The sequence below is a fragment of the Lipophrys pholis genome (genome assembly GCF_963383615.2).
Source record: "Lipophrys pholis genome assembly, chromosome: 23".
In the NCBI taxonomy this organism is placed as follows: Eukaryota; Metazoa; Chordata; class Actinopteri; order Blenniiformes; family Blenniidae; genus Lipophrys; species Lipophrys pholis.
The window spans coordinates 6,057,539-6,129,627 of NC_137645.1; the positions used below are offsets into that span (position 1 = coordinate 6,057,539).

Below are 72,089 nucleotides of genomic sequence, written 5' to 3' on the forward strand. Positions count from 1 at the left end.
ACAGAAACTGTGACTATTGAGACGGCGAGGAATAAACAACACGAGACCTGAACTCAGAAAACTTTATCAAAAACAAAATCAGACCAAATTATCAACCTCAGACACCTGCCAAACTCTCAGAACTTGGTTTGATACCCAAAACTTTATTGAATGAACAAAACTAATAAATTCAAGTAGAATGATGAATACTTGATACATGAAAGTTTATTGACAAACAAAACACAAACTGATTTAATACAAAAAACTTCATTAAACCCGCAAACCTTTATTAAATACATAAAGAGAACTTTACTTAACAAATAAATGAAACTAAAAACTATTGAAGAGACGTAAACAATCAAATCTCAGTCCAATTTACAAACTCAGCTGAATTTAATTCAAGGTACTAAACCTAAATACACAGATTAACTGGAAACTGAACCGAATGACCAACATTTACACAAGAAATGTAATTAAACAACAAAAACTGAAGTAAGCATGCAAAGTGGAGCAAAAGTACAAAATGTGATGAACTAAGCTTATTAAAGTTTCTTGAGTTTCTGATCACGTAAACAAAAAAGTATCTCATGTAAACACGATTGAGCGCCCAATACTTAACTAAACCAATGAAATGGGATCAAATACACAAATGTTTACCAACCAGTCTCACTCCTCCAGCAGTGTCCCCCAGGGCTCTGTCCTGGGCCCCATCGTCTTCATTATCTTTCTCCTCCCCCCTTGTTTTTTAACTTTCCTCTCACGTGTCCATGATGTCCACTGGCCTTCTGCTGGGAAGTGAAATGTACTGTTGCTGGTATTAATGCAGTGCAGCAGTTTTGCCTGGACGCCGCACGGCGGCATGTTTTCAGCTTTGGCGCGTCTTCACTCCTCCGTCGGCTCGTATCATCAGGTGTGCGGCGCTCTCGGGGTCACACACACACACACACACACACACACACACACACACACACACACACACACACACACACACACACACACACACACACACACACACACTGTGTGGCTCTTTGTTAAGGTGTGCAGCAGGACACACTTCAGACGGTCTCTGTGGGAGTGCAGCAGCGGGCTCATTAAAAAGTCTCCCCGGATTTGATCATCAGCTCTAATTAAAGCAGCGTTTTGTGCCCCGAACAGTCCGACTGTAGAGCGGCGAGGCGCCTCATCAGGAGAGTTTCCGGCTGCACACTCGTGTGTGTCTCTCTCAGCTCTTCGCCGGGCTGAAAGAGCCGTGACAGATCGCTGGCTGAGCATCAGGCAGCACTTAGTTCTGCTTCATTGTGTCAGGTAAGAGGCTGTAATGAGAGTGGAGTGAGACGGGCAGCCGAGGAGACGGCACCTTTGGTTTCAGAGCCGATTAAAGACACCGAGTTGGACAACAACAGGAGGACGTGTAAATAAAATACACCTGCACAGTTGTGATGAAATATGAAATGAATCAAAGGATCTCAAACTTTGTGATTAAAAAATAACCTGAAAGGAAAAACGAATAACCAACAGCTTATTTTCAAATAAGATGAGATGTAACATCAAAAATAGAAGTGATTGAAAAACACAAAGGAAACGTGGAGTTAAAATGACACAAAGACAAAGACAGAGGAAAGGACATTAAGCATCATAGAACTTAGAGTAATTAGAATTAGTTCAAAATGAGAAGCAGCTCAAAAAACACAAAGGGACTGAAACTCATGTGAAACATCTTGAAAGAAACTTTAAAAAGTCTTTAAATGGCTAAAAAAATCCTTTTCAAATTATTTGAAACTAATCGAAATTAAAAGAAAATGCAAAACTTTAGCATTTTTGGGGGGAAAAGAAAACAGAATTTAAAGACAAAGAGTCCGAAGACCAAAAATTACTTTTAAAAAAAATTGTGAAATTTCTTTGAATTTCAAAGAAAAAGCCACATTGACATAAAAATGTGATATTAAATGACTCCAAATCTACTTGAGGTAAAAAAACACTTTAAATTTAGAGTTAAAACCTCCTAAAAGAGACTGAAATGTCTGTTTACACACGATCCTCTTCCAGAAGATTACGGTGAAGAAACAAAGATGGCTGCTTCCCTGTTGGCGGCAGTAAAGCCTCGTGAGCTCTGTGGAGCTTCACTGTGGTGTGTTTGGTGCACACGTTGGAACCGCGGCAGCAGCGGCGGCGCGGCGGCTTGTTGAACGGAGGACGGGAACCTCAGACACGTGAACTCGGCGGTAATGAGGCGGTCGGCGGTTCGTCTTCAGAAGACGAAGCAGACAGAGAAGTCAACAGCCGCGTTAACCCCGGGACGTTCGCACGTTTGATGGAGCGGCGAGCGCCGGCCTCCCCCTCGCCGCGGATCCAACATCATTATCCGGGAAAGAGACAGTATGCTTCGGCCCGCGCCACCGGTAATGAGCCCTCGCCGATCATCCCTCACGCCGTAATTAGTGACGGGGCCCGCCACTCGGGTCCCCCGCTTGCTGCTAATGGAGTGAACAAGGCAGAAAACGAGCGCCATTAGAGGCCGGAACGGGAATTCAGGCCCGCCACGTGAAACTCTCGAAACATAATCATCTTCATCATTCACGACTCCACAACTTGGCGGGCCTCCTCGGGACCGCCAACGCCTCGGATCAAAGCGGGATGGATCGGCGCCTTGAGCGGCGACGTCGCGTCCCGCCGTCAAACGTTTTAGCTTTTAGCACTTGATTACTTTAAAAGGGGATCGGCGTCGCGGCGTCTATTTTGTTTCCCGATGACACACGTCTGCAGATTGTAGATTTAGAGTCTGAAAAAGACGACAAATGCCAAAACTTTGCGTTTTACAGAAACACAGATTCAATATTTGACGTTTGTAAAGAAGAAATGCGGAATTAAATGTGAATTTTGACTCTTTTATTCCTTCAGCCTGTCGCTGCTCGTCTCCTGGTTTTGTTCTCGCCGCAGCAGCTCACGCTTAATAAAATGGCATGTATCCCGTCTCATCCGGCACCTGTAGAAAGGTCAAAGGTCAAAGCCGCGCGGGCAGCAGATGCTGGGTGTTGGAAACGAGGGCGGGGCGGGCGGGAGGACGCCACAGCTGCGGCCAGCGCGTTTGATTTGTTGGTGATTGTCAGCTATACGAGATGAGAGACGGAGGGGGCGGGGCAGGTGACGGGCGTCGAGGCTGATCAGAGGCAGCGAGGTGAAGGGGGGCGGGGTCAAGGTCACAGCTGACGATGACGATGAGGAAGGCCTAAATTACATGAAAACCGTCTCTCGGAAGCGATAGAGTTTGTAGTTGTTTGTCGTTATCAGATCTATTCAAAATGGTTCACTGAAGTGTCCACCGACACTGGAAGTGTCCACAGTGGTTGTCAAGTGTTTTTCCAAAACTGCCGTTCACAAACTGACTTGCAGAAGTGCCCACAGACAGTGGTTTTCATATCGAATTAGAAACAGTGGTTGTCTGACTTGTTCACAGACGCTGGTTTTTAATTGCCGTCGACAGACAGTGGTTGTTCGTTGGGTTTCACATCATGTTTTTTTTTTTTAAGGATGTTTGCAGACACTGGTTTTTGGATTTGGTCTCAGACGATGGATTCCAGAAGGACTTACAGATTGTTTCGTGCAGTGGCAGTCTTTGGAGAGTCTGGTTTTCAGACGTGTAGACAGACGGTGGCTTTCCGAGGTAAACGATGACTTTCAAAAGTGTTCACAGACACTGGTTTTCCAGACGTGTTCACAGACTGTGGTGTTTGGATTGTTCACAGAAGAGTTTGGGAGTGGTCACACACTCCTCAGATCGGCCCACCTCTGTTGTTTAAAAGCGATGGCTCCCCAGATTGTTCACAGACACTGATTTTTAATTTGTTGAGTAGTTTTCTACAGTGGTGACCTTTGTGCCTCTTTAAGGTCCACACTTTGATCTGGGCTGATCCTTCCGGAGCTTCTGCCACGGAGCCACGCTGCACCTCCATTACAGATCAATTAGAGGAACAGAGAACAATTAGCCAGCTGGCTTTTATGAAACAAAGCAATTAATGCAACACTAATAAGTCAGATTTTGAGCAATTCAACGTCACCCGCTAATCATTTGCTAATTACTCTGATGACTCTTTAGTGCGCGGCATAACGAGCGATTAATCGGACAGATTTGGATCTTTAGCAAACTCCTCTGAGCTGCTGCAGCTGCTTCTACGTCAACATCTGGACCACATGTCGCTCTGGGACGACTTTTTATTTGACTCTGTCGGGACCTTGTTAGCACCGCTGCCCGTGGAGCCTGCAGGACACTGAGGAAGGGGGGGGGGGCATAAAAGCATGTTTAAACATCCAGAAAATGAGCAGAGAGGTGCTGAATGAGAAAAAGATAAATAGAAAGAGGCAGGTTTGGCTCTCAGGTCTGTGGAATGCAAAGCAGTGGATCCTTATTATTGTCAGCCGAGGTTACCGTCCCTGGAAATGTCCTCCGAGGGTCAGCTGAGGTTCATGCTGAAATTCAGATGAGTCCTCCTGCCTCAAGCCCTCCTCCTCCTCCTCCTCCTCCTCCTCCTCCTCCTCCTCTTCCTCTTCCTCCTCATCCTCCCTTCATCTCACCAACAGCAGCAGCATCGGTAACATGACGACATTAAGAAATGAAGAAAGATTCTTTAAAGGTTTAAAGCAGTGGGAAAGAGATAAAAATACATATATGCTTTTCTGAGAACTGTATAGATAGATAGATAGATAGATAGATAGATAGATAGATAGAAATTTAAAAGTACTGTAAACTCCTTGAGAAGCACAACAATCCACAAAAAGCACTGTAAAACACTAAAATCCTCTAAAAGCAAATTAAAGTCCCAAAACTACTGTAAAATCCAGTTAAAACACTAAAATCTATTAATAGTACTGTAAAATCTACTAAAAGCCTCTAAAAGCACAACAGAGAAGTTGAATGTTAATAAACACAGATTAGGAATGATCTCTTTAACTTCTAAGTTTAATTCTGACAGCGTTTATTCTTAGATCAATTTAAACACCTAAATCAGTTATAAATCTGTATTTTATTGAACTCGGTGGTTTTGTCCGATCTTCTCACGTAGAAACACAGAGGGGACAAGAAGCAGAACCTGTACGGGAGGAGCCGTCGGTGTTCGGGTGGAGCAGCTCCACTCAAACCAGGTGAAGGTCCATTAAAAGGCAGCTGTTGCCCCTCAATTACAGCGCTCCCGGCTCGGGGTAATTGGCGTCCTGGCCGGCGAAGGTCAGGGCAGCGGGGAGGGTTAATCACAGAGCGGGGCGGCGGGGTGCGTGCGTGCGTGCGTGCGTGCGTGCGTGCGTGCGTGCGTGTGTGTGTGTGTGTGTGTGTGTGTGTGTGTGTGTGTGTGTGCGCGTGCGCGTGTGTGTGTGTGTGTGTGTGTGTGTGTGTGTGTGTGTGTGTGTGTGTGTGCGCAAAAACTCTCAGTTTTCCCCGTCTCTTGGTTGAAATCCCCGCAGCAGTTCCCATCAGGCCGAACACAGAAGAGGTGACGGGACGTTGACTCCAAAACTCTTTGTACACGATCTAGTAGTTTTGTGTCACATTTGTCTGTGTACAACTGTACACTACAGTACACTACAGTACAGTACTGTACACTACAGTACACACTGTAGAGTGTCTGTAAGTAGAATTCATGATGCACCTTTCCGTCTCTCTGTGTTTCCTGTGGCCACCCTCTGTCTGCTGGCGATGCTTTTCCTTCCATCACAGCTCAGCTTGTGTGTTGCCAGACAAACGTGTGCAGACACCATCGCTTCCTCCACCTCCTCTTCCACAGCAGACTCGCTCGTGACACAGACCGAGTGAGGATGAATCTGTGCTTCTTCGCTGCAATTTCTCCTAATCAGGTCATTTAAGAGAAGGTCGTGAACTCCTTAATCTGTGAGGCTTAAAGTGTGTTTGCACACATTCATGTCAGTTTGTAGGGTTCAGCCACTGTAACTGTGTTATGTGAAGCCACTGACATCTGTTTATGGAGGAGGAGGAGGAGGAGGAGGAGGAGGAGAGGTCCCTGAACCTGAAGGCCGCGGTGTGTGCGTGGTGGTTTCTCCTCCCGATCAATCAGCCTCCGCCGCTGCTCTGGAATTCACTGGAAGCTCGTTCACAGCAGCTGATCATTGCAGGAATATTTATCAGCCGAGGGAGCGGGAGATTCCCTCCCAGGACTTTCTAGACGTCCGATCGGCAAGCGAGGCCGTCGCAGACGAAGCCGAGGGTGATGCTGCCCCCATAACCCCCCCACCCCCACCCCCACCCCACCAGGCCGGGAGGTGACGGATGTACAACATGTTAGTGTGCTTCATTTAAAAGTCAAATAAAGTGTGATTACATGGACTGAAGCAGATTATTCTGTCTTAAAGTTCATAGATGAAGAAGAAAATCACATCAGACATATTTTACTTTGTTCTTCTGTTCCTTCATGGTGAAGTTCTCTCTACTTTTCTGCTCTTTTACATCTGTTTCTTATGTTTGTTAGAAGTAGTTTTGTATACCCTTTGGTCCCCTCAAGCTGTTGTTTGTCTTTTTGTTTGTGTCTTTTATTTTTGGTTGTTTTCTGCTTGTTTAGCGTTTCCCTGTGGCGGTTTTAGGCCTGTGAGGTGGCGCTCTTCCTCTCTGTAATGTTGATTTTTGGGTTTTAAATGTCCTTTTTGTTAGGTTTGTCTCATTGTCTCAGATTGCGAGTGGACAAAAGTTCTTCTCTTCTCCTCTTTTTGATTGTGGAATCCCAAATGTGTTGACTTCAGTGAAGACGCAGTCTGGCTGTAGGTGGAGTTCAGGTAATATTGAGCTGTGGAGCCACAGTGAGTGTTTGGACGTCTTCATGGACCCAGAGGATCCCTTCAGGGATCAATAATCATTTCTAAGCCAGTGACACAGATACATACATGTATATATGTATTTATGCTGCAGATAAACAAAGGGTACTGCTGTGTGTGTGTGTGTGTGTGTGTGTGTGTGTGTGTGTGTGTGTGTGTGTGTGTGTGTGTGTGTGTGTGTGTGTGTGTGTGTGTGTGTGTGTGCCGCCCCGTGGGGCCACAACTGGAGCGCACACAGCAGCATCTTCCCGCTCGCGGCTCTTTCTTGGCGTTCAGTGATTAATTGCATTAAACAGAGAGGAGCAGAAAAGGTGACGCCGTTTGTTCTGCTCCCTGAGCCCACCTGGGCCAAAGCAGACCTGCTGACACACACACACACACACACACACACACACACACACACACACACACACACACGGTATAGAATATACACAGAGTTCCTCTGCATTTAAACTTGTTTATCTAAACAGAGGTGAAATGCAGTTTTTCAAATAATTTCCTGTGACGTGTATCTATGGGATATTTATTAGATCTTTTTCATCTTTAACAGTCAGTTGTTGTTTTTCTTTAAGTGTTTTGAGTCAGTTTAAGTAATGAGTGTAGAGCCTCTGTTGTCCTGCAGTGGTGCGTTCACTTGTCGGGGGTGGTAGTGGTGGTGATGGGGGGGGGGGGGGGGCTGCAGTCCTGAGGGACCTTCTTTGGGAAGTGGGTCAACAGCTCCATAGCAGCCAGAGTAAACACACACACTCACACACACACTCGGAGCCCCTCCGGCCACAATCAGTAACAATGCCAATTACACACAGGCTCATTAGCAGCTCCTCCAAACCCTCAGTGTTTCTGCTAAATTAACCCAACTTAAGATATTCCAGAGTGAACAGATTAAACTGTGTGCTTCTTCTCATCAGCCTCGGTATGTTTCCAGCCCTGTGCAGGAGATCGTGTGCAGAGCCACCAGGGGGCGCCACACCCTGCTGACTGGAGGATGGAGGGCAGAGATTGACTCTGGACTTAAAGGTGAGTGACCTCTAACTGAATCACCTTCATCCTGGTGAAGATGATGTCAGTGAGGATTAACTCACTATAGAATGTGTATTCAGGACATCCTCACGACCCCGACTCATTTATTTAACCTGTTGTTTGTTATGTTTGGATTTGTTTGTGTCTCTTACTGTCAAACACGGTGTGATTCAGTCCTTGTTGTGGTCGTGTGGCGCCCCCTGGTGGCTGAAACCCCACTTGATTAATAATCCTGCATAAGATAAGATATCCCTTTATTTATCTCGCATGTGGAGAAATTTGCAGTGGTACAGCAGGATAGTACAGAGAAAGAAGCACACATAGCAGGAGCTAAAAAAAAAGCTGATAAAAATACAATATAGAAACAATATGCACACAGTGCCTATAAGTGTGGACATGTACAGAGTATGGGGGTGGATGTATTTTACATAGTAAATACGTTCTTATAGATTATTATAGTTATAGCACAAACACATTTAATAATAATTAGATATTCTTTGTGACTAACAATTCTGAACAGTCACTCAGTGTCATCAGACACTTTCTATCATGACGACATAATACTATTTCTCAATTTCCTTTATTTTAGAACATTTTTAAATCTTGCATGTAAATGTGATTATTTTGATTGTTTGCCTGGATTGATCCATGTGGTGACGCCTTTTACAGAAATGCAGCGTTCCATTAATTTTGCACTAAAAACTGGTTTTATTAACTCGGTTCCTTTTAGGTTCTAGTTATTTTCTGTTTCTGCAAATGTTTTCTGGGCACTAACTGGTGAAGTGTCTTTATGAGCTTTATACATAATTTGCAGAATACTACAATCCACTATGTTGGGAAATATTAATTATTTTAAATGAATGAATTAAGGGTTTGTTGTTGTTTTCGGTGTCTCAACCTTCCATTACTAAAAATAGTGTATGTTTCCCAGATTTAGTGATAGTTAATTAACATCAAAAAAAATTTTTGTATTCATTTATTCTATTTTGACCACATCCAACACCTGTGTTAATGTTTCCCCAGAATAAAATAAAGTGGTATCATCTCATCTGTAAAGTGGATAAGTTGTATTATTATTATTATTATAATTTGTATTATTATTGCACATTAGATACCGAAATAAAGTTGTTAATATGTCAAATAAATACTTTTGGTCCGAGGACCTTCCCCTGAGGTCCACTTCCCTCCAGAGCGGCAGGTGGAGCAGTCAAGACAGTAGCAGCAGCTCTGTTGAGGAGGGTACAAAATGTTGTTTGTTTAATATTTTGTAATATTCCTCCAGCATAACCGTCTGTTGTCGCCCTTTAGATTTTCACTAATAAACTCATTTGCAGAGCAAAATCTGTTCTTTGTTGTAATTCCCACATCTGTCCACAAGAGGGCGGGAAACCAGGAGCTGTTCATCGAGAAATAGAAGTTTGTCCTCTGACGCTCAAAAGTAGTAACTACTATCACAAGAGGTCAGTAACACGTCTGTTGTGAATCTGGAGGAGACACACACACACACACACACACACACACAGACACAGGTAGAACCCTGTCCTGTGTCTCTGTGCCGGAGCTTCAACCCTGGACTTGTTGCATTCAGTTGTTTTTTTATCCTGGTTTGAGACACATGGAAGTATAAATGGAACCCGAGCAGAAGCTCCAGTGTGGCCGGTTGGTTCAGTGTGGAAGAGCACTGCCTTGCACATGGGAGACCTGGGTTCAAGTCCCAGTGAGGGGGAACTCCTGGAATACAAGTTATATTTTCTGTGTTGAGCAGAGGTCTGGTCCTCCACTCAAAGCATGACAGCCGCTGGTGCAGTGGAACAGTGTGTGTGGCTGTGTGGCTTCACACAGGGAGGTGCAGTCTTGGTGTTCCAGGGACCATGGTTCAAATCTCCGACCAGCTTTTGACCGTCCAAACTCCAATTGACCGGTTTGGTTCTCGGTTTGGAGAACACAGACTGATGGAGGTTCGATTCCTCCAGTACTGGGACACTTAAAGAAGGATGCAGTGGCAGTGGTGGAGATGAAGGATGCGGTGGCAGCAAGGGAGAAAGATGCGGGAGAGTGGAAAGCTGTGGCGGCAGCACAGAAGGGGAATAAAAAAAAAAAGGGGGGTGCTATGAATGACACTTTAAATATGGGCTGTTGCTGCTCTATTAAGCAAACTACAGAATAGCTCACTTGATGGAGCAACAGCCTGGGAACCCGAAGATCGGGGGTTTCGAGACCGACTTCAAATCTTCATCCCAACTTTTCTTATTTTGACAATTTTTGGTAAGGCTATAGCCCTACTATAGCCTTACCATTATTTCTGACCCAATTCCATCATCATCCCAACTTTTTTTATTTTGACCATTTTTGGTAAGGCTATAGCCCTACTATCATTTCTGAGCCAATTCTATCATCATCTCAACTTTTCATATTTTGACCATTTTTGGTAAGGCTATAGCCCTACTATAGCCCTACCATCATTTCTGAGCCAATTCTGTCATCATTCCAACTTTTCATATTTTGACCATTTTTGGTAAGGCTTATAGCCCTACTATCATTTCTGAGCCAATTCTATCATCATCTCAACTTTTCATATTTTGACCATTTTTGGTAAGGCTATAGCCCTACTATAGCCCTACCATCATTTCTGAGCCAATTCTGTCATCATTCCAACTTTTCATATTTTGACCATTTTTGGTAAGGCTATAGCCCTACCATAGCCCTACCATCATTTCTGAGCCAATTCTATCATCATCCCAACTTTTCTTATTTTGACCGTTTTTGGTAAGGCTATAGCCCTACCATAGCCCTACCATCATTTCTGAGCCAATTCTATCATCTTCTCAACTTTTCATATTTTGACCATTTTTGGTAAGGCTATAGCCCTACCATTATTTCTGACCCAATTCCATCATCATCCCAACTTTTCTTATTTCGACCGTTTTTGGTAAGGCTATAGCCCTACCATCATTTCTGAGCCAATTCTATCATCATTCCAACTTTTCATATTTTGACCATTTTTGGTAAGGCTATAGCCCTACTATAGCCCTACTATCATTTCTGACCCAATTCCATCATCATCCCAATTTTCATATTTTGACCATTTTTGGTAAGGCTATAGCCCTACTATAGCCCTACCATTATTTCTAACCCAATTCCATCATCATCCAAACCTTTCTTATTTTGACCATTTTTGGTAAGGCTATAGCCCTACCATAGCCCTACCATCATTTCTGACCCAATTCCATCATCATCCCAACTTTTCTTATTTTGACCGTTTTTGGTAAGGCTATAGCCCTACTATAGCCCTACCATTATTTCTAACCCAATTCCATCATCATCTCAACTTTTCATATTTTGATCATTTTTGGTAAGGCTATAGCCCTACTATAGCCCTACCATCATTTCTTTGCCAATTCTATCATCATCTCAACTTTTCATATTTTGACCATTTTTGGTAAGGCTATAGCCCTACTATAGCCCTACCATCATTTCTGAGCCAATTCTATCATCATTCCAACTTTTCATATTTTGACAATTTTTGGTAAGGCTATAGCCCTACTATAGCCCTACCATCATTTCTGAGCCAATTCTATCATCATCCCAACTTTTCTTATTTTGACCATTTTTGGTAAGGCTATAGCCCTACTATAGCCCTACCATCATTTCTGAGCCAATTCTATCATCATTCCAACTTTTCATATTTTGACCATTTTTGGTAAGGCTATAGCCCTACTATAGCCCTACTATCATTTCTGACCCAATTCCATCATCATCCCAACTTTTCATATTTTGACCATTTTTGGTAAGGCTATAGCCCTACTATAGCCCTACCATTATTTCTAACCCAATTCCATCATCATCCAAACTTTTCTTATTTTGACCATTTTTGGTAAGGCTATAGCCCTACTATAGCCCTACCATCATTTCTGAGCCAATTCTGTCATCATCTCAACTTTTCATATTTTGACCATTTTTGGTAAGGCTATAGCCCTACCATAGCCCTACCATCATTTCTGAGCCAATTCTATCATCATTCCAACTTTTCATATTTTGACCATTTTTGGAAAGGCTATAACCCTACCATTATTTCCCACCCAATTCCATCATCATCCCAACTTTTCTTATTTTGACCGTTTTTGGTAAGGCTATAGCCCTACTATAGCCCTACCATTATTTCCCACCCAATTCCATCATCATCCCAACTTTTCTTATTTTGACCGTTTTTGGTAAGGCTATAGCCCTAATATAGCCCTACCATCATTTCTGAGCCAATCCTATCATCATTCCAACTTTTCATATTGTGACCATTTTTGGTAAGGCTATAGCCCTACTATAGCCCTACCATCATTTCTGAGCCAATTCTATCATCATTCCAACTTTACATATTTTGACCATTTTTGGTAAGGCTATAGCCCTACTATAGCCCTACCATCATTTCTGAGCCAATTCTATCATCATTCCAACTTTTCATATTTTGACCATTTTTGGTAAGGCTATAGCCCTACCATTATTTCTAACCCAATTCCATCATCATCCCAACTTTTCATATTTTGACCATTTTTGGTAAGGCTATAGCCCTACTATAGCCCTACCATCATTTCTGAGCCAATTCTATCATCATCTCAACTTTTCATATTTTGACCATTTTTGGTAAGGCTATAGCCCTACTATAGCCCTACCATCATTTCTGAGCCAATTCTATCATCATCTCAACTTTTCATATTTTGATCATTTTTGGTAAGGCTATAGCCCTACTATAGCCCTACCATCATTTCTTTGCCAATTCTATCATCATCTCAACTTTTAATATTTTGACCATTTTTGGTAAGGCTATAGCCCTACTATAGCCCTACCATTATTTCTAACCCAATTCCATCATCATCCAAACTTTTCTTATTTTGACCATTTTTGGTAAGGCTATAGCCCTACTATAGCCCTACCATTATTTCCCACCCAATTCCATCATCATCCCAACTTTTCTTATTTTGACCATTTTTGGTAAGGCTATAGCCCTACTATAGCCCTACTATCATTTCTGACCCAATTCCATCATCATCCCAACTTTTCATATTTTGACCATTTTTGGTAAGGCTATAGCCCTACTATAGCCCTACCATTATTTCTAACCCAATTCCATCATCATCCAAACTTTTCTTATTTTGACCATTTTTGGTAAGGCTATAGCCCTACTATAGCCCTACCATCATTTCTGAGCCAATTCTGTCATCATCTCAACTTTTCATATTTTGACCATTTTTGGTAAGGCTATAGCCCTACCATAGCCCTACCATCATTTCTGACCCAATTCCGTTATCATCCCAACTTTTCTTATTTTGACCATTTTTGGTAAGGCTATAGCCCTACTATAGCCCTACCATCATTTCTGAGCCAATTCTGTCATCATCTCAACTTTTCATATTTTGACCATTTTTGGTAAGGCTATAGCCCTACCATAGCCCTACCATCATTTCTGAGCCAATTCTATCATCATTCCAACTTTTCATATTTTGACCATTTTTGGAAAGGCTATAACCCTACCATTATTTCCCACCCAATTCCATCATCATCCCAACTTTTCTTATTTTGACCGTTTTTGGTAAGGCTATAACCCTACTATAGCCCTACCATTATTTCTAACCCAATTCCATCATCATCTCAACTTTTCATATTTTGATCATTTTTGGTAAGGCTATAGCCCTACTATAGCCCTACCATCATTTCTTTGCCAATTCTATCATCATCTCAACTTTTAATATTTTGACCATTTTTGGTAAGGCTATAGCCCTACTATAGCCCTACCATTATTTCTAACCCAATTCCATCATCATCCAAACTTTTCTTATTTTGACCATTTTTGGTAAGGCTATAGCCCTACTATAGCCCTACCATCATTTCTGAGCCAATTCTATCATCATCTCAACTTTTCATATTTTGACCATTTTTGGTAAGGCTATAGCCCTACCATTATTTCTAACCCAATTCCATCATCATCCCAACTTTTCATATTTTGACCATTTTTGGTAAGGCTATAGCCCTACTATAGCCCTACCATCATTTCTGAGCCAATTCTATCATCATCTCAACTTTTCATATTTTGACCATTTTTGGTAAGGCTATAGCCCTACTATAGCCCTACCATCATTTCTGAGCCAATTCTATCATCATCTCAACTTTTCATATTTTGACCATTTTTGGTAAGGCTATAGCCCTACTATAGCCCTACCATTATTTCTAACCCAATTCCATCATCATCCAAACTTTTCTTATTTTGACCATTTTTGGTAAGGCTATAGCCCTACTATAGCCCTACCATCATTTCTGAGCCAATTCTATCATCATCTCAACTTTTCATATTTTGACCATTTTTGGTAAGGCTATAGCCCTACCATTATTTCTGAGCCAATTCCATCATCATCCCAACTTTTCTTATTTCGACCGTTTTTGGTAAGGCTATAGCCCTAATATAGCCCTACCATCATTTCTGAGCCAATCCTATCATCATTCCAACTTTTCATATTGTGACCATTTTTGGTAAGGCTATAGCCCTAATATAGCCCTACCATCATTTCTGAGCCAATTCTATCATCATTCCAACTTTTCATATTTTGACCATTTTTGGTAAGGCTATAGCCCTACCATTATTTCTAACCCAATTCCATCATCATCCCAACTTTTCATATTTTGACCATTTTTGGTAAGGCTATAGCCCTACTATAGCCCTACCATTATTTCTAACCCAATTCCATCATCATCCAAACTTTTCTTATTTTGACCATTTTTGGTAAGGCTATAGCCCTACTATAGCCCTACCATCATTTCTGAGCCAATTCTGTCATCATCTCAACTTTTCATATTTTGACCATTTTTGGTAAGGCTATAGCCCTACCATAGCCCTACCATCATTTCTGAGCCAATTCTATCATCATTCCAACTTTTCATATTTTGACCATTTTTGGAAAGGCTATAACCCTACCATTATTTCCCACCCAATTCCATCATCATCCCAACTTTTCTTATTTTGACCGTTTTTGGTAAGGCTATAGCCCTACTATAGCCCTACCATTATTTCCCACCCAATTCCATCATCATCCCAACTTTTCTTATTTTGACCGTTTTTGGTAAGGCTATAGCCCTAATATAGCCCTACCATCATTTCTGAGCCAATCCTATCATCATTCCAACTTTTCATATTGTGACCATTTTTGGTAAGGCTATAGCCCTACTATAGCCCTACCATCATTTCTGAGCCAATTCTATCATCATTCCAACTTTACATATTTTGACCATTTTTGGTAAGGCTATAGCCCTACTATAGCCCTACCATCATTTCTGAGCCAATTCTATCATCATTCCAACTTTTCATATTTTGACCATTTTTGGTAAGGCTATAGCCCTACCATTATTTCTAACCCAATTCCATCATCATCCCAACTTTTCATATTTTGACCATTTTTGGTAAGGCTATAGCCCTACTATAGCCCTACCATCATTTCTGAGCCAATTCTATCATCATCTCAACTTTTCATATTTTGACCATTTTTGGTAAGGCTATAGCCCTACTATAGGCCTACCATCATTTCTGAGCCAATTCTATCATCATCTCAACTTTTCATATTTTGATCATTTTTGGTAAGGCTATAGCCCTACTATAGCCCTACCATCATTTCTTTGCCAATTCTATCATCATCTCAACTTTTAATATTTTGACCATTTTTGGTAAGGCTATAGCCCTACTATAGCCCTACCATTATTTCTAACCCAATTCCATCATCATCCAAACTTTTCTTATTTTGACCATTTTTGGTAAGGCTATAGCCCTACTATAGCCCTACCATTATTTCCCACCCAATTCCATCATCATCCCAACTTTTCTTATTTTGACCATTTTTGGTAAGGCTATAGCCCTACTATAGCCCTACTATCATTTCTGACCCAATTCCATCATCATCCCAACTTTTCATATTTTGACCATTTTTGGTAAGGCTATAGCCCTACTATAGCCCTACCATTATTTCTAACCCAATTCCATCATCATCCAAACTTTTCTTCTTTTGACCATTTTTGGTAAGGCTATAGCCCTACTATAGCCCTACCATCATTTCTGAGCCAATTCTGTCATCATCTCAACTTTTCATATTTTGACCATTTTTGGTAAGGCTATAGCCCTACCATAGCCCTACCATCATTTCTGACCCAATTCCGTTATCATCCCAACTTTTCTTATTTTGACCATTTTTGGTAAGGCTATAGCCCTACTATAGCCCTACCATCATTTCTGAGCCAATTCTGTCATCATCTCAACTTTTCATATTTTGACCATTTTTGGTAAGGCTATAGCCCTACCATAGCCCTACCATCATTTCTGAGCCAATTCTATCATCATTCCAACTTTTCATATTTTGACCATTTTTGGAAAGGCTATAACCCTACCATTATTTCCCACCCAATTCCATCATCATCCCAACTTTTCTTATTTTGACCGTTTTTGGTAAGGCTATAACCCTACTATAGCCCTACCATTATTTCTAACCCAATTCCATCATCATCTCAACTTTTCATATTTTGATCATTTTTGGTAAGGCTATAGCCCTACTATAGCCCTACCATCATTTCTTTGCCAATTCTATCATCATCTCAACTTTTAATATTTTGACCATTTTTGGTAAGGCTATAGCCCTACTATAGCCCTACCATTATTTCTAACCCAATTCCATCATCATCCAAACTTTTCTTATTTTGACCATTTTTGGTAAGGCTATAGCCCTACTATAGCCCTACCATCATTTCTGAGCCAATTCTATCATCATCTCAACTTTTCATATTTTGACCATTTTTGGTAAGGCTATAGCCCTACCATTATTTCTAACCCAATTCCATCATCATCCCAACTTTTCATATTTTGACCATTTTTGGTAAGGCTATAGCCCTACTATAGCCCTACCATCATTTCTGAGCCAATTCTATCATCATCTCAACTTTTCATATTTTGACCATTTTTGGTAAGGCTATAGCCCTACTATAGCCCTACCATCATTTCTGAGCCAATTCTATCATCATCTCAACTTTTCATATTTTGACCATTTTTGGTAAGGCTATAGCCCTACTATAGCCCTACCATTATTTCTAACCCAATTCCATCATCATCCAAACTTTTCTTATTTTGACCATTTTTGGTAAGGCTATAGCCCTACTATAGCCCTACCATCATTTCTGAGCCAATTCTATCATCATCTCAACTTTTCATATTTTGACCATTTTTGGTAAGGCTATAGCCCTACCATTATTTCTGAGCCAATTCCATCATCATCCCAACTTTTCTTATTTCGACCGTTTTTGGTAAGGCTATAGCCCTAATATAGCCCTACCATCATTTCTGAGCCAATCCTATCATCATTCCAACTTTTCATATTGTGACCATTTTTGGTAAGGCTATAGCCCTAATATAGCCCTACCATCATTTCTGAGCCAATTCTATCATCATTCCAACTTTTCATATTTTGACCATTTTTGGTAAGGCTATAGCCCTACCATTATTTCTAACCCAATTCCATCATCATCCCAACTTTTCATATTTTGACCATTTTTGGTAAGGCTATAGCCCTACTATAGCCCTACCATCATTTCTGAGCCAATTCTATCATCATCTCAACTTTTCATATTTTGACCATTTTTGGTAAGGCTATAGCCCTACTATAGCCCTACCATCATTTCTGAGCCAATTCTATCATCATCTCAACTTTTCATATTTTGATCATTTTTGGTAAGGCTATAGCCCTACTATAGCCCTACCATCATTTCTTTGCCAATTCTATCATCATCTCAACTTTTAATATTTTGACCATTTTTGGTAAGGCTATAGCCCTACTATAGCCCTACCATTATTTCTAACCCAATTCCATCATCATCCAAACTTTTCTTATTTTGACCATTTTTGGTAAGGCTATAGCCCTACTATAGCCCTACCATTATTTCTAACCCAATTCCATCATCATCCCAACTTTTCATATTTTGACCATTTTTGGTAAGGCTATAGCCCTACTATAGCCCTACCATCATTTCTGAGCCAATTCTATCATCATCTCAACTTTTCATATTTTGACCATTTTTGGTAAGGCTATAGCCCTACTATAGCCCTACCATCATTTCTGAGCCAATTCTATCATCATCTCAACTTTTCATATTTTGACCATTTTTGGTAAGGCTATAGCCCTACTATAGCCCTACCATTATTTCTAACCCAATTCCATCATCATCCAAACTTTTCTTATTTTGACCATTTTTGGTAAGGCTATAGCCCTACTATAGCCCTACCATCATTTCTGAGCCAATTCTATCATCATCTCAACTTTTCATATTTTGACCATTTTTGGTAAGGCTATAGCCCTACCATTATTTCTGAGCCAATTCCATCATCATCCCAACTTTTCTTATTTCGACCGTTTTTGGTAAGGCTATAGCCCTAATATAGCCCTACCATAATTTCTGAGCCAATCCTATCATCATTCCAACTTTTCATATTGTGACCATTTTTGGTAAGGCTATAGCCCTACTATAGCCCTACCATCATTTCTGAGCCAATTCTATCATCATTCCAACTTTACATATTTTGACCATTTTTGGTAAGGCTATAGCCCTACTATAGCCCTACCATCATTTCTGAGCCAATTCTATCATCATTCCAACTTTTCATATTTTGACCGTTTTTGGTAAGGCTATAGCCCTAATATAGCCCTACCATCATTTCTGAGCCAATTCTATCATCATTCCAACTTTTCATATTTTGACCATTTTTGGTAAGGCTATAGCCCTACCATTATTTCTAACCCAATTCCATCATCATCCCAACTTTTCTTATTTTGACCATTTTTGGTAAGGCTATAGCCCTACTATAGCCCTACTATCATTTCTGACCCAATTCCATCATCATCCCAACTTTTCATATTTTGACCATTTTTGGTAAGGCTATAGCCCTACTATAGCCCTACCATTATTTCTAACCCAATTCCATCATCATCCAAACTTTTCTTATTTTGACCATTTTTGGTAAGGCTATAGCCCTACTATAGCCCTACCATCATTTCTGAGCCAATTCTGTCATCATCTCAACTTTTCATATTTTGACCATTTTTGGTAAGGCTATAGCCCTACCATAGCCCTACCATCATTTCTGACCCAATTCCGTTATCATCCCAACTTTTCTTATTTTGACCATTTTTGGTAAGGCTATAGCCCTACTATAGCCCTACCATCATTTCTGAGCCAATTCTGTCATCATCTCAACTTTTCATATTTTGACCATTTTTGGTAAGGCTATAGCCCTACCATAGCCCTACCATCATTTCTGAGCCAATTCTATCATCATTCCAACTTTTCATATTTTGACCATTTTTGGAAAGGCTATAACCCTACCATTATTTCCCACCCAATTCCATCATCATCCCAACTTTTCTTATTTTGACCGTTTTTGGTAAGGCTATAACCCTACTATAGCCCTACCATTATTTCTAACCCAATTCCATCATCATCTCAACTTTTCATATTTTGATCATTTTTGGTAAGGCTATAGCCCTACTATAGCCCTACCATCATTTCTTTGCCAATTCTATCATCATCTCAACTTTTAATATTTTGACCATTTTTGGTAAGGCTATAGCCCTACTATAGCCCTACCATTATTTCTAACCCAATTCCATCATCATCCAAACTTTTCTTATTTTGACCATTTTTGGTAAGGCTATAGCCCTACTATAGCCCTACCATCATTTCTGAGCCAATTCTATCATCATCTCAACTTTTCATATTTTGACCATTTTTGGTAAGGCTATAGCCCTACCATTATTTCTAACCCAATTCCATCATCATCCCAACTTTTCATATTTTGACCATTTTTGGTAAGGCTATAGCCCTACTATAGCCCTACCATCATTTCTGAGCCAATTCTATCATCATCTCAACTTTTCATATTTTGACCATTTTTGGTAAGGCTATAGCCCTACTATAGCCCTACCATCATTTCTGAGCCAATTCTATCATCATCTCAACTTTTCATATTTTGACCATTTTTGGTAAGGCTATAGCCCTACTATAGCCCTACCATTATTTCTAACCCAATTCCATCATCATCCAAACTTTTCTTATTTTGACCATTTTTGGTAAGGCTATAGCCCTACTATAGCCCTACCATCATTTCTGAGCCAATTCTATCATCATCTCAACTTTTCATATTTTGACCATTTTTGGTAAGGCTATAGCCCTACCATTATTTCTGAGCCAATTCCATCATCATCCCAACTTTTCTTATTTCGACCGTTTTTGGTAAGGCTATAGCCCTAATATAGCCCTACCATCATTTCTGAGCCAATCCTATCATCATTCCAACTTTTCATATTGTGACCATTTTTGGTAAGGCTATAGCCCTAATATAGCCCTACCATCATTTCTGAGCCAATTCTATCATCATTCCAACTTTTCATATTTTGACCATTTTTGGTAAGGCTATAGCCCTACCATTATTTCTAACCCAATTCCATCATCATCCCAACTTTTCATATTTTGACCATTTTTGGTAAGGCTATAGCCCTACTATAGCCCTACCATCATTTCTGAGCCAATTCTATCATCATCTCAACTTTTCATATTTTGACCATTTTTGGTAAGGCTATAGCCCTACTATAGCCCTACCATCATTTCTGAGCCAATTCTATCATCATCTCAACTTTTCATATTTTGATCATTTTTGGTAAGGCTATAGCCCTACTATAGCCCTACCATCATTTCTTTGCCAATTCTATCATCATCTCAACTTTTAATATTTTGACCATTTTTGGTAAGGCTATAGCCCTACTATAGCCCTACCATTATTTCTAACCCAATTCCATCATCATCCAAACTTTTCTTATTTTGACCATTTTTGGTAAGGCTATAGCCCTACTATAGCCCTACCATTATTTCTAACCCAATTCCATCATCATCCCAACTTTTCATATTTTGACCATTTTTGGTAAGGCTATAGCCCTACTATAGCCCTACCATCATTTCTGAGCCAATTCTATCATCATCTCAACTTTTCATATTTTGACCATTTTTGGTAAGGCTATAGCCCTACTATAGCCCTACCATTATTTCTAACCCAATTCCATCATCATCCAAACTTTTCTTATTTTGACCATTTTTGGTAAGGCTATAGCCCTACTATAGCCCTACCATCATTTCTGAGCCAATTCTATCATCATCTCAACTTTTCATATTTTGACCATTTTTGGTAAGGCTATAGCCCTACCATTATTTCTGAGCCAATTCCATCATCATCCCAACTTTTCTTATTTCGACCGTTTTTGGTAAGGCTATAGCCCTAATATAGCCCTACCATAATTTCTGAGCCAATCCTATCATCATTCCAACTTTTCATATTGTGACCATTTTTGGTAAGGCTATAGCCCTACTATAGCCCTACCATCATTTCTGAGCCAATTCTATCATCATCTCAACTTTTCATATTTTGACCATTTTTGGTAAGGCTATAGCCCTACCATTATTCCTGACCCAATTCCATCATCATCCCAACTTTTCTTATTTTGACCGTTTTTGGTAAGGCTATAGCCCTAATATAGCCCTACCATCATTTCTGAGCCAATTCTATCATCATTCCAACTTTTCATATTTTGACCATTTTTGGTAAGGCTATAGCCCTACCATTATTCCTGACCCAATTCCATCATCATCCCAACTTTTCATATTTTGACCATTTTTGGTAAGGCTATAGCCCTACTATAGCCCTACCATCATTTCTGAGCCAATTCTATCATCATCTCAACTTTTCATATTTTGACCATTTTTGGTAAGTCTATAGCCTTACCATCACTCTGTCCCTCTGCATTTAAAAGTTCGGGCAGAAATATTGTGCTTTGCTGTTCTCCACTCAAAGCATGAAAAGCTGTAATGAAGAGCAGCAGTGTGTGAGGGTGTGTAGCTCACACAGTCAGGATGGCGCTTTGTGTTTGAGAGGTCACGGTTCAAGTCTTTGATGTGCCAAATTTTGATGGTCAAAACTAAAATCGAAGACTTAAATACGCCAGGAGAAGTGTTCTGTGTATCCAGGTGCTTGTGGCGCAGTGGTTTGGGCTGGGTTCCTCGCTTCGGAGGACTCAGACAGGCGGAGGTTCGAATCCTCCAGTACCAGGACACTTCCCCAAGTGCGGGGTGTTAGATAGCAGGGTGTTCAAGTCTTTGGTTTGCCAAATTTTGATGGTCAAAACTAAAATCGAAGACTTAAATACGCCAGGAGAAGTGTTCTGTGTATCCAGGTACTCGTGGTGCAGCGGTTTGATCTGGGTTCCTCGCTTCGGAGGACTCAGACAGACGGAGGTTCGAATCCCTCCAGTACCAGGACACTTCCCCGAGTGGGGGGTGTTGGATAGCAGGAACGGGAATGGTCTGTCAGGTTCGGATGGTTGGTCAGGTTGGTCAGAGTGGATGGGTTGGAAGAGGAAGAGGAAGAGGGGAAGGGGGAGGGGGAGAGAGAGAGAGAGAGAGGGAGGGGAAAAAGGGCTTAAAAAAGTTTTTATATACACTTTTTGTGTTTATTAAAAAAAAAAGCACCTTTGTCTTTTTCTTTTTTCCCCCCTCCCCTCCTACTTACCACTTTTTTCCCTGCTCCTGTTCCCGCCCACACACTCCTATTGGCTACTCGCACACACGCTCCGATTGGCTACTCGCACCCTCCCATTGGCTTCCCGCACACTCCCATTGGCTTCCGCACACTCCCATTGGCTACTTGCACGCTCCCATTGGCTACTCGCACACTCCCATTGGCTACTCGCACGCTCCCATTGGCTTCCGCACACTCCCATTGGCTACTCGCACGCTCCCATTGGCTTCCGCACACTCCCATTGGCTACTCGCACGCTCCCATTGGCTTCCCGCATCTCTGGGTCTTCTGGTGATCAGGAACCACCGTGAGGTGGACTCGAACCACCACCCGTCCACCAGCACCGAAGTGCGGAAGACAGTTTTAAACCACTTGACCACCGTGTCTTCTGTAATTCTCACTTCTCCTGGTGGTTTTGTCTTTTATTTTCTACAGGTTGCACTTTGAAAATGATAAAGTTCGAACCATCAACCCTTCGCTTGATAGTCACACTCTTATCTCAAACAATAAAGAGACATAAGTTCTTCAAGTGGAATTGAACCCACGTCCTGCTGCATCAAAGAGCAGCGTCCTTCCTCACTGAGCTAAAGAGGATGGTGTCATCGGTCCCACCGATTTATGGATATAGAAACACATCAAATAGAACTTTAGGAATCGGTGCTCCCTGACCAGAACTTGAACCGCTGACTGTTTATTACAATGAGAGCGTTGCTTCTCACTGAGCTAAACATCAGACAGGCGTCCCTCTGGACACTTCAGCCTTTGTCCTTAGTGGTTGAAGAAAAATGACCAGAGACCAACGACCTTGGTGTGGGAGACTGAGGTTCACCTCCTGTAATCCCTGGTCCTTAAAGCTAGGGTTAGGGTTAGGTTCAGTTACTGGTCTGAAGGAACTGGGTTGGCCCTGGTCTGGAAGACCAGGAACTAAATGTAGGAACTGAACAGGCCAGGAACTGAATCTAACCTATAGGCTATGGCCTTACCATCATTTCTGACCCATTTCCATCTTCATCCCAATTTTTCATATTTTGGCCAATTATGGAGTTAGGAGTTCGTGGTGGGTGGGTCCAGGTGAGGTAGGGTAGGGGAGTACAGGGAAAGAGAGGGAGGGAGAGAGAGGGAGGGGGGGAGGGAGGGGAAAAGGGGCTGGAAAATATGATTATTAACAACCCTTTTTTTGTGTTTTTAAAAAAAATTACCATTATCTTTTTTTTTTGCCTCCCCTCTCCCATCCTACTCACCTACCTTCTCCTGTCCTTTTACCCCACCCCATTGGCTTCCCACACGCACCCTTCGGCTTCCCACACGGACCCTTCGGCTTCCCACACCCTGCACCTAGCCCTCTGAGTCTTCTGGTGATCAGGAACCACCGTGAGGAGGACTCGAACTGCTGCCCGACCACCAGCACCAAAGCGTGGATGACATTCTTAAACCACTTGACCACCGTGTCTCCTTCTTATCTCACTTCTCCTGGCGCTTTTGTCTTTTATTTTCTACAGGTTGCACTTTGAAAATGGTAAAGTTCGAACCATCAACCCTTCGCTTGATGTGTAAGTGACGTCAGTGCTGTCCACTGAGCTATCAGTCTGTCTCAGGGACACATGGACGGGTTCAGCTCTATAGTCACACTCTTATCTCAAACAATAAAGAGACATAAGTTCTTCAAGTGGAACAGAACCCACGTCTGCTGCACCAGGAGCAGCGTCATTCCTCACTGAGCTAAACAGGATGGTCTCATAAAACAATTCCAGAAAGAGACATATAACGTCCACGATCTAAACTCCGTTAGAACCTTAATAACCTTTCTATGGATATAGAAACACATCAAATAGAACTTTTGGAATTTGTGTTTATAAAAAAATTTGTATTGTCTTTTTTTTGCCAGCCCTCTTCCTCCCCTGTCTCCATCCAACTTACCCTCTCCTGTCCTACCCCACTGTCCTCAATCTGTATTCTCAGGCCCTCTCGTGATCAGGAACCACCATGAGGAAGACTTGAACCTCTGCCTGTCCTCCAGCACCAAAGTGTGCATGACTGTCTTAAACCACTTCACCACCATGTCTTCTGCTTCTCTCACTTCTCCTGGCGCTTTTGTCTTTTATATTTTTTGCGCTATGAAAATCATAAAGTCTCAAGGCCCAAAGTTCAGTCCCTCCTTGACATGTTGGACCGGAGACAGCAGAGCTCCCCACTGAGCTAAGTGTCTTACTGATGGAGGAGCAGCTCTACACATCTATGTAACACACAATACTGAAGATGTAGAAGAAGAGAGGGCACTCACCAGGACTTGAACCCTCGACGTGGTGCACTCAGGTACGAGGGCTCACCCACTGAGCTATAGCTCTGACAGACGAAGACACTCACACTATCTACATTATATTTTCCTGTTTTGTGTGTCATCAGGACAGCAGGGGGGGACAGCGAGGGCCTGGAAAAGCCAACTGTTGATCCCCGTCCAAGTCCAAGGTGTGTGAATGTATTTATTCCCTGGTGTGAAGAATATCAGTGATCTGTCTGGAAGCCTGTCAGGGTGACTCTGTGCAAAGAAAAGCTTTGATGAGCCCGTCCACTACAATTTTTCATATTTTCAGAATTTTTGGTAAGTCTATAGCCTTACCATCATTTCTGACCCATTTCCATCATCATCCCAACTTTTCATATTTTGACCATTTTTGGTAAGGCTATAGCCCTACTATAGCCCTACCATCATTTCTGAGCCAATTCTATCATCATCTCAACTTTTCATATTTTGACCATTTTTGGTAAGGCTATAGCCCTACTATAGCCCTACCATTATTTCTGACCCAATTCCATAATCATCCCAACTTTTCTTATTTTGACCATTTTTGGTAAGGCTATAGCCCTACTATAAGCCCTACCATCATTTCTGAGCCAATTCTATCATCGTCTCAACTTTTCATATTTTGACCATTTTTGGTAAGGCTATAGCCCTACCATTATTTCTGACCCAATTCCATCATCATCCCAACTTTTCTAGTTTTGACCATTTTTGGTAAGGCTATAGCCCGACTATAGCCCTACCATCATTTCTGAGCCAATTCTATCATCATCTCAACTTTTCGTATTTTGACCATTTTTGGTAAGGCTATAGCCCTACTATAGCCCTACCATCATTTCTGAGCCAATTCTATCATCGTCTCAACTTTTCATATTTTGACCATTTTCGGTAAGGCTATAGCCCTACCATTATTTCTGACCCAGTTCCATCATCATCCCAACTTTTCTTATTTTGACCATTTTTGGTAAGGTTATAGCCCTACTATAGCCCTACCATCATTTCTGAGCCAATTCTATCATCATCTCAACTTTTCATATTTTGACCATTTTTGGTAAGGCTATAGCCCTACTATAAGCTCTACCATCATTTCTGAGCCAATTCTATCATAATCTCAACTTTTCATATTTTGACCATTTTCGGTAAGGCTATAGCCCTACTATAGCCCTACCATTATTTCTGACCCAATTCCATCATCATCCCAACTTTTTTTATTTTGACCATTTTTGGTAAGGCTATAGCCCTACCATTATTTCTGACCCAATTCCATCATCATCCCAACTTTTCTTATTTTGAAAATTTTTGGTAAGGCTATAGTCCTACTATAGCCCTACCATCATTTCTGAGCCAATTCTATCATCATTCCAACTTTTCATATTTTGACCATTTTTGGTAAGGCTATAGCCCTACTATAGCCCTACCATCATTTCTGAGCTAATTCTATCATCATTCCAACTTTTCATATTTTGACCATTTTTGGTAAGGCTATAGCCCTACTATAAGCCCTACCATAATTTCTGAGCCAATTCTATCATCATCTCAACTTTTCATATTTTGACCATTTTTGGTAAGGCTATAGCCCTACCATTATTTCTGACCCAATTCCATCATCATCCCAACTTTTCTTATTTTGACCATTTTTGGTAAGGCTATAGCCCTACTATAAGCCCTACCATCATTTCTGAGCCAATTCAATCATCATCACAACTTTTCTTATTTTGACCATTTTTGGTGAGGATATAGCCCTACTATAAGCCCTACCATCATTTCTGAACTTTTCATATTTTGACCATTTTTGGTAAGGCTATAGCCCTACCATTATTTCTGACCCAATTCCATCATCATCCCAACTTGTCTTATTTTGACCATTTTTGGTAAGGCTATAGCCCTACTATAGCCCTACCATTATTTCTGACCCAATTCCATCATCATCCCAACTGTTCTTATTTTGACCATTTTTGGTAAGGCTATAGCCCTACTATAAGCCCTACCATCATTTCTGAGCCAATTCTATCATCGTCTCAACTTTTCATATTTTGACCATTTTTGGTAAGGCTATAGCCCTACCATTATTTCTGACCCAATTCCATCATCATCTCAACTTTTCGTATTTTGACCATTTTTGGTAAGGCTATAGCCCTACTATAGCCCTACCATCATTTTTGAGCCAATTCTATCATAATCTCAACTTTTCATATTTTGACCATTTTTGGTAAGGCTATAGCCCTACTATAGCCCTACCATCATTTCTGAGCCAATTCTATCATCATCTCAACTTTTCATATTTTGACCATTTTTGGTAAGGCTATAGCCCTACTATAAGCTCTACCATCATTTCGTAGCCAATTCTATCATAATCTCAACTTTTCATATTTTGACCATTTTTGGTAAGGCTATAGCCCTACCATTATTTCTGACCCAATTCCATCATCATCCCAACTTTTCTTATTTTGACCATTTTTGGTAAGGCTATAGCCCTACTATAGCCCTACCATAATTTCTGAGCCAATTCTATCATCATCTCAACTTTTCATATTTTGACCATTTTTGGTAAGGCTATAGCCCTACTATAGCCCTACCATCATTTCTGAGCCAATTCTATCATCATCTCAACTTTTCATATTTTGACCATTTTTGGTAAGGCTATAGCCCTACTATAAGCTCTACCATCATTTCTGAGCCAATTCTATCATAATCTCAACTTTTCATATTTTGACCATTTTTGGTAAGGCTATAGCCCTACCATTATTTCTGACCCAATTCCATCATCATCCCAACTTTTCTTATTTTGAACATTTTTGGTAAGGCTATAGCCCTACTATTGCCTTACCATCACTTCTGAGCCAATTCTATCATCATTCCAACTTTTCATATTTTGACCATTTTTGGTAAGGCTATAGCCCTACTATAGCCCTACCATCATTTTTGAGCCAATTCTATCATAATCTCAACTTTTCATATTTTGACCATTTTTGGTAAGGCTATAGCCCTACTATAGCCCTACCATCATTTCTGACCCAATTCCATCATCATCCCAACTTTTCTTATTTTGACCATTTTTGGTAAGGCTATAGCCCTACTATAAGCCCTACCATCATTTCTGAGCCAATTCTATCATAATCTCAACTTTTCATATTTTGACCATTTTTGGTAAGGCTATAGCCCTACCATCATTTCTGAGCCAATTCTATCATCATCTCAACTTTTCATATTTTGACCATTTTTGGTAAGGCTATAGCCCTACTATAGCCCTACCATTATTTCTGACCCAATTCCATCATCATCCCAACTTTTCTTATTTTGACCATTTTTGGTGAGGCTATAGCCCTACTATAAGCCCTACCATCATTTCTGAACTTTTCATATTTTGACCATTTTTGGTAAGGCTATAGCCCTACCATTATTTCTGACCCAATTCCATCATCATCCCAACTTTTCTTATTTTGACCATTTTTGGTAAGGCTATAGCCCTACTATAGCCCTACCATCATTTCTGAGCCAATTCTATCATCATCTCAACTTTTCATATTTTGACCATTTTTGGTAAGGCTATAGCCCTACTATAGCCCTACCATCATTTCTGAGCTAATTCTATCATCATCTCAACTTTTCATATTTTGACCATTTTTGGTAAGGCTATAGCCCTACTATAAGCCCTACCATCATTTCTGAGCCAATTCTATCATCATCTCAACTTTTCATATTTTGACCATTCTTGGTAAGGCTATATTTATTTTTGTTTTTTTATATTCTGATAGTCTCACTGCTAGTTTCAGACTGGACTCCAGATTAGGTTCAGGTTTGATTCAACAGTAGCCTTTGGCTTTGTGTTTAGGTGAATTGACATTGCTCACAGAGACAACTACAAGTCTCACATTTCAAGTCTAAATGACTTCAAGTGGTCGTCAGTGAGAACGTGGAGCAGAAAAATCTTCTTTCATGACTGGATCACTTATTTTGTAGGCCGACGATGAGTCCCAGGTTTCATCAAGAGACTTCAGTCACTACAGTTTAAAGAAAGAACTAAAATAAATACTTACAGCCAATTATCTTTACTACTGATTCTTGTCAAGTGCAACAAGTAAACACAATGAGTCACTTCTTTGGAATACTTTCAGGCTTGGTTTTTACTTGGATTTACACTCCTAACAGACAGATTTCGTCTGTCAATGACTTAGAATTCATCAGTGAACATGTGGAGCCGAAAAATCACATTAATCATTCTGCATTTAATGACAATAAAGACCAACCTATCGATCTGGCTGTTTTGTGTGCAGTTACATAATTATGCCACAAGATGGAGCCAGTCAACTCAGTCTGAGAGATTTAACAATTGGATAAAACCTTACAAAGGTCAAACTTTAAGATAAATAGGCACAGTGAATTATCTTTAATATTGATTATTGTCAAGTACAAGTGAAACACCTTTTAAGGCTTTTTGATTTAATTTGAGACCAGTTTCAGACTAGATTTTAGATGAGATTTCAGACTAGATTTTAGACGTTTCTCTGCCCGTCACCTTCAGCTGTCCTCGGGAAGAGTTTCAGTCTCAGCTGGATGGTCCACCACTTTCTCCGTTTTGTCTGTTTAAAGAAAATAAACATGTAATTTCAAGTACTCGTACTAGCAGTCTCATTTAATTACAGAATTTTCTTCATGAAAAATCAAATCTAGTGATCAAGACAAAAACATGATTCATGTCTGAGCTGATAAAAGATTTATTTTTAATCTAGATTGTGTGAAACTAATATATTGATGGATTATCAGACTACATGTTCAGTGGAGGTGTGGGGGATATGGCAAAAATATCACAATGTTTTTGTAATAAAATCACGATTTTATCACAATTCTTTTTACATTTTGAGATTAATTTGCAAGTTTCTGAACATCCAAACCATTTTCCCTTGTAAAACAGCCCGAAAAGAAAGAAAAGACAATTTATGCAATTTTGCCAACATGATCAAATAGTGTAAACATAGGAAAAGGTAAACAACACTCTGATAAAGTGACTCTTGCAACAAAAAAACTAAACTACTCCAGGCTATTGAGGAAGCTTTCACATGAATAGGGAAACGTGAAAATTAAAATCTAAATTACAAAACAAAATATGAAATAATTCAAGTAATACTTTAAACGTATTTCAAATGGGACGAAAATATCAACTGGTATAAACTAAGGCAATTCTGTGAAAGTTTAACAGGAATTAAGTACAAAAACAAACTGCTTATAGAAAAGAGTTCAATAGAAATGCATTCTTAAGCGAGGTTATTCCATTTCATTCCATTTTGAACATAAACTCAAATTGATGTATCAAAATCAACAGTGCACACAGATAAACCAAAGATATTTAACCATTCATCAGTAATAGTAGTAAAACAGAATTATTATGCACGTCCAGAAAGGAGTGGGAAGAAGTAGAACTTATTAAATACTCATTCTTAAAATTAAACTTTAAATGTGTGTATAATCTTGCGCCTGAGTTTGTATGCAAAATGATAGAGAACTGTAACCCCTGTGGTGTCACCACTAGAGGCGCTGCAAACGGTGACTGTAAACCTGCCAAATGCAAAACCACTTTCGGCCGAAGCAGCTTCTCAGGTCAGGGTCCACAGATCTGGAACAACCTACCCGCCCAACTAAAAACCCTCACAGATCCGAACCAGTTCAACAGCAAAGCAAAGCGCTGGTTAAAGACCAACCAAATACACTTTTAAAAAATCTGCAAATTATTTATATTATATCATGTTTTATGTATAACTATGTATAACTGTTTGTCTGTTTCATGTTGGGGACCGGGTCTGCAAATTAGCCTTTGGCCAGATGGCTCATGGACACGGCATCGGTTGCTATTGTTGTAACAGTGCTCTCTGTTCTGTCCCTCTTAAATAAACTAATAAAGAAAGAACGAAGAACTTACTTTGACCAAAAATGACAAAAACTGATCCATAAAGTAAATATTGCTCATTTACTGACCTGTGGTCACTAGTTCTCTGCTATACACTGGTAGTAGTTACTACTTTTGACCACTAGAGGGCAAACCTCCATTTTGTTAAAGGGCAGCTCCTGATTTATCGCCATCTTGTGGCCAGATGTGTGAATTACAACAACGGAACAGACTCGACAGTTTGCTCTGCAAAGAAGCTTCGACTGAAATCTAAAGCAGACGTCCTTCTGCTGGAAACAGGGGATCCAGATGTTACGGAGCTGTGGACTGTAACAGTTTAGAACGATTTTTAGACACAATTTTATTGTTATTATGGTTCTCTTTCCCAAACGTTGTATGTTTCTGAATGAAAGCCTTTAATTGAGTTAGAAGTCAGTTAGAAACAACTTTAAACACAACCTGCTCCCCTCTTCATATCTATAGACCATGTGTAAATGTTGTGCTTTGTGAGCTTATTGCTTTTTAACTTAAAGTCACAGCTCAGTGGAACATTCCAGCTATTTAACATTTTCTCCACTATTAACAAGCGAATAAAGCTCATCTGGAAGGTGGGTTCACCTTTTGTTTTTTTTAAACATATGTTAAAAAAATAAAAAAAGGTATGGTAAACATAAACTGGGTATGGTATGCAGATGCCTGCATGGATACAGATATACATATGAGTGCACACTCTTAATTACAAGGACAAATACTGAAATCAGCTATAACAGTGATGAACTTCAAGAAACATTCATCAAGTTCAAGTGGAACATTGAAAACATGCAGGCAGATGAACGCCCTCCCTTGATATAGAAACACATAATATTGAATCTGTAAAATCAACAGTCATATATATATTTTTAGAACAGGAACAACAATCACAGGTTGTCGTTTTCGTCTCCTACTTGTCTGTATTGCTTTAAATAAACTTGGATTAATTTGCCAAAACGACCTCACATATTTCTTTATTCAGCTTATCTTCAAACCTGGCCTAAAAAGAAAGTAGAGTTCCATGTTTGATAAAAAAAAAAAAAAGAAGCTATCATGAAAGGTGTTGTGGCTGACTGTCTTGTAAATAAGATACTTTCAGCTGGTTTTCAGTTTAATTCAGGATTAAAGTCTTAAAGTAAAGTAGTGTGTCCCTGTGTTTGTCTTATAATTTAAGCAGCGAAACAAGTTTGACCAAATAAAATCATATTAATGTTCACGTCTTGTGGGTGTTTCCGCCCTCTTGTGGCCATACACAGTAACTACACGCAATGTAATTTACACACTACACAGACACTCAGTTTCCTTTCAGCTCTTTCAAAATGAAACTCGAACATTTTCCAAATGTACTGTCAGTTTGTCACGAGTAGGCTTTTATGTAATAATTTAATCTGGCCGATTAAATTCTTTCTTCTCCACAAAAATATCTAATATGGAAGCTAATATTTTGGGGCACAATTCAAATTACTTCTCCACAATGAAGAGGGTTGATACATACGTTTGTCTTTTCTGAGTGATAGTTAGCTTTTAATAGTGATACAAAATAGTCATGCACTATAATCAGTCATCCTTATAGATATAATATTTATTAACTAAAAGTTATTTGTGATTTTATTATATATCAAATGCCAATTATTATCATCTTAAGCAATATCTTAAGGCGACAAGAGGGCAGAAATCAACCTATTGATCAACTTAAACCGAGTAAAAGTCATTTAGTAAGAGAAAACTGGAGAACAAATTCAATGAATGAGGATAAATATAAATTAGGGTTGGAACGACTCATCGACTAGTCGGGCAGCATTAGTCGTCAACTGAGTCTGATAGTAAATAAAGTTCAAATATAAGCAGTGAAGCTCAAAAATTTAAGGAACAAAACTGCAAAATTGCATATGGTTTAAATCAATTGTGTTACAATCAGTATGCATTAACCTTAAACCAGTCCCACGATGGAAATATTTACATTAACCTGTTTGGATCAAACAAACATAGCAGCCATAAACATACAGTTTTGTTAGATTACTTGTCCTTAAATTGTAGAAAACTGATGCTAATTAAATTAACTGACTAGTAAAAAATTAGTTGGGTACTAGCTAATCGTAGTCGACTATTACGACTAGTCGTCCCAACTCAAGTAGAAATAGAAATTTCGGTTGGTAATTTTCCGCGACAGGACGGTCACATTTAAAACCTAAAAACCTAAAAACCTCTAGTTTCTAGAGGTGGAAAATAAATAGTTTTATGCATGCTCATTATCTTGTGCAAATTCAAAACAAAGATATAATGAAGAAAAACACCATTTGAAATTGTTAAAATGTTTTGCAGCGCTTGGAGAACGTATCTTCAATTTTAAAAGCCATATAAATGTTTTATTACTACTGGTTAAAGGCACCAATCTGTTGGTATGTGGTTGGACCAAATAAACTGGATTTATTTGAGATATTTGTACATTTCGTGGCCTGTCTGTGTCTGTACTGACGAAATATACAATATGCTGCTTTTATTGTGACGCGCGCGCAGCTGCGTAAAGACGCGCTGCTCCGCGCTGGCGCTGTTGAACCTGACGCTCCAGTTTGGGTCACGCTGCAGAGACCAGCCGGATGTTTCCCGTCGCCGGGGTATGATGGGAGCTGTTGGAAGCTGCTTCTCGGTGCACAGCGGATCGTGCGGCGGCTGGGAGCGGGAGCGGGCGCGAGCCCCGCGCGGCAGGCGGGCGGGACTCGTGGAGCCGCAGCGGAGCGGCCGCAGGTCGGTGCGGGTGAAAGCTGCGCGGGGAGGTCGTGACGGTGTTGGTTTGCGGTGACCGTGCACGTCCCCGTGCGCGCTCACAGTTTGTGTGCATGGGATGCGTGTCAACAGGCGGGGTGGGGTTGGTTGGGGGGGGGGGGGGGGGGGGGGGGTCTGCATGAAGGAATGAAGATGATGAAGGTGTGAAATGAGTGAAAAATGTAGTTTGAAAGCCGCACGAGCGCAAAAGGCCCGAGCCAAACACGCGCTTTCACTAGTTGTCTGTTCTCTGGGGGTATTTATGATGGGCAGGGGGATTGTTTACCACGGACAGCTGTGTCTTAACCCCCCTCCCCATAAAAGATCTCTCACTTCTTCAAACTAAACATCACTTCATGAGACTAAAAGATGAGGCAGCGGTCTGAGAGCTGCATCAGGCTTCCTCTCTTCATCCATTCTGACCTAATCTGTACTGGTTGGATCGGCTGTTTTGGGGTCAGAGAGGTCACAAGTGCAAAAAGGTTAGATTTTTTTTTTTTAGTTTATTAAAGGAGTCGTCCGTCACCTGGTATTCTAATAAATCCAGTCTCCCCGGAATTGTCTTTAAATCAATTCTTAAAATTTGATGAAAAAAAAGCTAATCTAACATAGAGCTCGGTCCAACGTCTTCTGACATGCAAGATTTTAAGTGGTACGATTGTTAGGCGTGTTTTGATTGGCTGCAGGAACTGTCACTCATGACTATGCGGTTCAAAGTTCATACGCTGCCCCCTTGAGGGCAATTCTGGTTTGAACAAAGAGCCCAAACAAAACAAAAAAAAAACTCAGTCACTTTAAAGCAAGTATCAACTGAGGTCCAACACCAATATACTGGTTTCAACAAGGAAGAACGAACATGTGTCATACCTCTGTTGCATGCTGGGTGGCAGTGTTGAGTCGTTCCTCCGGCCTTTTTGTGTTGCAGTTCAATAGATCCTGATGGGTAAACATGCTTATCTCTTGTACTCCGTCACTGTGTAGTAATCATTGTTATCTCTCCTCTTGATTTACTCGCTACACAATATTTTGACGTAAACGTGTCCGGCAACCAACAACAAATCAAAAAAGAATAATTGATGATCTGCTTACCAAGTTTAACGTTTCCAGGTCCTAAAGAGGTTAAAGTTTCTTCCGACTGATCACTGTGGTTGGATGGCAGTTGTCATCCTCTGTCAAGAGTAACACACACACACACACACACACACACACACACACACACACACACACACACACACACACACACACACACACACCTGTTTGTTCGGGCAGATGGTCCACAGAGTGTGTGTGTCCCCTTCTCCTTCTCAGTATCTTGTTTTCAGTCATATCTACATTGTTTCCTCTTTTGTTTAATCGGGTCCTGGAGTGTTATAATAAGCAGCTGTGATCAGTGAACCCACTCATAAAATACCAAAAACAAATAAATAAATCAGTTTCTGATTCAAGCATCCCCTCAAAAAAAAACTAAAAAGTTCCCCCCTCTTATTCTAGTTCAGATCAAAAGTCAGGAATAAATGATCTGTGAGTAAAAATTCAATAAAAGCTGTAAAGTGTTTTTAAAGGTCGGCTGTTTGTTCAACATTCAGATCTCATGTGGAATAAACCTCGTTGTCGATATTCAAACTGGGAGTCCAGATCAAACGACATTCTGTGTGATTTAACGACATGCAGGAGTTTTTACACGAGACGGAACAAAGATGGAGAAACCGCTGTGGATGGGATGTTTGTTTTGTGGGACAACTCGTCCACGGAGGAGATTTCAGAATTGTTTGTGGACGAGTCGTCGGTGCACCTGAACCCCCGCAGTGTCATTATGGCATCATGAAGTCTCCTGCTCCAGGAAACTCAGTGATTGTGTCGCTTGACTTTGACGCGTCAGAGTAAGTTTGCCTACGTTGACTCAAATCCTCCACACTCGCTTTACGAAGACGACGAAAAGGCAAAGATTTGTGCTTCCGAGTCATCTGCCCTAAGTGTGCCGGGACAAAGCAGAGCAGGTCGCCCCCTCGTACTCATTGGGACATAAAACTTTTTGATGTCTCTCGCCCCCCCACGCTCTCTTTCCTCTTGAAAAGCCGGCCACACTCTCCTCTTTCCTCTTGGACTCTCTTAAAGGCCGCGCTCGTCTTTCAGCCAGCTATTCTGCTCGACCTCTCCCTCCTCTCCCTCCTCCACCCCCCCACGACCCCGAGACAAAGAGCGGAGAGTGACGGCGGCGCTCTGAGGCCAGGTGTTCTCCACTGCCGCCCCGGGCTGTAATAGCAGCGGCCCTCACACTGCAGCTGCCCTCCTCGGCCTCCCCATTGTGTGGCTCCATTGTTCGGCCGCCCGCCCCTCGTTGATTCATCGGCCACACAGGGGAAGCCCTTTCAGTGTGTGTGTGTGTGTGTGTGTGTGTGTGTGTGTGTGTGTGTGTGTGTGTGTGTGTGTGTGTCCCGGTGCACGTTGAGAACGCGTGCCTTGGGGAAACTGGGTGTCGCAGGCATCTGCCTGTGGCCACTCCCCTCTTCCTCCTCCTCCTCTTCCTCCTCCTCCTCCTCCTCCTGCCCTCATCCCTGCGCCTCAGTGTGGAGCCGCCGCGCTGCGATTGGTGGAGGAGCAGCCACTCTAGACGAGGGAACGGCAGACATTGTTGGTCCATCTGTTCTGCCACTCATTGTCCAGAGCGGTGGGAGACACTCAGACACCGAGGACAGGTTTCACTGGGCCGGAGGTGGACTTTCCCTCACCTGCAGCGTCGGCTCTGGATGCGGCCGTCCTGCGGACCCGGGGACTCTTCTGGGTTTTGCCTACATCACTTTTTCCTCTCGCTTGTTGTGGATTTTAAAGTGTGGAAATGAGCTGATCTGTATTGTTTTTGTCTTTGTCTGCTCAGCCAATCTGGTAAGTGCAGTGAATTTGTGGGAAAAGTTTGCTTAGAAAACGTGTAGATCAGAAATTTTAAAAATCGAAATGCAAGTTTTGCTCAAAGCTTTGCTATGGTAAATGTCAATTTCCTCTTTCCAGGCCTCTGGGCATCATGAATACATACATAAACTGTATTCAGGATTCACTTCAATATTACAAAACATTCATGAAGTGATCATTTCAGGATAAGAGAAGAAAAGATACAGATCGCTCTCTCTGGTGGATGATACTTGTGAAATATTGCAGGGAAATGATGCAACTTTGAACTCTGGTGAGAGGATTTGCACCTGCCTGAACCTTCCTCGTCTGCAGCTGTTACACCGGTGTTGCAGTTTTCTGTGTGCTGATGGGAAACTTGATGCAGGAGGGCGTGCGACATGAGGGAGAACCTGAGAGAAGCAAAGAGGTGTTAACTGAGCAGTGATACCCCCAGAAACTGTGCAATTTCTACATTGGGTGTGTGTGTGTGTGTGTGTGTGTGTGTGTGTGTGTGTGTAGGGGAGACACCAGTTGCGAGTACTGCTCAGTGGACATCTGTTGCCCTGCTGCTGGCGGGGAAAGCCTGGCGTGTCTCACACACACACACACACACACACACACACACACACACACACACACACACACACACACACACACACACACACACACACACCCTCTGTCTGATTATTCCGACCCCCCCGGCTACTGTAACTTTTGCAGTGTTAGGTTTGCAGCAATACACCACCAGACAGATCCTCTTCCCCCCGCCTTTTTTTTTGGTGTGCCACCCCCCCTTCCCAAGCTGCCTTTCAAACCCCCCCCCCCCCCCCCCCCCCCCACCACCCCCACTGCACACACTTGCACAAAGCTGCCACATACAAAGCGCTGTAAAGACTGTGTTACATATTCATTACTGCCTCCATCAAAGCCTGCTGATGCTGTGTGTGTGTGTGTGTGTGTGTGTGTGTGTGTGTGTGTGTGTGTGTGTGTGTGTGTGTGTGTGTGTGTGTGTGTGTGTGTGTGTGTGTGTGTGTGTGTGTGTGTGTGTGTGTGTGTGTGTGTGTGTGTGTGTGTGTAAGCCAACCTACCAACGTTTGAAAGATGCACCCACTGCATGTGGAGATGGTGTGACTGGATCTCTCTCTGTCGTTGGTCTGTTTCGGGGGATTCCTCATTGATCCGACTGCGGCGGCTGGCGGCCGCCGGACCACACGAGGAGACTTCTAAACTCTGTGAAAACAGTGATTGGTGCACGCTGTTCAAATACAAGCTATTAGACATCTGAACAGCTTGATGAATGGGACATCATGGTGTGTAAAACTGTGATTGTGCCTAAAAATGAATGAAATAATGAAGAAAACAAGCTCAATTAGAGACACATTTTATATTGTCATACTGGTGTAATGTCGACAGAATATATATCAGAATAGTTTGAACTCAGTGTCGGTCTGTTTCTGATTTAAAAAGACATCGGGGGTAAACTGACTGCAACTGCTGCCTTAAAAAGTAAAGAAAAACAACCACTTATTTAAAATGCCTCGCTCTCTGATACTTTAGAAAGTTTGTTTTGACCTACTTTTGTTGTCAAGGCACATTGTTGTGCTTATGTTTCCCTAATTCTACCTTGCACTGCAGTATATATATATTTTTTCTTTATCTTTCTTAAGATAGACTTTTGTCCTCTTGTCCTATTCATGTAAAAACAATATTATTGTGTGTTTATTGTGATATAATCCAAAGTAAATCCTGCTCTGATGGAAGTGTGTATTTATGACTGAATGCAAGTTCAATCTGGCGTTGATGGTTTAATAACTCTTCCTGCGTGCTCGTCTAGACATCTGGGGGTAAAGTCAGGTCTGCGACATGCTGACGTGACGCTTTAGACTAAATTGATTGTCGGGCTTAAAAGACGGTTTGAGTTCATCAGCAGTGAAGAGTGAGTGTGGAATTGGTCCCGGTCGCCCCACTCTCTCTCTCCTCACAGCAGCATGAGTCATTTCAGAGAATCGGAAGGCTCCATCACCGCCCACGTTGGTCCATGCCAAGGTCCCGGTCCTCATCATCGCCGCGGGCCGACTGTTGTCCTGGAGGGTGGCGTGGCGACGCCAGCAAGGCACACTTTTAAATCCCCTCCGTCCCCCCACGCCGGGCCTTCTCTGCAGTGCGTGCGTCGTCGCCGCAGCCGCCTGAATGTTGCAGCCCTCGTCTTGGCATTTAGGAGGACGAATGCTTTCAACAGCTGTAGCTTAGCAACAGTAGCTCAGCCACGTTGCTAGGCAGCCCCCTTTTCATAAAATGCTCACTCACTTGGTCCCGCCCTCCCGCCCTCTCCCACCAGTTTCAAGTCACTTCCTCTTCCAGCATCGGTTTTGTCCTGACAGTTTTCTGGGTTACTGAGGTCAGACCAGGTCTGAACCAAAGTTCAGACGACTTGACTTTATAGACGTCCAGTCAGTAATTCTTTTGAAGCTCAAATCTTCGCCGGCAGTGAAACCTTTCACTTAGATTAGATCATGTCCTCAGCCGTTGAATGCAATTTTCTGATTGGCTCAGAGTCCCCCAGCGCTTTAATGAGTGACTCAACCACCCCGGTGGGAATAAGCATATGGATCGTAATTAGCAGGTAGAATAGGAGGGGGGAGGGGGAAGGAGGGTCGGCGTTAACGGCCTGGTGTCTTCTCCTTTTTGTTCAACAGTTCCCCCTCTGTTCTTCCATAGATTAATGTGCTGTGGCGTGGCCCTATAAAAACACACTGAGGCCTGACTAACAAAAAAAGCGGGAGTCCATTAATTAGAGTGGGAGGCCCCCTCAGCTCTTTGTGTCTGCCCATCGGCGGCTCGGCGGAGTCCCCGACTGCACCAGACAGTCACAGGAACGCGTAAACAATATCAGCTCAGACACTTCCAGTCAAATTTCCTGATTAAAATTAAGACCAAAGTGACATTATCTTCAAACACCACTTGAAGCCAACAGTGTAATGACGCCACTTGAGTCCAAATTATCATTTTGCAGATTTCACTGTCGAATCAAAACGGAATAATGAAATAGGTGGATCATTATTGACATGGAAATGGTACAAATAAAAGACAAATATTTAAAAAAACGTACAAATTAAAAAGTTAAGTTTGGGTTTGTGGTTTAGCCTTCTCACCGCTTCCAGACGAGTCCTCACGGTGGGTGTGGACTGAAGCATATGGCCTCTTTTTCACCCTCGTATGAGTTCAAGTAGGGATTTACCCACTTTCCCTGTAGGAGTCGGTGTCATCTCATCATAAACAACAACAGATTAGCATATATAAATTGACCGCATGCTCTTGTTTGTCTTTCCCTATAGGTACCAATGAATCGAGCTTTGTGAGAGGGCAGCAGTCAGCCCGGTGAGCTGGATGTCTGTGACACATTCATGGGCCAGAAGGACCATGTGGAGGCAGGAGCAGGCCACATCCTGGACCTGGGGCCGGACTTGGAATATCTCCACGTAGCGGGGGCTGATCGGCCCCCTGCTATGGAGGAGCAGGGGGAAAGCTCCGGGAACACCGAGTCCCCTCCACAGGCTGTGCTCGAGGAGAACGGCGGATCCGATGCAGACTGCGAGTCGGCGCCGTCTCCCGAGCCGGCCCTCGCGGCGGGCGCCGACTCGGACGGAGGAGAGGGAGGCTCCACCCACAGTAAGAACACCCACCAGCCGCTCTGTCGGACCCAGTGTGTGGACCTCGGCACCGAGGGGCCTCCTGAGCCTCCTCCTGAACTCACGACAGAGCCCGAACCTGACCCCGACCGGTCCGCCCTCGGACCCGGATGCGAGCAGCCTCCAGCCGCTCCACCCACTGCAGAGCCGGCGCCTGAGGCGGGGGGGAAGGAGTACCAGGCGAAGCTGGAATTTGCCCTGAAGCTGGGCTACTCCGAGGAGACGGTCAGACTGGTGCTGTCCAAGCTCGGCCCCGACACCCTCATTAACGACATCCTTGGAGAGCTGGTCAAGCTGGGCACCAAATCCGACAGCGAGCAGCCGGCCGGCTCGTTGGCCTCTACCTCTTCCTCTTCTTCATCCTCATCCTCTTGCGGTTGTTCCGACTTGCTCGACACTCAGCGTTCCGACTCTCCCTGTCCTGCAGACTCGACCTGCGACCAGGACAACCTGCGGCCGATAGTGGTGGACGGCAGTAACGTGGCCATGAGGTGAGCGGCCGTATATCTGGAAATCGACATTTTGTTAAAAAACTTCTTTAAAACAGAAAATGTTAATATCTGGCTACCTTTTATCTCTTGTGTTTTCTAGCCATGGCAACAAAGAAGTGTTTTCGTGTCAGGGCATCCAGCTGGCTGTAGATTGGTTCCTTGAGCGCGGCCATCATGACGTCACAGTCTTTGTGCCAGCGTGGAGGAAAGAACAGTCTCGCCCTGACGCACCAATAACAGGTTAGTACACAAAAACACCCACATCCCTCGGCCTCCTCGTAGCACATTTCCTTTAACCCTCCCATAATGCTCCTTTATTCAGATCAAGAGATCCTGCGTCGCCTAGAGAAGGAAAAAATCCTGGTCTTCACTCCCTCACGACGCGTTCAAGGCCGGCGAGTGGTGTGCTATGACGACCGTTTCATTGTCAAGCTGGCCTATGAGTCAGACGGTATCATTGTGTCCAATGACAACTACAGAGACCTTGCAAACGAGAAGCCTGAGTGGAAGAAGTTCATAGACGAACGGCTGCTCATGTATTCGTTCGTTAATGACAAGTAAGACGAGGCGGATCACAGAGAGGGGATGTGTTCACACCATGTAGAGACAGACAATTTCAAGTGGAATACAGGTTGTTTTTTGTTTTTCTTAAGCCCTCCTTTGTCTTCTTCCAGGTTCATGCCACCAGATGATCCTCTAGGTCGTCACGGGCCGAGCTTGGATAACTTCCTGAGGAAAAGACCTGTGATGCCCGAGCAGAAGAAGCAGCCCTGTCCATACGGTGAGGCATGCTGCACTGCATTTCAGCCCAATCATTACAGTTTAATGTCCGTGGTGCAGTAACGCTCATGAATACTCAAACTTTGTTTCCTCTGCGCAGGAAAGAAGTGCACTTATGGCCACAAGTGTAAATACTACCACCCGGAGAGAGGAGCACAGCCTCAGCGTGCCGTGGCTGATGAGCTGCGGGCGAGCGCCAAGACCTGCGTCACCTCGAAGAATCAGGGCGACGCTGGGCTGGTGAAGAGCCACAGTGTCCCGGCCGGCAGCATCGAGGCCAAAAAGGGAGCCACGAAGAGGCAGTCCGACCCCAGCATCCGGGCCCTGTCGTACAGCGACGCCGAGGAGAAGCTGCTGGCTAAAGGGAGAGCGGAGAGCCAGAAGAGCAGCAGCGGCAGCAGCACTCCCAGCAGCAGCAGCTGCAGCGGGAACGTCAGCATGTCTCCAGCTCCGGGAGGGCCCCCGTCCTGCCTCAGCCTCCCACCGGACCAACAGTCCAGAGCCGCGATGCCTCACTGTCACCTCCCGGCTCCCGGACACGACCTGTACCCTCACTGTGAGTCTCCAGACTTGAGCTACTACTCAGTGACGCGGGCCTACTCCGGCCTGAGCCTCTCGTCCAGAAGGAGCCCGGACTGTCGCTTCCCCAACGACACGGACCTGCGACTCGGCTCCATGGGCTCGGCGGGCTCCGAGTGCGGCAGCGAGAGCAGCATCAGCTGTGGTAGTAGCTGTGACTCTTACGGTGAGCGGTCGTGTCCCGGATGTGCCCCAGACAGCCTGCTGGAAGACACCGTCCACTTCCCCAACGCCGCCCACAGCCGCCTTTACTCCCACCATGAACTCTGTGGCCTTCATCCTGCAGAGTACACCAACATCCAACATCCAGGCGTACACTCCTACCACCTGGGCGCCACACGCGGGCAGGGTTGTGCCCACGATCAGCCTCCCCCAGACGCCCCCCCAAAGCGCCCCCTTTACCCCCTGCCTCCTCACCTCCAACACCAGCCCCTGGCCACACGCTCCAGCTGCCCAGGTGACTACCACTCTCTGCCCCAGTCCAACCCCCACGCCCCCGGGTCTCCTCTCGGCCGCTGCTTGGCCCCGACGCGAGCAGAGAGCGTGTCCGACTCACATTTGTACGAACACCTCTCCGCCTCGCACCATCACCACCGTCCCAAAGCAATACCCAGCTGGGACTCGTACTATCGGCAGCCGCCACCGCCGCCGCTCCCTCCGTCCCGATACGAGCCGGCGACCTATCAGAACCTCCCGGACACTCGTCAGTCTTCCTGGCAGACTCCGCCGTGGGCGCAGGACGGCTACTCGCAGCATCACTCCTCCCACCCAGCCCTCCACCCGTCCCCTACACACTACCTCGGCCACCCGCCACCTCCGGCCCACTCGCCACACCCGCCTTACCCGCCTCACAGCTCCCACCTCTCGGTGCCGTCCCACCCCCCTCCCTCCTACATGCAGCAGCACCCAGAATCCCCTGCGCACAGCTGCTACGGGGACGTGAGAGAGAAAGTGTACATAAACCTGTGTAACATCTTCCCGTCTGAGCTGGTGAGTCGGGTGATGGCTCGGAGCCCCCACGTCACGGACCCCCAGCAGCTGGCGGCTGCTATCCTCGCAGAGAAAGCCCAAACCGGATACTGAACACCGACACGAAACGTTGGACTGAAACTGAAACAAACACAAACAGGGTGAAGTTCTGCTTCAAGGACAAGAAATGCTGAGGATAATCTGAGATTAGAGCCTGTTCACTGCGCAGCAACAACTAGATCGAGTTAAAGAAGATTGTTGAAATGAATTGACTCAAACTAAAACATGAAGTGTTTTTAGATCCATTTTTTTCAATGTGACCAGTTATGTGTCAGATCGAAGTCACTTTTTATTTTTCAGTTTACAGTCAAATCTTTACAATGAAAGATTAGTCAATGATTTTCAACATATTTCGGCTGCACTTCCTGAGTCAGACTGGAACACATTTTCTACTGCCGGTCCAAATCAATATTCAAGTAATATTTCACAATCACCTCTGGCGCTCCTGTCATCACATCTCAAACTACTATTTGACCGAGGTCTGTTGACGATATTAATCTCCTCGTGTGTGTTGTGGGGCTTTTTTTCCATGTTGGTAAAAATGGGTGTTGGGAAGATGGTCGTCGTATTTGGGACGACGTCAGTGTTTTTGCTTGGAGTTGTAGCTGTAGAGATGGGTGACCCTGTCGTGTGTACCTTAGTTTTAGTAAGGGACATCTCTCTCTCTCTCTCTTTCCCTCTTGCTCTCTTTCTCTCGGACCCTTTGATTTGGGTCGACTCTGGCATCTGCTACAGACCGAGAACATCTCGCCGTCAGCGAGAGAAACGTGGACGTACTGTAAATATATTTAACTCGGCGGCGCGCGTCCCGTCGTCTGTAGCAGATCCCGGCCGAATCCATGCTAGACAGAGAAAAACCTCGTTTGATACAAATTGTATCATTAACTAAGTCGCTGATGTTATATACAGTACATGGACTTGTATCTATCAAACACACTTGATGTATTGCTATATGATGAAGTGCTTTGACAACAGTTCTTGTTCCAACTTTTAATCTTGTGGAAAAAAAGCTTTGAGACAATTATTTCTCGTACGTTAGCGACGAAAGGAGCTGTGAGCCTACTATGTCGAGGCGTCACAGCTTCTCGACTCGTGCTTTTGGGTTTTGAAGCTGGCTTATTTTCTACAGGAGCTCAGATTAAACCAGCTGCATTTAGATTTACTGGCTAACTAACCATTTGGACAGTGCGAGGTTGGGGTCAGTTCATTTAAAAAAAATAAAAAGTAGAAAGTTGATATCCTTTAACTGTGCTTGAAATATCATTAATCGATCTGTCGTTTACATTAAGTCGTGAATTTAGTGGACAGACCCCAACCCTGTTGCAAAGTTTATATTTGGGTCTGTGTGAAATCCCGTGGTGGCCATTTTGAATGCAACATTGCTCAAGGTTTTTCTGGATCATCTCCAGAAAATTTTATTAAAAGTATCATGCAGTACATAATACAGTAGCATCATACAGGTGAGTTTAGGCTGAATTATATCTGCTGGGGAACTTATAGATAAGAAATATTTAGAAGAACATGCTGCACTTTTAGATTATTCGTAATATAATTCATTACCGTTAATAACCGACGCTTCGGCTCTGCAGAATCAAAATGGCCACCAAGGAAACCTGTGAGCTCAAAACGTACAGTACACCACAAGCCAGCTCCTCGCAGCCTAACGGTTTCTTTCTTTTCCCGACACGCGGCGTCGTACCAAGCCAATCCGTTCGTACGACGACGCGTGCGGTCGATGAGAGCGTGTATTGAAGAAGCGCCTTCTCTCTGGCCTGCTGGCACCGTGTGTCAGCCTGGCACCCGAGGGTGGGCCCAAAGTAATGCCTCTTCATGGCATTGTGCTTATGACACATCCAATACTCTGAACTATGTTCAGCCAACTGTTATGCATGTTTTGATTTGTGCACGTGTTCTTGTTGTTACTGTGACTTGACGCTAGCTGTTGGGATGCCTCGAGGTTTAACCGTTTTATCACTTTGTATGTACAGTATTGATAATCCGTCCTCTTCTTTAACACAACGCCCGAGTCGGAACGCCGTCTTGTTACCTATGGTCCTTGTAAGTTTACTTTGAAGGGATCAGGAAGCATCTTTATTGAAGGCGTCCTACTTATTTGAAGCTTATGAAAGTTAAAATACTATAGAGGCACTAACAGTTAAGTTCACATTATGCCAGTAATATAACTGTAGCTGAATCAATAATGTAATATTTTGATTTGTAGCTGTGATTGTTCATTAAAGAGTAAATAAAATAAATCTGTGCTGTTCACATGTGACATCTTTCCTCTAACAGGTGAAGTACTAATAGATATCTACCATATTCTTTAAGATGCATTTTACCACCTTATTCAAGCTGTGATTTAATACACAACCTGAAGAGACGTGGCCAGGCCACGACATCAGTCACCAAATAACCCAAACTGAACAAAGTCAAAATTTAAAACTTTTATTTGTGAACCAATGAAATGGACTGCGACCATCCTGTGCCCTCTAGCTTAACGAAAACGAGCGACAACATAAGAAAAATTTAAAAAAAAAAAATACAGAAAAAGCAAAGCAAACCGACAGCTGGTGCCAGAATGGGTATCGTCATAGACACCGGCGTCATTGGAGGCCGAGCACGGTCTATTAAACGGTTCTCCTCCTTGAATGAAGCCGTCCGATACAGCGATATGTTCAGCTAGTTTAGGGCCTTTAAAGAAGATACAAAAAATATGAGCTGGAAGCACAAGGATTGTTTATTTTCCCCTCACTTGCTATGGCAAATATAATACTAAACGCACACTGAAGTGAAACACAAAAGGCAGGCTTCAGTGTCTATAAAACTCAACTATTAAAAAAACATGAACCTACACCAGCTGTCAAGGATGAGCAAAATAAATCACATACATTTATTATATTGTTAATTAAAAAAACAGAAACTTCATGTTCACTTATTTCAAAAACGCACCCTGGAACATATTTCAGATTTGTTGTCTTGTTTTATGTGAATTTCTATATTTTCAGGGGAAGAAATTGGACTCCATTATGACGGCAAAGACATTTAAGGCCATTTTAATTATATCACACTGGAGACTTTAATTTTTTAAAAAGAGGTCTTGACTGCAGGTCGATCCGCTGCCACCAGACACTCGCAGGACGCCGTCAGACAAAGACAAACTGACCTACCAGCTTCTTTAAAAAAATACTCTGCACGCAGGGCACGTCTGTTCTGATGGCTCCGGCTGCAGCAGCTCACTTTCTTCAGTATTTAGGACTTTCCTTTGTGGGACCGCGACGCAAAGCCAGGACAGACTGCTGCATAAAACTGGCTTTAAATGTGAGAAATCGAGCAAAAATGCCCAAAATGTAACAGCTACCAAGTAAAACCATGAGCTTTTTTTTGTTTTGTTTTTAGAAAGGCAGAGGTGAGGGGAATCACAACCAGAGTGTTTGACTGTCGGTCACCACTGCCAATATTACTGAGGTAGACATTTGTTCCGGGTCGGGACTGATGTTTTCATAAGCTCCCCCGGCCAGAGAGGTGCCCGGCTTCCACATCCTCACACACACACACACACACATCCACACACACACAATAAACACTACGAACAGCTGGACAGAGAGACAAACGGCTCAGACTCAGCGTTGACCCGTCTGTCCGTCCGTCAGCCTGCATTCCTCCGTGAGCCGGCAGGCAGAGAAAACCATCTGTGGCGACTTGAAATCAAACACGAGTCTGGAACCGGGTAACGCAGACATTTACCTCCACTCTGAGCAGTTAGCTTATCTTTATAATACTTTTTGAGGGTGACAGCTCATGTGGCACAAGCTGATAATTTTCTAACCTTTGACCTCTGCATGTTTAAGAAGATGAAGAAAAAAAAAACTTTCCCTTTGTTACCTGTGCTACATTCGTTTGTCAAAACCTGCCACGTGACAAGCTGGGTGGCTCGTTCCCCTACGAGGGTCAATTCAATTCGATTCACAGAATAGATTCTCTTTCTAGAACGTGCTGGAGTTTTGTCTCTGTTTAAGTGAGTGAAGTCTATTGGCATGTCGACTTTGTGATACCTTTCAATGCGAAGTCACACGGGATGGAAACTCATAGCGCGGGAACAAACCGACCCTCGATGTGTTCTGACAGACAATTTAAAAAAGAAAGAGAAAAAAAAGAAGGGCATCGTCGTTAAAAGAAGCCAAACAGAAGTAGAGGGAAAGGGCTTCTTAAAATCAGGTCGTCTTAAACTGAACACATGGAATCATACTAAAGCTTCACAAGTCATTAAGCAAAACAACAAAAAGTAGCCTTCTATGGCTGTTTTGAGTCAAACAAACAAAAAAACAAACAAAAAAACAAATATCCAATTATTGCCGTTTTGGTTTTCCAGGCGCTCCTCGCTGCAGTTGATGAGGGTTTGTTCAGATTGGTGTGCAGAGAAATCCAGAATATCACAGAGGAGATGTGGGGCAGGACTTTGGCAAAGTTTGATGAGAAGGTTTCTTTAGCTTGCTGCCCGGGGAGGTTGAGGGGGATTCAGTGGGATTAGAAGGACGGCAGCATCTGTCCATGAAACTCAAGCAGCCGTTTAACTCAAAGTTCAGGTGACGCCCTCACATAGACTCAAACTCATCAATGCGCTGCTTCGTGTTGCCCTGTCGGATCTGGCGCAGAGTTTTGTATTTGTCTCGGCCGGCTTTCACGTTCTCCGCGTGCAGCACGTCGTTCTGCGTCTTCTTGGTCTCGTCCCTCGCCTGGGCCAACTCTGAACTTAATGTCTGAGAGAGCGGAGAGGAGAGAGAGAGAGAGAGAGAAAGAGAGAGGGAGAGAGAGAGGGAGGAAGGGGTTCAGCAGGACGGAAACAAAAGTGGCAAAGAAGCGAGCACAAACAACAGAAACGCCGTGGCTTGTGGAAAAGATGCAGGCCAGAAAAGGAAAGATCACCGGCGGAGGAAAAGCAGGAACTGTACCAAAGTAAATGAATCTGAATAATGCAAAGCCACATCCAACTATCAGGGTATAATCCCGTCCTTCCAGATCACTGAAAAATGGTTTTGTTCCACTTAGAGAAGCAGGAGTTCCTCCAAAGCCTGTTTCCTCAGCACTGTGTCTGAGGGAAGCAAATTCAAGCTCACAGCTGCTTTCTTTTTTCTTCATTTCACGTTGTTTAACTCTTGAATCCTTCTTGCCATAGCTTCAGTCCTGACCCATACAGTAGCCGAGCTTACGTCTGCAGGAAGTGTGAATCGTGTTAAGTTGGATCTTATCGGTTTTATTTGAAAGCCGGGCGACTGTCTGAGCCAGCACACCAACTCCTCCGGAAAGCTGGAGTTGAAGGAAGAAAGTGCCTCATCTTACCCTGACTTGAAATTGGCTGGCTGGTCTGTCTTCTGTGCAACAAAACTGCTGTTAGAGAATCATACAATCTGGTTGTCATTTGCGAGACTCGCATCTCTCTTACCTGAAATTCATCTACATTGAATTATGAGAATAGTGTTAAATAGCCCCGAAAGTAAAATGTAGACCAGGAGGTGGAGTTTAGCCGCAGGTTCCCGTTTCTTCCTGCCACTCGCGCTCACCTGCAGCTGCTTCTTGACTCTCTCGTTCTTCTGGGCTTCGGTGACACGCTCCTCTTCGCTGCGAAGGTCGAGCTGGCTGACGCCCTCGTTGGAGAGCTCGGCGCTGGCCTCCGCGTGGTTCTCGTCCTGCTCGTCGTGCTCGCTCTCGGCATGCGTCGTCACCGTCGTCATGGCGGACTTCAACTCCACCTTGGTCTTCTCCAGGTCCTCCTGGGCAGACAGAGCCTGCGGGCGAGGAGGAGAGTCGGACGTCACGTTTGACAGAGCGACAGACCGAAGGTTTTAAGGCTGACGGACGCTGCGGTACCTTGTGCTGCCACTCGTTGGCTTCGTCTTCCTTCTTCCTCTTGGCATCTTCAAGAAGAGCAATCTTTGCTGTGAACTCGGCCAGCTCGGCAGCCTGCGACAGATCGTGTATTAATGCGTGCGGGAAAAACGGCTTAAAGTTCTAAAACTGTGAATGAGTGACGACAGACAGAAGTCAAACGGTGTGAAACGCACCAGCTGTTCTTGGGTTTTCTGCTGGTCCGCAGCCTGTTTGGCCAGCTCGGATTTGGCCTCCTCGGCCGCCCGTCTCTCTCTCTCCAGACGCTCTGCCTCCTCCCTCGCTCTCTTCCGCTCCTGGTCCAGCTCCATGGCCCGGCGTGTCTGTTCTTCAAGCTCTGTTGGAGAGCAGCCGGAAAAAACAATTAACACTTGTTTAGTTTTTTTTATTAGGTTTTAAATAGTGAGTGACTGGACGAGAGGATGAAAAACAAAGCCAGTACCTCTCTGAGCCTTCATCGTCTGCTCTTCGATCTGTCTCAGTCTCTCCATGAGCTCGTCTTTCTCTCGCTCTATCCTCTCCTTCTCCTTCTCGGCGTGCTCGCGCTTCTTCTTCTCATTCTCTAGCTCAGCCCTGGAACGATTTGAATGCACATTGTTTCAGAAGAGTTAAAGACAAGACATCTGGAGCAGTTCTGAATGAACTGAGCAGAATGTGTACGAGAAACAAGTGCGCCCTCTAGTGGACAGGCTGCACAACACCACCCTACTTGTTGTATTTTACCTCTCCCTCTGTTTGTGGTGCTTCTCCTCGCGGGCTTGAGCCTTCATCTGCTGCACCTCGATGGTGTCGGGCTTCCTCCTCCTCATGTACAACTCGTGGTTCCCCATACACAATGCCAAGATACGTTTGTTGATGCGCAGCCGCGGGGCGTAAAACACAAAGTCCTACCCAGGATAAGAAGAAGAGATTTGAAAACGACAGTCCGCACACTGAAGGTGGCGTCTCGTGAGTCGATGCAACACTCACGGGCGCTTTCTTGTCGATGGGTTTGATTACAAACTTCTTGTCGTTGAAGGAAATGTTTCGGATCTCACTCCAGGGAAAACCAATCTTTGGTGTCAACCTGCAGAGAAAAATCACAATGAAGTTAGAGATGCTTCTGCATGTTTTATTCAATTCAGCCAGCAGATGGTGCCTCGTATGCACACATAAACACACACCACCTGACAGGAAGTGATGACACTGATAAGTCTTTCCGTTAACTTTCTGGGTTTTTGTAAGGTGGGGAGCGGCGAGAAAGAGAAGGAACAAATACGACAGGCAGCGCTTCCTGATCAGGAGCAGAATCGAGAGGAATGGGACACAAACAAACGATTCATTGATAATCTTTTATCGCCATCTTTGTCGTTTCCTTTCACTGTCAGCCGAGCAGCAGCTGGAATGACCCAAGATAAAGACACACATGGAGGCAAACCAGTTCAAGAGGAGCAAGGAAAGGCTAGAAGGAGTGTTCAATAAATCACTGACACGACAGGACAGCAAAGACTCTCCGACGGTCTTCCTTTCGCCACCTTTCCCTCAGTTTTCAAGTCTAAAAATATATTTGCTTCTAAACTTACTGAACATGATACGAATCTAACCCCTTCACCTGAACTGGAAGATTTATACCACAAACTGTATTGTATACGACTATATCACAGTGAGACTTTTCTACTGAATGGTCTGATTTTCAAATCAATTAAAGCTACGTAATCTAACAAACTAAATTTAGTTTAATTTGTAATTTTCTACATAAGTAAAAGAAAGACACTGGGGCAACAGAAAAACATTTTGACAGCCGAGGATTTGAGAGAGCTACATTACTTGTCCTCGTGTTCGTAGATGTTGAGTCCGAGAGCGTCCACGCCCAGCCACAGCTGCGTGCCCTTCTTGTTTTTAATCTCAAAGTAGTTCACTCCGTACATCTCCAAGTCCTGTGCAATCTTTAGGTACTCCATCATCGAGTCCTCTCTGGAAAAATATGAGAAAACAACAAAAATGTGGTTTAAGAAATACGATAAACTAAATTTACAATAGGAAAATGAAATAAATTAAATAATATCAAGTGAGAGGGCATCTAAATAATAAAGATTCCATGTAGGGATCCACTTATCCAACATGACAGAGCCAGTCCAAACACGCCCACTGAAACAAAAAGTGCGAGACGAGACGGTGATTCTCGGCGCTCGACACACACCTGAGCATTCCTCTGTGTTCTTCATGCCAAGTCTGTATCCGGTCCTCCCATTGCTCCTTCGTCAGCTTGTGCTGCTCCAGGACTCTGTGCACAGAAACCCAACAACAGTGACGTTCACCTGAAGGAATGTTAATAAAGAGCTGAATTTGCAAGAAACTCCAGCAGGGATTTAAAAACTCATGTCTGAAGCCTCATCGTGCCCTGAAATCATCCGTGTACCTTTGAGGCAGCAGTCTGTCGTGAGTGAGGTATCCAGCTTTGTGGGCATCTTTGTTGTAGTCGCCATATTTGGCCTGGACGGCGTATGACGCGAGCAGCACGGCCGTTTCCGGAGGACAGTAGTTCTCGTCGTTCAGGATGGCCTCTTTTACCTTACAGGAAAAACGGTGTTGATGCACAGCTTGTGATTTGAACCTGTCCAGAAACGTGGGACGAGGACATTATCAGCATCATTACCTGCAAGAAGAAAAGTCTCTGGGTGATCTCTTGGATCAGTTCCTCTGAGACGTCCTCTGGGAAGAACTTAGCTCTGAACTTAAACTGCAGAGGGTTTTCTTTCTTCACATCTTGCTGGGTCACCTGGAGAGAGAGAGAGAGAGAGCCTTGTCATTAGATATCCATCCAATACCAGCCCATCAGACATTTTCCATCAGATTTAAAAAGAAAACACAGATTTAGTTGTAGTTTTAGAATGTGTGCGCAGGTCTCGTTTTGTGTCCACTCTAACACTTAACAAGCATCTTAATCTAAAAGTCAGTCCAAACTTCTTTTAATATCTATTCACATGTGTTGGTTGGGTGGGCTGCACATATGTGCAGTCGACGCCCAGAGACACACACAGAAAATAGTTTCCACTGGAGAAGCACTTGTGAGCAGAAATCCTGTCATGAATCAAGCTGACAGCCCTGCGCTGGCCCGCCGCGGTCCTCGACACGGAACGGCTTCACAGTACTTTCACTTCACGGGAAGTTCTTGTCGCAGTTTCACTGCTGCCTTTCTGCAAAATATTTAATCGCGCTGCTTCAAGCTTGTGGAGTGTGTGGGGATTTTGTGTTGTGTGCACTCGAAGACACACAAATGTGCTGAATTGTGGAGGTGTTGAGGCCGGAGGGCGTGTTCGCCTGACAGGAAGGAAGCCTGTTGAATGAAACCATCCAAGAGTCCAGACCGCAGCGCTGCTCCCAGGCAGATTGCACACAAACAGACTGACACATTGTGGGCAAGTGTAAGAATTATCTACTACATTATTGTGATTCCGACCTTCTTATTTAGTTTCAACCAAGTGGTGTAGCCTTTACTGTCCACATACTGCAGGCCGAAGAACCAGACCTCCCGCAGACCCACAGTCTTCACCACCTGAGAGGAAATCAAGAGAGGTGTTCATTAATAAACACTCTTCCTGCCTTGCTGGAGAGCAACAACGTGAACCCTCTCACCTGGTCGAAGAGCTGCTTCCCTGTGGTGTTAGGCTGGATAGCAAACTCCAGCTCTGCATCCATGGTGGTCACACGGACGTTGATCTGGAAAGAAGTTGGTTGGTTTTGATTGTTTTGTACATCGCATGCGTGCTTCTTGTTTCTTCAATGCTCTCACAGTATTTTTGCATCATGCAGATCAATCCAGCGAGGCCATTTTCATCTGTTTGCAAGTGTTGTACAGTACAAGAATTTCACCAATGGATACCAAACAGGAATGTAGTTTTAATGTTGAATGTTATACAGAGATCCAACAACCAAGATGCTCGTTTAACAATAGTATTACTCGTTAGCTGCAAACTCCTGCCGGCCTCTTTCACATGTGTTCCTTTATACTACAGGCTTCCGGTTACCACACACACACCACAGAAACTGCAACCTGCTCGATTCAGGCGTTTTATGCATTTGAACCCTCACCCTGCCCTGCTAACTTCCTCTTCCAGCATACTGAATTACAATGTCGACAAAACTGTCAGACGGATTTTTTTTATTTTAAATTCAGACATTACTCAAGATTCATGAAATTAAAAAAAAAAAAAATTAATACTGGTCGTCAAAGACCGTCTCCAGAAGACAATGGTGGACTGTTTGCTGTGTATGTGAGCAGCATGTTCGACTGTGTCCGTCCTACTCTCCGCGCTCTGCCAGGCCAAGCTGGCGGGCCGCGGGTGGAGCGGAGGATGCAGCGCAGTCATTGGCTGGTGCCTTGTTGAGCAGCGCTGGCAGCGGGCCTAGCGGCAGCTGATGGCACGGAGCAGAGCAACGCTGACCCCCGAGGCATCCGGCATCCTTCCTCACACACCGAGCAGCGAGCTGCTTCAGCGCTGCTCAACGGCACCACAAGACAGAGAGAGAGGGGAGTTTACAGAGCAACTCCAACAGGAAGCGAGGGAGATGACCTGTTGTGTGACACCGTGGAGATCGAGTGACAGCAAAGTTAAAGAAGATGAGTCAACGGCACAAAAGGGAAGGAAAGAACAAAAAGGCAAGCTGAAAAGAAAAAAAGGAATGGAGGCAATAAACCTTCCCTTCCTCTGCAATTATAGACAAAACCTCAAAAATACTTACTTTGCATTTCCTCACTTCTACTTTTTTTTTTTTTTTTACTCGAACTGCGTCGACCCCACTAAATATCCCTGCAATGAATAATGCATGAAAGTTGTGGCTCTACACACACACACACATCGCTGCACTTTGCTGTGCCACATGGAGCTTAGGCCACAGTGCGTCTCATCAATAATTACACATGAAAAGTTGAAGCACTTTCTCCACGCTATTGATCCCAGGCATGACTTGTGCTGCATCGCTACTGGTTTAACACGACTAAACCGCATCACACATCATCATCTAGTCTGCTCGAGGAAAACTAACTTGGTTGGAAAAAGTGAATAAACTTCCCCAGAGGAGATGGACCGACTCAGTGATTGTTCAGACTCCAGTCCGGGTCAACTTTCAGCTGATTCAGTGTGTGCAACAGAGAGAATATTTTTGGTTCATCCAAGCTAAACCCTGCATGGCAAACTTGTTGCCTCTCGTGAAGATCTTGCACTCATATTTCAGCCCACATCAAGTCAGAGTACCAATTTGTATCTGGAAGGGTGGAAAATATGGTTTCACTGAGGGAAGAATTAGAGCTCGGCTACATAACTGGTGCAGTGAGTTTGTGGCTAAAATACTTTGAGGATTTGTGTGGAGCGGTCCTGCGTTTGCCCGGGACATATGAGGTTTAGTCACACAAACGCCTAAAGGGGGTTTTCAGTACATCTGTTGACTTACTGCCGACATCCTGATAGTGGGTTTCTACAGCAGGATAATCATCGGCTGCAGCCCGTGCTACTCTGTGAAACAACCCTCTCATGAGTCACCTAAAGTTGTGAACTCATCCACGGAGCTGTGCCATCGGTGAAGGCAAAAACTCGTTGACACATCCGCCAGAAAATCTGTACAAGGTTCATCAGCTTATGATCTGTGAAGAATCGAGGCCAGGAGTCGTTGATTCAGGAAACGGGAGGCGCTGAGCTGCAGTTTGCAAGCGACTGCCTCTCCTCGGGTTTGTACGAGACTCGCATGGTATCGGCGATCAGCTGTGAGCAAGTCGGCCTTCGTTTCTGCATTAATGGCCCAGACTGGGGAGAGCTGGAGTCTGCATGGACCAGACGGTCAGTTAATCTGCTCCGTCCTGTAGGGAGCGGGGGGAGGAGACGAGAGACGACAACATGCCGGGGCACTGACACAGCTAATCACACACTTGGACGACAGAAACGTTGTAGACGAGTGACTTTTACAAGTTTGACGCTAAACGACACTTTGTTTTCAATGTGAGTGGACACAAGACGGATCTTATAATAACAGAAAGACTAACATCAGATCAATCGAATATCTACCTGTAAACCCATCAGAGGATCCAGAAACTGGTTTCATCATTTTTAAAACTAAATTGTGACCAACTACAAAATTCGAATATTCTCGAGTACGGTGTAGAACATGAACTGACGGCACGAGCGTAGAAGTGTTAACAAATCCAGCAGCATTTTAATTCTTTATATTGGAGTGTCTCTAAATCCCCCCTCTCCATTTCAACGACAAAGACGAGTTGTCCCTCAGACTGGCCCCTTGTTAAATGTGCAGCTGTTTAGTGGCTGTAAGCTGTTTAGAGAAGCTTTGCTGGGTGAGGTCTTAAAACAGACACACACACACACACACACACACACATCCATGCTTCGATCAGAAGAGCTGCTAATCTGGCCTGCTGGGATCTGAGCAACTGCCGGTCCCTCTGATTAACCCCCCTGCAGAGTGAAGGAGACATGTTGAGCGGAGAGAGCAGATAATGACCACGAACTACAAATGTTTACATTCACCGTATTACCCAACGTCTAGTCAGGTCTCGCACTGACACAAAGTTGTTTTTTTCTGCAGCTTTTCTTTTTTTGCCATTCCTTGAAGTTCCTGCAGCGATCTGGTGAGATTCATTTGGACAAGCTGGCCCTTCTCTTGCACTGAGCCAGGATGTTGACACAGATCTGGCCCCCGAAGCACACAGCGAGCCCCCTCCTCCTCCAGCCGACAGGAAAACAGCCACAAGCGGGGAAGCCAGCAGAGTCCTCTTCCTATCGCCTCGTAATTATCCTCCCCTCCCGGCCCACCGGGCCCTTTAAACACTCTGCCGCGGCCTTGACCGACTTAAAAACAGAGAAGACACCTCCAGTCAAAACACACCGCAGCGAGACTTTGGGACTGTCGTATCTGATTGAATACCAGTCCAGAGACTGATTCTGTTTAATATGAACTCCTTAACATAAACAAGTTCACTTTCAGCACTTTGAAAATGCTCTTTACGTGCAAGTTTCGAAGCGTGACAGTAGCTGACCCCGACCCCGCTTCCTCTGTTTATTATGGCAGTGCCTCGCTGCGACAAGCTGTACTTTTCTTTGTCAGATATCGTCTGTGACACGAGCCTTGCTCGGCTGTCCCGGGAGCTGTTTTTTTGGGACGCTGCCCCGGTGATCTGGAGGACAAGAGGGGGAAGTGGATGATGACATCAGCGTCTGGACGTCCCCTCTCCAGCCGGACACACAAACACACCATGTCAACAACGGGACAGGAGATGTGCTTCTGTTGTGCCGTTGCTTTGAAGCCCAAAGCTGCAACTTTAACTTAAAAGTTTAACATGAAAGTGCTGCAGTGCAGTAAACATCTTTACACTGCAGAGGGATGCCTTGAGCTAAAACTAAATCTTCAATTGGACAGTGAGAATGCTCAATGTACACACCAGAACTGATACCTGTGTAAACCGAACAATTACTACTGAAAATGACTACAATCTCAACATAAAGCCCATTTTAAAGAAACCCTCTGCGGCAAAATACAGTGAAATGTCTAAAAAAAAACTTCAAACGTTGTTGCCTTATGCACGTTGTTACACCCTGACACCATGGCTCTGAGGATAGTTTGATAGTAACGAGGTAGCCGGCTTTCATGGCAGCATCAGCGACGTCTCAGCTCGGGTCTCAGTGTCGCTACTCTAAAGAAATTTATGTTTAACATCCCTGATCTAAATCATCACACTGGCTGAACACCAAGAGTAGAGTTCATCTGAGGACAGAAGAAGTTGCTCTAATGTTGATATTGGAAAAAGAAGCACAATCAGTGACAGCATCACAATGATCGGCGGTCTGTGAGGCTGTTAAACACACCGGGTGGCTCCTCCAATCATCAAACATAAGGCCCGCAAGAGGCTCCAACCCACCAAGAAAACTGTAAACATTTCACAGAAAATCACAGAATTCTAACCAATTTCTTATGTGTCACAGACAAAACACGACACCGAGACCCGAGCTGAGATATCGGTGATGCTGCCACGGAAGAGAACAACCAACCATGAGCCTCAAAGCCACGTTGTCAGAGTGTGAAAACACCCATAATGCATCACCTGTAGGAGAAAGGGTTTTTTTTTGGACATTTCACTGTATTTTGTAGAAGGTTTCATTAAAATACGTTGAGATTGTAGTCATTTTCAGTAGTCAAGGGTTTTGTTTTGTTAAACTATTGACATTTTCATTCTCTCAGTTCTGATCTTGTGCAACTGTAGAACATCCAACGCTCCCAGGCTCATTCATAGATTCTCCTCGACTCTCTTGACGATGAGGAAAAGCGGCACGACAGCAGTGGGAAGTAGACGGCTGCATCAAATTGGTTTTGTTTCGGCGCTGCGAACATCCCGGGACTCTGGCATTCTCTCCACCCTTTCTGCAACAATGGCAGCAGTGTTGCAGCGGCGGGGCCTGTGGGCCCGGCTGCTCACTTCAGACTGCCTGTTGTTTACTTGTAAAAGGAAAGTATGAGGAGTGGGAGCAGCAGAGCAGAGTTGGGGGGGGGGCAACACTGTCACTTCGCTGCATGCGATACAGCTGTATGCCAACTACCACGAGCCTTTTTGGAGGTTCTTACCGGTTTCGGCATCGTCGCTTCCTCTCCTCCTTTCACCCGACAGCTGAGAAGAAAACTCCGTCACAGGACGGCAAACAATCGTTTCACTGGACCTGAAAGTGAAAGAAATAAACCGTTTGGTGGATCAAACATGACGAGTAGCTGAATCAGTTTCTCATTGCTCCCCCCAATTTAGCCCACGGCCTCAGCAATCATTAATATACCAAATGAAGCCAACCGTGATCGATCGCTTTCTCGTTGAGCCCAACATCATTGACTTTTCATTGAGCTCATAACAGCCAAAGTCGATTCAATTTAAACTTAGAGTTTTCCCATTGATTTTTTTATTAACTTCTTTCCCACCATGTTTCCTGAAACATTTATGTCACAGCAACCAGGTGCACCTTACACCAAACACAAGCCCAAAATAGTTTGGTAATGACCTCTGTTGAACTGTAACGCGACACTGAAAGGGGTTTCTCAAACTATGTAGTCCACAGTGACAGCAAGTCCCAGGAATCAAGCCTGTGAGCTCCAAGGAACTGGAAAAAGCCTGATTTGACAACTTTCTTTCAGTTACCTGCCTTCTGAATGCATATATTTGAATGGTCAGAGCCAATCCAGCTGAGAAAACTCTAATCCTACATTAAAAAAAAGAAGGGAGTTGATATCTGCTGTTCTGCAAAAAAAGAAAGAGGTGCAAGATGTAAATAACAAAATGCAATGACACATTCTGCCAATAACGAGGATCGTGGATTTAAAGCTTTGTGTACGTGAAAAGTGAGATTTCATATTTACAGATATAAATTAGTTATATTTCCAAATTTTGATCCATTGTGTATCGTTGGTATTAACTGGAGAAGTAATATAAGAGGCATATAGAAAATAAGCTGAAGACAGGAGCTGTGGTTTTGTAGTGTGCATTAAGATAAACCCTCTTCCGTTAAACTATAATTTAACCACAATTAAACAAATAGAGAACAGCTGTTAGGTTACACACGTTACACACAGCATGGCGCAACAAAACCACGAAAATAAAAACGTCAACATGAATATTTACCGGGAAAAAAATGCATGTTTTTTTTTTAAAGGCAGAATAATAAAATTTCGGCTGTTGAAAGATGAAAATAGAAGCAGTGAACCGTTGGGAGCTGCCACATTCAAACGGTGGGTGTAGTCTACATAACGGGACGAGACTCACTTCTCAAGCTTTCACGCCTTTAAAACCCGCAAACAACTCAAAGAAACACTCAACTCGACGAGTTAAAGCCTTTTAAAGGACGATACCTGCCAGTTTGAGGGCTTTAAATGAGCGGAAAGTGTCGAACACGAGGATATCCGCGATGGCATCAAAACTTGAAGGGGCTCATCTTTTTTTTTTTTTTTTTTTAGGGAGAGGCAACTCACCGGAGAGACGATGTGCGGGCTAAAAACCGACAGGGGAGGCCAGTTTCCTCCAAAATGTCACTAGTTTCACGAGGAAAAATCCGCTCTAGTTCCCTCCGACTCTTCTCCCGCCGCGCTTGCTGAAACAAAATCCCGCAGACATGGAAAAAGCACTGAAGTCAACGCGTAAGGCGATTTTGGCTCCGTAGTCAAACAAACCGCGATGGGACGCATCGACTTCCGGCTGGAGCCTACAAAATAAAAACGGCGGGAAGTGCCAAGCTCTGGGAGTTGGGGACACACTTTACCAGGGGTCTGCAACCTTTGTGACAAAAAAGAGCAGTTTTGGTCACTTTCCACCAAATCAAGTTCAACTGGGGCCACAAAACATGTTTAACCTCTAAAATGAGGCTGATACAGCTTTTAAAGGTTTCTATGATTTTGATATATGAACATAAACGGTGTCTTTAGTTGCATTTATGAATTTTCAATTTCAAATTAGGGTGGTAAATAGTCCATGATATTCTCAGCTGTTGATTTCATAGGTGGCTCTTTTTCAGCAGATGCCCCCCCCCCCCCACCCACCCACCCCACACCACACACACACACATTTTAAAGCATTTTTTGGTTTGTTTTATTAATTCTAGTCATTTCAGGGTTTGTTTTTTTTAAACCGTTATTAAAAAAAAAAAATCATTTTATGGAGAGGTTAAACATAACTTTTAAAATAGCTTTTTGTCCATAAATAAAATAAAATCAAGATACAATGTTTATTTAGGTATTGTTTTGTGAAAGGTTTGTGGAGCCGCTTCAGAAGAGCCAAAGAGCCACATGTGGCTGCAGAGCCACATGTTACAAACCCATGCAATTTATTAAGGTTATATAAGGTTAACACTTATATAAAAATATATACTTCTTCAGCTTGTCGTTAATTTTATTCATGAATTTACTTTATGTTATTATCACTATATTATTTATTGTTATTTCTTTGTATATTGTCTCTCTTTTCTTAATATTTTGTGTGGTTTCTTTGGTTTCTTCTCATTTTAAACGTCAAGTTTTACTTTGTTTTGATCCTGATCTTGTCTAGTTTTATTCTCAATCCACTTCTGTTCCTCTCCATCCATCCATCCATGAATTGTACCAATCTGCATGAAAAGTGCTGCACAGATTAGATTCATTGATTGATTGATAGATAGATCCATTCATGTAATGACTCTTCTAGGAAATAATTACCCAAATTAAAGGATAAGGCTCTCAAAATTTGTGTTTTTGTTTTCATCAAATACCTTCCTGCTTTTGTGTAATGCATTCTGTCATTGTCTTCTTTATCCTCCTATAACTGTACAGCACTTTGTTTTATCCACAGTTGAGTGAAAGCACTTTAAATATAAAGATGATATGGTACAATTATTCAAATTGAATCATTAAACTTTTATTATCGTTGAGGCATTAATAGTTATTTAAATATTAATAATGGCAGATATATCCCAGATATATATCCCAGAATGATGTCTGTCAAACTGTTGTCAAAGTTAAATGACTAAGATGTTTCAAAGTCATTTTGAGGGTTTGAGTATTTTTTCTTCTTAATTATTTTGAAGGGAAGATGCGACACTTCCGCCTCTGTTCTCAGCTCGTGACGTCGACTTGACGCGGCTAATTGTGGAGATGTACAATATGGCTGTCAGCAGGCTAATGTGCGGGACATGCACCATGCGGTGTGTGGGGGCAGCTTGAAGGTTTCCACCAATGTGTTTTGAATGCAAACTGCACTTCCTGCTGAGCGTGGACCTCCTGCAGAGTCACCCTCAGGGGGCTTCTGCATGTTTAAACCTGGCCTGATCAGAGGTAGAGCTCCCCACTGTGGAGGAATGCATCAAGTACATCAAGTACATAAAGTTTGTCCTGCAAGTTTGTGTCCAAATCATTTCTTGCATCACATTTTCAGACGCTGGTGGATTAAAAACAAACATCTGTGTATCAAATGATTCAACTAAAATCTCAATATCAGAATATTTAAGAGAAAAAAAAAGCATGCATGTGTGCTGTGCAGTTTATGTTTTTATATATTTTCTTTATTTGCAATAAACAGTTCAAATCCAAACTTGTGTCGGTCTGTGCTCTGCCTCTTGTGTGGGGACTTTTCCCACCACTAGATGTCGCAATGGAGCTTTTGACAAGGAGGCGAAACTACAATCAACACACTGTGGGGAACAAAAAACAACAACAACAAAGATTCATGGTGCCAGTTGCTGTGTTTGTAGTTTGAGCTGCTTTATCCTGAAAGGTTTAACATCTCCGACTCTATTAAGAAAGATTTAGATCATTCAGTGAGCAGGATGTGAGAGATGAGGCTGAGCACGAGATAATTGGCTGGATGTGAATGGAGCTCCTGTGCAAAACGCGCAGGTATGGACTCAGCCTAACAACATTGTGCACACATATTTTTTTATAATACATCACTGTTGATTTAGATTTGAAGTACATCAGCGTGACTGCTTAACCAGGGAGCAGCTTATTGGAGTTTTGGAACCGCTCCAAACATAAAGATATAAAACTCAAGTCAGGATAACAATGCGGCATCGTTGCAGGAAATTTTAATTCACAACTTATCAAAAGTGTGAGTTTCACGGATGTGGATCTGTTCCTGAGAGGTAAAGTTACTCGTAGCATCTCTGTATTTGATCATGTGGATTGTTTCTTTTGCATTTGAAACAGGTTCGGAAAGATGTCGCCCATGTGTACACACTACAAATGAAGTGACATGAAGCTTCATTATACAACATGTTAGCCCGCTTAATCCAAATTAAACTCCTATTTACAGAATTATCAAACTTGTGAGATGAAAAGAAAATACAGCCATTTGAAGTTTTCTTTTTTTGGTAAGTTATATTCTTAATATTTTAAATCATAATTCTCCTAATACCTCATCATCACTTAAAGGTGCAATTTATTTATAAATCTACGAGGAAAGCCTATTTAGGATTTAAAATCTGTTTCTGTTGAAAAAAACAACAACACAAGACCAACAGCTATCAACATTTAAAAACTGAGAGAAAAGAGGTAAAATGAAAAATTTAACATTCAAAATTAGTTTTCAGGAATTCAATGCATTTCGTTGCTGTTGTTATTTTGTTTAAAGAGTGTATATTATTGTCTTGTTTGCTGTGGTCGGTTCAGTAGCCTCCAAGCTTGCTTGATCTCATGTTAAAGCGGTTAGAAACTTCTCCTTACTGTCAGTCTGGACATCCCCTACAGCAGGCCTGCGAACCTGGCTGTTAAAAGTGTCACATTGTGCTGCGTGAGGAACCGGCCCTGGTCTTTATTTAGCCTGGCATAGCCCCACGTCACAAGATTTTAGTCCGTATGACTAAGGACATGCTGCTCCATTGTCCATGCCATGAAAGAAACCTCTGTCAGGGGAGTGGTAATTGGATAAGGAATTGCACAAATTAGCTTTGATTGTTGTACCAGTAGTCATCGATTGTGTTTCTCTGATATGAAGCCGGATTGACTCTTGATGCCTGAACTCTTCACATGTCAGAATATTGTGGCTAAATGTCAACTTGAAGTTGGAAGTCACTCAGAATCCTCGCTGAACGGAGCTTTAATTCACATAACAGCAGTTATAGGCTCAGATCATGAGACGCCTTCATGCTCTCAGGGGTATTTATCTGGTTTCTAGAGCAACAAAGCTATTTAATATCATGATTAATTGAGAAAGTACATGAACACCCTGGATACTTGAAAATGAGGAAGGAGTATAAAACATAGTGTTGTTTGTGCTTACTGTATGTAATGGCATTATAATGTCGACCGACCTTTAGATGTGTTTCTTTAATCTTCAACCGAAAATACAAGTTGCATTAAAAGACATCAGCTCATGTGTCATGATGTAATCCCACCAGTGATGTCTGCTGTCATGATTTAATCTCATTTGACCACACACACACACAAGTTAAACTGCTGCACTGCCCAGTTTAATGAAAAGATAAAATTAGTGGCCGTAATGGTGTTAACACCGCCGTGGACAGAAGCGTGCGTTGGGTGCACAGAGGCATGCGTGTTGTTCGGGTGTTATGCAACAGCAAAAGTGCCTTTTAGAGGCCTTCCTTCCTTCCCTCCCTCCGAGTTCACTGCTGACCAAGTTAAATGGACAGAGCATCAGTCTGTTTCTCTTCCCATTATTTCTGCCGTGCCGTTGCACCTGAGTCCACTGCTGCGGTGTCTTCAGTTCTCCTCTCTTTTGTTTTTTTTTGTAGTTTCAGTGGCTATCGAGCCTCGGTGTTCTTCGTGGAGGCCGTGGCGGACTGTACATGTGAAGAGGGGAGTCTGCTGAGCGTCGGCTCCCCGGGGGGAAAGATGGGACAACGGCCGTCTGTGCCAGGGGACCTGGAGCAGTCGGAGGAGGTGCTGTCGACCATCCCTGGTAAGGAGCTCTGCAGTGGCTGCTCTTTATTTATTAACCATTACGAGTGTGTTTTCTGTCTCTAATTAGTTAAACTCACATTGGATTGAGCGTGCCGCCTGTTGTTTTTAGACTTTAAGTGTTGCATTTCGCTGGAGGATTATATTTGTAATCAATTACAGAGTTGGAAGGCCTGAGCGCTCAGACTGTTATTCTTTGATTCAATCGTACATAAAATCACCCAGAATACCACATAATGAAAACTGTGTGACCGCTGATGTGATTTTTGGGGAGTTTAAAACTACTGATTGTAAAATCGAGCTGTACTTAATCAAGTGAAATAAAAAATAGTGCCAAAGGGTCATGTGAGAAGAGCAGGAATATTTAAGGACGGCACCAGTGTAAAATCATGTTTGTTTTTTCACTTAATACTTGTGGGAATGAGACATTTGAAAACTATCGTACATTTCCTGTCAAAATAAGAGCGCTCGTCTACTTTAAAGTAACTGTTACTTCTGCTCAGCAGCCCCCAGTTGTGATAAGAGCCACACACACGTTTGTATAATTAGAGGATTTATGTCCTGGCCCACCCTCCACCCCTCTCTTCCTGTGATAAACACGGAGCAGACGAGCAGCGAGATAAATAATCACACATTTGGAAACAGCAGTCGGGCCACTTGGGCTGAAACCAAGCTCAGTATGAAACGCACTCGGCGAGGACAATGTCTGTTTTTGAATTAATTCAAGAGGGCCGGGAGACTTTGAGTCAACTGCTTCACAATGTGTGTGTGTCAGTCGAGCGGCTGACCCCACACACACGCCGGCAGTGTAAGAAAACCTGGAGAAGAGGTCAGTGTTTCTGCGTCTGGACTTTGTTTTATATTCCTTCGTTTTCTCAATTTGCTACGCATGTTGTGCGGAGTCGGTCAAGACCTTGTCTGGTGTTTTAATCAGTGTGACAGGATGACAGAACAGGATTTCCTACCACGATGTGGAGATTCCTCCTGCTGCGCTCCACCTTCAATATTTAAACATAATAAAAACAAGCTCGAGCTGCTGCAGTAGATTTGCAAAACTGGATATAGGAAAACATAGGAACTATTGTGCTTTTTTGTGTCTAATTTTGTCCTTGGATCACTAAAGTTACAGCTAATATGGGAATCAGACTTACAGAGTTGCAGTCATGACCTCTTTTATTGGCAGTGGGACTTGAACAGGCAAACTGTTACACACATTTTCTATATATAAAGATTTCTTTGTTTTGAAGGTCAAATATGTTGGTGGAGAAGGGAAAGTGGCTTTTTTTTAACTCTCATCTAATGTTCCTTTTGGGCTCAGCAGACCAGCAGGGGCACTAGCTGCCACTTCAAGGTTTCTTGAGTTCAGCTCTCGTTGGTGTTTGACCCTAGGAACTGATTACCTGATAAAAGCCCCGGGGACCGGATAATCGGTAACTTATCTAATGTCTCAATGAAGCAAAGGCAGGGCCATCGGTTGGCTTGTCGGAACCAAGCAGCCAGACAGGCGGACATTTATAGAAAGCCTTTAGAAAGCCAAGCAGGTTGGAAGGTTTCCGGTCTGTTTTCACCATGTCAGTGGGCTTTTGCCGCCGGCCTCGACCGGCAGGAAGGAAGAAGCGTCACAAATTCACTCAGACTGCCCAACAAGGTGAGTGCCGACCTCGAGTCGAGAACAGCGTCTTCAGCCACACTTTGTGGGAAAAGGTCATTACAGGGTTGCAGTAAAAGAACACTGCTTGTCGAAGACGCCACATGTTGGTCACATGCTGGAGACTAATCAATATTTGTACTGAAGACGTTCCGAGCAGGAAGCAGCCGGGGCAGAGGCTTGTGGACACTTCATTGGAGGTTTACTTTGTTGTTAGACAAACAAGGTTTCTTATCAGGCGAGCAATGATGACTTGTGACTTGATAATGCTGCTACTTCATCAGAGTCGTAGAGACACTTAGTTTGACTGCACGTTCTGTTTTAAAGTCTTTTTAGGTGTTTAATGAAGCGACTTCAAGATGGGATGATTGAAATGTTCACTATAGCTTTTTCCTGGAAAGTGTGAATATTTGTGCTTGATATTTGTCTTTATTCATCCAGAGATAGATTTTTGCAACAGGAGGGAGGAGAAACAGGAGTGGCGTAATCACACAGGAAGCTGTGACAGGTGTATCAATGTGTGTGTGTGAGACGCAGACGGGGAGGGTTTGGAAACACAGATGAGGAGAGCAGTAAGGGAGAGCACACGGAGGGACGGGATGAAGGAAAACCGGGAACATGGAGGAGAGCGGTTCGTCTCTATCTCACTGCAGGAGATGGAGAGCTACTACAGATACACCAGGTGCTGCTGGCAGCTGCAGAGTGAGTTTTACAAGGATGTTTACAGCTTTTTTTTGCTTCATTCAAATTCAGCATGTGTTACACGGTAGGAAGAAATGAAGCTTTGTGTGATTTAATGTATTTCTTGACAAAATCATTGCTGGTGGAGAAAAAAAAGTAGGACAAGTCGTCCTGTTGCACTTTTGTTATCTACATGATAATCACATCGATTTTCTGTTTGTTTCTGTTCCTTAAAACAACTTTGTTTTCCTTTCTGGAAAGTTGAGTCATAATAATGGGAATTCCTGGTCTCCACGCTTTGCTGACTCCTTAATTTTGCAGCTAATAACTGTAATTTCCCACCAGACTGTAACACTTTCTAGATTACGCCTGGAGTCGTCAGATTTGTCAGCTTTCTCATTAACAAAAAAAAAGAAAAAAAAAAGTCTTGATGACTCCCTGCAGCTGCTGATACACGGATGCAGTAAATTCAGGTGTGTTGCCTTTTCCTCATCTTGTCACGGTAAAAAAAAAGAAGAAATAAGATGAGCTTGTTGTGCTTGCAGGGTTATTGTAGAAAACTCAAGCTTCAATAGTATCCAGCCATGCACAGCTGTTCAACCCCCCCGGCTGTTTGAATCTCGGAGCCCTGCACCATAAACTAAATTACTTCTTGGCATAAATGGTGAATTTTGCCGGTCAGACACATGACTCATCCTGTGTTGGCATGTAAACTGTGAAACTTGAGTGAATATATTGGTGTATTTGTTTTCCGTGAGCCGTCAATGGAGACCAAAGTACGTGTAAGGGAAAAGTATAATCACAGTATACTACTGCATCCTTATTTACTCAAGGTGGTTCAATAAAAGGCAACCTGACACACTGTGTACAGGAAGGAGAAGAGGCATATACATGCGGGTTTGCGCCGACAAAAGACAGCCGAGTGTTTGTCCACTATTTTTCTCACACTCTTTGGTGTGTCTGGCATGTGGGAGCTGTGCGGCCCCTCGCCGATCACCGCCGCATCTCGCTGCCTGCCAGTGATTGCTCACATCTATTCTGGTCCATTTCTTTCAGGCTTTATTTAGAAAAGATGTATTTTTAGCAGGCGCTGTTCCAGAAATGCTCTGTCACAGAGACGGAGCTGCGTTTTTTTTCTTTTCATTTGATTTTCTTCCCGTGAACGCCGCCTAATGAACACATCTTTCTTCCTTATTTATTAAGGAAGTCATTGTTTTATTAACTCAATGATCTATCAGGCTTTGTTTATTCATTTGAAAAGTAATATAAGCTTTAATTATACAAGAAAAGTAAAGCAATGTTTGCAACTATTTTGAGCTCCCTTCTGTTTAGTTTTTTTTCTTAATAACTGGTGGATGATCCATTGTGACCAAGTTCTGTTTTCTCCAAATCTCCCTTTGTCATGGGTTATCTTATGATTGTTTTCAATCTGCTTCCCTTTTCTCAATCAGTCACATCATAGGGCTCACATCTGTCAGCTGTGAGGACTTTAATGACCACAGCGTCGTGATTTTTTGGGGGTTTTACTCAAAAATGTGTGACCCATGATGGCCAACCACTCGCACACTTGAGGGGAAGTCAAATGTGGGCAAATTTTAAACACCCTGACGAGCATTTAGTTTCTCCATCTAAAACCAAACTGTCGGTACATCTTTAAGTATTTTCAGCAATAGGTAAGCCCCTTTTTAAAAGTGCCTTTTTTTCCCCCCACTCTTCTTTAATTTCTTATTGGTTCAAAGTCGGCCTGCTCAAATCAAATCAGCTTTTTCTTGCTTCAAAGAAGGAATCCTCAGAATAAGTTTAACCAAATTTGCGCTAAATCTGTTAAAGTTTGTGACTCGGTTAGAGCGGGCCAGCTTCCAATCCTAAGCTTTTCTGTTCGACGCCCCAACTCTCCCCGACCATGTGTCGACGTACCCTTGAGCAAAATGAACCCCAAGCTGCCCCCAATGTCGGGCGGACACTTCGTCACTTGGCGTTTATTGATTTAATCACAATGTCTGCGTCTGCACACCTTTTCTCTTCTCCTTCCTATACTCCGCTGCTTGTTTTGGCAAATGACTCATTTTTCAATTGGTGTCTTCCTGTTTACACCACAGCAGGCCTGCAGTGTTTGATCCTGAAGCGGAAGGAGTCGATAGTGTTTGGCCTTTGTAGACACTTAGATGTGGTGGTGGGGGGGTCTCAAATATATCAGCTGTAAGTTATTGTTGCTGCAGTCTGTGGCACATCCCTCAGACAGACACAAAACGGTTTCCGTTCAGTTACATGGAAGTCTGCGCCGCATCCCATGTAATACTATTCCTTCCAATACAAATACAAGACTAAGAGAATAATACAAGCAACATCCTAAAATGATGAAATAGCTGAATTGCTTCATATAGTCCCAAATGGGAACATAAGCGCCCGCTGTTGGATTACGTACACTCGAACCACACATGATAATTCATCTCGTGATCAGTAACATTAACAGTTTATAGAGGAACTAGTACCACAGTCCTGAAGAGATGCACTCTTTGGTTTTATTAGGCTGTAAAATACTTGATTGCCTTCAAGAAAAAAATGCTGTTTTTTCTTAAAACAGCAAAAACAGTCTGTATGTAGATGTCCCTGCTGGATCTGAAAAGATCTTTCAAATCCACTCCAAGTGTCGCCCTTTTTTAAGATGCACTCGTTCACGTTACCTTTATTTTCACTTGCTGTGATTGGAAATGCCACTAGGGGTCAGAAAATACTTATGGGTAGTTTTTGCAGGAGCTCAGTGGACCTACATGGTAAATGTATAACCAGGAAACTTATTGTGAATGTACCAGTCAACCAAACACATCAACGCCATGTTATTACAATCCCCACGATATGACTTTCTCTTCCAATACACAGTCTGGTATAACTTTTACGATGTGGAATCATTTGGTTGGTGATTTAAATCCATATTCAGCGAGTGAAACTCTTTGCTGCCAGAGCAGTTTGGGAATGAAACACTTGACCGGGTAAACGAGCCATTAAATATCCTCCTCTGCGTTTTCCTGTCCTGCAGCAGACGTGCTCTATCATCTCAATCTGACAGTGGATAAATGCTCACAAACAAACAGGGCTGCAAGCTGAAGCAGCTGTTGATATGTGCACTAATTGTAAAAGGCTCTGCACCATTGCTGCTGATGTCTTCCTGCCCTCAGAATCCCTTCATGGATCTGAGAGGTTGATCTTTGATTGATGCTGTGTCTAATTTTTAATTCTTATTCTAGCACAAAGCAATGTCTCCCCCTCTGAACTTGAATTTGCTCTGATAAAGACTGTCTGGATTAGATGTGTGTCTGTGCGTTCTAATTAAGTGAGACTGGTATTTTCTTTATTGTGGTCCTGTAAATATGGCTTCTATACTGGCTTTCTCTGATTACGTGTGGATCCACTTGCATCCTTTCATGTAGGTTTGCATTTCTTTATCCGCATGCATTGTTAATGAAAATGATTGACGTGAGAATGTGAGTGGAAGCAGGGGTGATGTTGGATGAACAAAAGCGGCAAAGCAGCACTTTAGCAATGTTTGTTTTCCTCAGCGGGTGTAGATTTTTTTTTCTATGAATTAAACTCCCGAGGGGCTGTTCCCATTTTCACCAATCCTGCTTGTCGCTGCTTCTGTGTGCTGCGTGCTGAGTCCCCCTGCTGTCTTCGTTGGCGTTTTGTTTGTGTGTTGTGCAAGTGAAGCAGAAGAAGACGCGGTGGCCGTCGCCTCTGGCTCCGGAAGGAGTCCTGTTCTGGGATTGTTTACAGTTTACACATTTGAAATCATGCTCACTTTTTGGAGGCCAATGCTGGAGTCTTATTTCTGAAATACCCTTCTGCCGCATCCGTGCATTTGCTTACTTTAGGCGTCTGATCATGTACAGCTAAAGTCTTAAAAAAGATATTTTCTGCACTTTTAGCAACTTGAATGGGCCTTGCAGTGGTGTAGTGGTTTGCAGTGTGAAGTGATAATACTCTTGGTTTGTCTCCAGGCTTGGGAGAGTTTCTGTGTGAAGTTTGAACATTTTCTTTCCACATTCCAAAAACATGCATTTGAAGTTAATTCATAACTCCAGCTCACCTTGAACTGTGAATGTCAGCATCCCGTCTGCCCTCTGTGTTTGCTCTGTGAAGGACCGGTGACCTGTCCAGTGTGTACTCTGATCTGTGCTGGATGGGAAACAGAAAACAAAATGTAAACAGACCTTCAAAACCTGATTAGCATTGGCCGAGATCCTTTGGTTGGATTTCATTAGTCCAATTCCATACTGCCTGATATTCAAAACAAATGTATCTGTCAACTTGTAGCCATTGACCCACTCAGGAAATGGTTTATACATTATAATCACCAGTAATCTCATTAATCTCTATTAACCGTCTTAATCTCCGGAAGCCAAATGCAACGTCTCATTTTACATGTTTTGTGTCATTCATCAGCCTGGACTGCTGTCTCTCAGTGGAAATGGACTGAAACGTGAACTTGGGGGCGGGCCGTGTGAAAGCCCTCCCCTGGCCGCTGGCACACACACTCACACACGCACACACACACACACACACACACACACGCACACACATACATACATACATACACACACACACACAGACCCACAGGGAGGGGGGTGTGAGCGTTGTGTGGGGGCTGCGCAGTGTGCAGTGCTGTGCAGTGACAGCTCAGTAAGCGGCTGGAGTCCTGCGCTGTGGCAGAATGCACTGGCTCAACTTCCACCGGGATGTTCTCTGACAGAATGCTGTGCGTTTGTGGGTGAATGTGTTTTAACTGTGTGTGTGTGTGTGAGTGGGTGGACGGAGAAAACAATGGCTCTGAACCGAGTGTCTCAACTGTGCCACGATATCACCAGGCTGTGGCTGCAGCTGAAGATGATGACAGGTACAGTGTTTGTGCATCACGGGAGAGTAACGCTGCCTTTCTTTTCCTTGTGTTTAAATTTAGTTTAGTGCAACCAGCAGATAACGCTGTGAGAACTATGCAGGTGTTCTACATAAAGCTCCAGGTTTCAGATCTTCTTACAGGTTTTGCATAATTTGTTTTGTGCCCATCTGTTTCCGTGTGCTGTTCTTTTTTTTTTCTTGTATCGGAGGTAGACAAGATGTTAGAGGCTACAAAGACTTCTTTTTGTGTCGAGGTGTTCATCACATGAGCTGCAAAACGCTCTTAAAAAAGCCTCATGACTGATAAACAATGACATAAACTCCTCCAGTCTGCAGCTCATGAAGACTGCCCAGTGCTTTTAAGGCTGTAATTTGAGAGACACTGAAGGAAGAATGACTTTGTCACTTGTCGCTTACTTGTTCAGAAGTGAGAACAATTTGTAATACAAATTACAAGTCGTATTTAATTTGGCATTAGGTGATTAATTTTGTTTTGCTGCATTGCAATGAATAGAGGCAGATTCGTAATATCGAATGTGCTACTTTACTTGCATGCAGTGTGTTTAAGGTAACCAATGGCCAAATAAAGAAAGAAAATCTTGTTATTTCTCATCTCTACTCCTATAAAAGCTCTTTACTGAGACATACATGTATGTTTTTGTTAATATTTTTCACCATTTTCTCACATTTTAAAATGAAATATTAAAGTAATCGACATAATTTCTTTGCAGATTATAGTCTTTATTTATTTATTTTTTTTTAAATGATTACTTTCACTAGATAACTTATTCACTCTGGTCTCCAGATCTATACACAGTGGAGGTGGACAGTATGCACAGACAAGCTAACCAATGTCTCCTGTTAAAAGCACATTATATATGCTATAGGGACACTAAAAGCATTTCAATCGTGAATGAAAGTGACCCGACCTTCTTCTCCGCATCGATTTGCACAAAGATGTTTTCTTTAGCTGAAGGCGTAACGAGCCATCAGATGGTTACATAATAACGTCTAAAGTGGACGGGGCCTTTCGCCCAGAGGTGAGGTCCATGTTAACGTGGGGGTCATTTGGAACACAGTACAGTACACGGCAGGGCATGCCGACAGCATGCTAATCAAAACTCCTCTCATTAACGTCCAGTTTCCTCTTGTCAGTTGGGAGCAACGATGAGACAAAACCCTTTTGAGTGTTTGAATGTCAACATCTCCTCCCCCTTATTTCCACTCTGAGCTCTGTGTGTGTGTGTGCGTGTGTGTGCATGTGCGTGTGTGTTGGTTGCGTGATTCAATTATTCTGCTTTTTTGGGTCGCTCTGACCAGAGATTCTTCCACGCTTTGCTTTGGCCCCCTGTGGGTTTTCTCAGGTGCGTGTGCTTTGTTTTGTGTTCCTGTGCAGAGAGACTGAGCATGTTTGCTCTGCTGACAGATGGGCTGAAGTTCTCTTATGAGCCTGCACGGCTTACACACACACACACACACACACACACACACACACACACACACACACACACACACACACACACACACACACACACACACACACACACACACACACGTGCGCGCCCAGGTTATCAACTTTTCCTTTTGCTTCTTTTTACGAGGTCAGGATCAGACGTTGACGGCTCTTGGCCACTTTCCCGTCAGTCAGCTCCATGTTTGTGCAAGTCGTGTGCATCAGGAGCTCATCGCAACAGGAAGCATTAATCTGAGGTTAAG

At 43.2% G+C, this 72,089-nt stretch overlaps 3 protein-coding genes and 1 long non-coding RNA gene across 7 annotated transcripts in view; 2 read left to right on the forward strand and 2 right to left on the reverse strand.

Moving 5' to 3' along the window:
• Positions 1–28,947: 28,947 nt before the first annotated feature.
• On the reverse strand, positions 28,948–34,621 carry LOC308127523. Its single transcript, XR_013936512.1, has 3 exons — positions 34,504–34,621; positions 34,282–34,350; positions 28,948–29,320 (listed from the first exon to the last, which is right to left on the reverse strand). It is a non-coding gene; the product is annotated as an uncharacterized lncRNA (long non-coding RNA).
• A 5,083-nt stretch (positions 34,622–39,704) lies between these two features.
• LOC308127524 (putative ribonuclease ZC3H12C) lies at positions 39,705–45,129 on the forward strand (the record flags this gene model as incomplete). The annotated part of the gene is made up of 5 exons (XM_080492628.1): positions 39,705–40,480; positions 40,581–40,720; positions 40,803–41,037; positions 41,155–41,261; positions 41,361–45,129. 5 exons carry the CDS (start codon positions 39,705–39,707, stop codon positions 42,920–42,922), a joined length of 2,820 nt encoding a protein of 939 aa, XP_080348754.1. The 3' UTR covers positions 42,923–45,129.
• Positions 45,130–45,298: 169 nt separating this feature from the next.
• Positions 45,299–58,952, reverse strand: LOC308127525 (radixin-like). 4 transcript variants are annotated; one of them, XM_080492632.1, is made up of 16 exons: positions 58,742–58,952; positions 57,356–57,447; positions 52,367–52,450; positions 52,191–52,286; positions 51,387–51,509; positions 51,150–51,301; positions 50,931–51,014; positions 50,558–50,704; positions 49,721–49,817; positions 49,475–49,638; positions 49,194–49,324; positions 48,928–49,088; positions 48,734–48,826; positions 48,427–48,651; positions 48,206–48,234; positions 47,498–47,625 (listed from the first exon to the last, which is right to left on the reverse strand). In XM_080492632.1, exons 2-16 carry the CDS (start codon positions 57,365–57,367, stop codon positions 47,619–47,621), a joined length of 1,605 nt encoding a protein of 534 aa, XP_080348758.1. In that variant the 5' UTR covers positions 57,368–57,447; positions 58,742–58,952; the 3' UTR covers positions 47,498–47,618. The 4 variants fall into 4 exon arrangements, with proteins under 4 accessions (XP_080348755.1, XP_080348756.1, XP_080348758.1 ...); XM_080492631.1 differs by having other exon boundaries at positions 48,206–48,237; XM_080492629.1 differs by lacking the exon at positions 48,206–48,234 and having other exon boundaries at positions 45,299–47,625.
• An 11,346-nt stretch (positions 58,953–70,298) lies between these two features.
• mcf2la (mcf.2 cell line derived transforming sequence-like a) overlaps positions 70,299–72,089 on the forward strand; it is a gene marked incomplete at its 5' end in the record, with an annotated part of 29,602 nt that continues 27,811 nt past the window's right edge. Inside the window, one exon of the mRNA XM_080492913.1 lies at positions 70,299–70,371. Within this exon, the coding sequence (XP_080349039.1) occupies positions 70,299–70,371 (73 nt within the window). The remainder of the gene's footprint in view (positions 70,372–72,089) is intronic.

Bases quoted from the DNA above. Each gene is read 5' to 3' on its own strand.
- LOC308127525 (XM_080492629.1), bottom strand. The intron at 49,818-50,557 runs GTAATGTAGCTC...TTTTCTCTGCAG, and splicing joins ATCTACGAACACGAGGACAA to GTTGACACCAAAGATTGGTT. The intron at 48,827-48,927 runs GTGCGTTTCACA...GATCTGTCGCAG, and splicing joins AGAAAACCCAAGAACAGCTG to GCTGCCGAGCTGGCCGAGTT.